The 60,948-nt window shown below is 40.4% G+C and overlaps 3 protein-coding genes across 6 annotated transcripts in view; 2 read left to right on the top strand and 1 right to left on the bottom strand.

The window, feature by feature from the left end:
* Positions 1-5,541: 5,541 nt before the first annotated feature.
* Positions 5,542-36,282, top strand: ACBD5 (acyl-CoA binding domain containing 5). 2 transcript variants are annotated; one of them, XM_071560067.1, is made up of 13 exons: positions 5,542-5,971; positions 7,153-7,273; positions 8,726-8,798; positions 12,791-12,902; positions 13,031-13,063; positions 23,368-23,505; positions 24,265-24,465; positions 25,168-25,274; positions 27,352-27,628; positions 28,808-29,007; positions 30,525-30,575; positions 30,869-30,978; positions 34,346-36,282. In XM_071560067.1, exons 1-13 carry the CDS (start codon positions 5,896-5,898, stop codon positions 34,356-34,358), a joined length of 1,512 nt encoding a protein of 503 aa, XP_071416168.1. In that variant the 5' UTR covers positions 5,542-5,895; the 3' UTR covers positions 34,359-36,282. The 2 variants fall into 2 exon arrangements, with proteins under 2 accessions (XP_071416168.1, XP_071416169.1); XM_071560068.1 differs by lacking the exon at positions 13,031-13,063 and having other exon boundaries at positions 5,543-5,971.
* Positions 36,283-37,170: 888 nt separating this feature from the next.
* MASTL (microtubule associated serine/threonine kinase like) lies at positions 37,171-53,681 on the bottom strand. Of its 3 annotated transcripts, XM_071560597.1 has the most exons (12): positions 53,462-53,681; positions 51,339-51,476; positions 49,784-49,923; positions 48,708-48,796; positions 47,364-47,470; positions 46,893-47,025; positions 46,151-46,323; positions 43,799-45,034; positions 42,840-42,978; positions 40,517-40,630; positions 40,329-40,430; positions 37,171-39,126 (listed from the first exon to the last, which is right to left on the bottom strand). In XM_071560597.1, the coding sequence occupies exons 1-12, from the start codon at positions 53,642-53,644 to the stop codon at positions 38,969-38,971; spliced, it is 2,712 nt and encodes a 903-aa protein (XP_071416698.1). In that variant the 5' UTR covers positions 53,645-53,681; the 3' UTR covers positions 37,171-38,968. The 3 variants fall into 3 exon arrangements, with proteins under 3 accessions (XP_071416698.1, XP_071416700.1, XP_071416699.1); XM_071560599.1 differs by lacking the exon at positions 53,462-53,681 and having other exon boundaries at positions 51,401-51,453; XM_071560598.1 differs by lacking the exons at positions 51,339-51,476; positions 53,462-53,681 and adding an exon at positions 50,632-50,797.
* Positions 53,682-57,716: 4,035 nt separating this feature from the next.
* Positions 57,717-60,948, top strand: part of YME1L1 (YME1 like 1 ATPase) — a 17,699-nt gene continuing 14,467 nt past the window's right edge. The window contains exons 1-3 of the mRNA XM_071560059.1: positions 57,717-57,875; positions 59,640-59,771; positions 60,391-60,556. Coding sequence (XP_071416160.1) covers positions 57,846-57,875; positions 59,640-59,771; positions 60,391-60,556 — 328 coding nt within the window. The 5' untranslated portion in view covers positions 57,717-57,845. The remainder of the gene's footprint in view (positions 57,876-59,639; positions 59,772-60,390; positions 60,557-60,948) is intronic.

The following is a 60,948-nucleotide window of genomic DNA, read 5'->3' as shown; positions in this document are numbered from 1 at the left end:
AGGAGTTGCTTGATTTCTAATTCTAAAGATTTGTAGGATTGTTGGAGAACCCTTCAGGAAGATAATAGTGAGCTCTGTAATCTCAGAGAGATAGCTACAGAAGGATTAAAAACTGGCAAACAAATAGAAGAAATAGGGCTGTTTGCTGTTCTATTTCCTTTGCATGGCAAAATGTAGCACTAACATTTGATTTTGGGGCATGTTCAAGTGATCTGTATAACACTGAGGGCTTGGGCTCTTTAATGGGGACACCTTTGATTAAAGACTTACAGTGCCTCCTGAAACTGCCCTCTGCCCTCTGTTGGATAACTCAGTGTGACAGATTGCAGTGTAACTGTTGTCACAGTGACGTGGCTGCCCAGCTCTCTGCTTACCTCAGGGCTGCATTTCTGTCTTTATCTGCAGCAGACCTTTAAATACCTCTGCTTAGGTGCATTCAAAAACTTCTGTGAATTCAAAGATAATTTTATTTTTTGCAGCTCAATTGTCTCTATTTCTTGGGATTTTAAGAAACCAACAGTATCTACTCAGAAATCTATTCATCAGGTTGTTTGATTATTTTTTTTCTACTTTTTGGGGAACAAGAGCTGACAGATATCTTTCCTCATTAACCTTTCCTTCATTTACAGAAGCTTTGATATTAAACTTCTCATGCTGAACGTGTTATAGTAACCACAATGTTTTAGTGCAAAGAAAAGTAAAACAAGACACCTAAGACACTTGATAACTTTTCATCCGTCCTATTTATTCATGCAATATTTTTCTGCTTAAGAATATTCAGTCTAAGAATTAATTCTCTGTAGTTCACCCATCTTCCTCACTTCAGTGGACAGGCCTTGTCACCCCAAAACGGAAGCAGAGATGGCTTATTCATTTCACTTGAGCAGAAACAATCCAACAGTATAACCTTAAACAGTTCCTCAATGTCAAAATTCTTGCTCAGTAAAGCTTCCCAGATAAACTTTGTTGGATAATGTCCTGTACCTGAATACAAGAGTGAAAACCTGTCATTTATAACTGGAAAAAAAGCTCTAGCTGGGACTGGTCTCTCCGGAAATCTGATTTTTCACTGATTCCTACAGCAACAGAGCTCGGTGCATGTGGGGTTTGCAATGAAGGGGTGGTCCTGTGCTGAGACACCAAATTAAATTCAGTCTTAAACCCTTCTGAGAGCTTGTTGGGGGACTCACTCCAGTAATTCAACCCCAGTCTGTTAGATTAGGTTGTTGAAACCACAACAAAATCACAGTGGTATGTTTTGTGTCTGCAAAAATATCCGAAAAGATAAACACAGGCCTGAAAATGCTTGAGTTCAGGTACATTTGCCAGTTTTATTCCAGGCTTTGCACACTGGTAAACATGTGTCATGAACACATTTTCACAGTCATTTTTCAGATTTGCTAAAAAGAATAATACAATTAATTTGCTAGAATTTTAAAAGAACGTGCATAAACTAACAGTGTTGTGAGTTTTCCCCTTCCAGATACCGAAAAAAAGCATCACAAGAGCTGTCTGGCTATAAATATGCCATTGCATAAGCACATTAATATGATACAGTCATAGTATTTTGTTTGCTATTCCCAAGAGGCAAATTACACAAGGATAGGCTTCTAAAACTTCAGCAGCAGTAGCTGTGAAGACAAGAAGCATAAATGTCAAAACAGAAATAATATACCAGATTTTTCAGAGTCCAATTCTTACTCATTTGCATTATGAAAACATGTAACACCATAAATATTTCCAAATCAATCAAGCAATTCCAAATTTATATTGCTGTAAATGACAGCAGAAATTGACCTTCAGATATTGTAGATTTTACTGAAGGGAAAGGAATAAGTATTTTTATGAGCTGTCTGCTGCTGTTGTTTATAATAAGACACAGTTTGTCATTGCTGCACGATGAAACTACATACTCTCCAAAGCTCAGTTCATGCTCTGTAATGGAACAGGTTTTTTAAAATGTTCTTTCTACAATATATGAAATCTGAACTATTCTCTTATAACCGTCTGCTGGCTCTACAAGAATAATACCTTGAGGCAGTAAGAAAAACTGAACTTTATTAAAAATTTCATCAAAGAAATGAATAGTAGGCTTGGAGAAAAAGAGAAGGGCTTAAGACACAATATGGCACTGCACTGTACTTTAGAGCTACAAAGATATAAACCTGTAAAGGGTTTGGACTTCATAAGTGCTGTATAGTTCAATGCAAAGTCAAATGCTGCTGAATGTCTTTGGAAGAATGATCACATTTTTTCTTCAAAGAGCATGTTATGAAATGGATCTAAACTTATACTTTTGCTACTGCATCTCCTTTTTGTAATATGTGAGAAATAGGGGAAAACAAAAGCGCAGGTTGAAATATTGATCACTGAAAGACCCTGCATCAAATAGCTCAAAAGAGATTTGAAATGGGATCTATTACCTTTAATGCCTTTGACAAGAAGAGGCTAATCCTTAGGCAAAGAAGCTGCCATTAATAATGGTTATAATGGTTAAAAATAATTCCATTACTTAATCCCCAACTGTGAAATGAATGGGTATTTCTAGTCAAGTTACTAAGGAGTGTATCTGAACCTCACAAGTAAACTTCATTTCCCAAAGCATTCTTGTTAGTGACACACTAGTCCTTTGCCCAGAGGGCTTTTACTGAAGAACAGGGATTGGCCTACATAAGTGAACAAATTTCAGCTGCTGTTTTTGCCATATTCATGGTAGGCAAATAGTTCTCTTTCTCTGGAGCTGTTGGTTTTGACACACAAATATCCTTCATGATTTCTTTAAGAAATCCTCCACATAAATGTGTTTTGATACATTAGCCTTTCTACTGTAAACGATGTAGAAGACTGCTCCTTATAAAAAGCTCTTAATTTCTTAGACAACATCTTTCCATTCTTCATCAGCATGTAGATTTGACTTAGAAATTGTAATGCTAATTCAGTTCTTCATAATTATGACTATTAGGTTTTAAATAATTCATTCTTCCTTCCTGCTGGATTACAGACTTCAAAAAGTAAGCTTTGCTAAAATTACATGCTCTTGGATCTGGTAGCTTACAGAACTTGCTCATAATGCATATGAGACTATGGTCCACCTTCTTAAGAACCATAAAAAATATTCTGTAAAACACACTGCTATGATTCAGAACCTTGAGGGAGAAATAGGGGCATAATTGGTTCCAGTTTCTGCTTTTCACTTGCATAATTTAACTGACTCCTTTTCTCCAAGTAAAATGAAGGTGCTCTTCAAGCTGGGCTGGGGTGTAGTTTGGCACTGGAAGCAACTGGTAGAAAACTAAGGCAGACCTGGGATATAAATGAGAAAAATGTGAAGGGACTGTGGCATTTTACACACAGCATAAAATTAGGATCATAAAGTAGCTCCACACATCAGACTTTGACAGGCATCCTGTGCTGTAACACCACTAAACTCAATAACCATCCCTAATCCATATGCAAAGGATGGGTCCAAGGTTACACTCAGGGTCATGCTTGTCTGCCTTTTCTTCAGACATCCCCTAAGTATACTCCTTCAGCATATACAACAGCATACAAGATTTGTGTCTCAACGCTGCTAGGAATGCCTTGTTTCAGAGATTGGCAGGCTTTCCATAAGCAGTTTGTGAAACACCAAGTGAAGAGGAGTGTGAGGACAGCAAATCACTCAGATGTATTAAGTGTCATACGTTGTGCTCACTGCCAAATCTCACTGGTAGCAGAGTTCCATGGCCTCCTGTCTCGCATCTCAGCTCATGGGAATCACTGGTCAGTCTTTCTATCACAGTTCCCAAAGTTTGGCTTCTTATAAGCTGGATCGCACAAAAGTCATACGATTGCTGTGGAGATTGCTCTTGTGGAACAATGGAAACACAGCCCAGTTTAACACATAGATTATAATTAGATTTTACAAGCACATGGTCATTCTCAACAGGTACTCAGCAGACACCAGAGAAACATCATATAATTTTGTTCTCTAAACAGCAGTGTCTAGGTCCTTCTTGAGATAAGACTCTGATCCATTCCTGGCCATCCGCAAGAGATGAGAGTATTTCCTTTATTACCTGTACTCAGGGTTTGCTTGTTGCTAACTCTTCATGGAAGTCACTGCAATAAGAATGCAAAATATACACAAGGGCATCCAATAACAATGCTAATTAGTATTATATAGGAGGATTAAAATCAACCAGTCATTTGAGATATGTTCTCACAATATGTTCACCAGTGTTCAAAATTTGCCTCTCATGAGTATTTCATTCTTGTCTCAGAGCATGATGGTACTGATTATTTTGGGTTACTTCCAGTGCCTCATTCTGGATCTGCAGATCATACACTCTCACATATCTTCAGTTCAAAGAGGGCAGCTTCTGTTTCTGTGCACAACCATTAAAAAGGCTGTCATTTGCATCTCTTTTAAAGCGTACTTCAGTGAAAGTCTGGGAACATTCATTATAAAAATGCAGACTGCATTTCTCTTAAATCAAGTAAAAAGGCAAACATGATTATAGATTATCTCAGGTAAATAGAACTTACACATCAGCTGGCCTTACAAAAGACCCTTAATTTTTGTATTGCTTTTTTAAAATTAACTTCTTGCATGCTCAAAGAATACAAAGACCCATTTATCTTCAAAAAAAAATCCGCTTTCCTTTGATCTGAGCTTCTGTCATTCCTACCTTTATGGATAAAAAAGATGACAGATCTTAGTATGAAGCTCACCAGACCTTTAGAAATCTAGCACTCAAATTGAAAAATGCAGAGAAATGATTCTGTAACATTCATGAGCTGAGCAGTGCTCACACCACAGGTTCATCGTTTGCCCGGTGTGGGGAATCCTATTTGAACACCCCTGGAAGAGTGAGCTTCTCTCCAGCAAAGCTCTCCCAGGCCAGCTGGCTGCTGACCTTGTGGAATGTACGAGCTCAGCAGAGCCAGGGCTCATCTGCGCTAATTCCCTCTCTCCGGAGCTTTTTTCCCACCAGAGGGCATACACTGTGAGCACACAACTACCTTCAGAGGAATGTAAAATATATATTGTGCACCAGATAAATGAACAGGCTTGAATGCCAAGATTTTGTACTAGATTCCATTCAATGGGGCTATTAATTCATCCTGTTGCTCTCTGGGTAAATTATTCCTCTTGGTACAAAAGCAGTTGGTTTAGCACGCTTTTGTTGGCCCTCTCGGAGCGCCGGGTGCGCAGCGCTTCTCAATGAGGCCATTCATGTCCTGGGCGAGCTGCGGGTGCTGTGCGGGGATTCGGATACCATGGAAATAGTTGCTCCCTGCATTCCAGGCTTTTGAAATCTCATGTTTATGATTTTAATTTAAATAGGAGACATTAAAATTGGTTTTTTTTAAAAAATGTGCCTACAGTGGTAATGCAGGTGAATTGTGTTGAATGGGTGTGGGCATGAGGATGGCTGTGAGGAGGGGAGGCGGCAGCACCTCAGACTTGCCAGGGCGGTGCATCTCCCGAGGATAACTCAGGTCCTTAAAAAGGGCGGGGTATGGCTCGCTTTAAGACTTTGATATATTGCAGCGATACAAGCAGGGCAGAGAACGGGGAGGAAGAGGAAGACAAAGAAACTACGTTTCCCGGCGGCCCCGGGGCGGTTTGGGGCGGGCAGGGCAGGGCCGGGAGCGGCCGTGGGAGGCATAACATGGGCGCCTGAGGCCGGGCGGCAGTGGGGAGGGGTGGTCGCGGGCCGAGGCCGGTCGGAGGTGCTGGGCGGGCTGTGCCGGCCCCGTCGCAGGAAGGGCAGGGGCCGGGTGAGGGCTGGCCCGGCGGCTCCCGGCACCGCTCCCCTGCGGGCTGCGACGGGGGAGCAGAGCTGAGCGGAGCCCGCCCCGCTGGACGCGGCCCGGCACCCGAGCGAGAGGCGGCGACGGGCCGGGGCCATGGCGGAGACCGGCTCCGTGCACGCCACCAGGTTCGAGGCGGCCGTGAAGGTGATCCAGAGCCTGCCCAAAAATGGTGAGTGCGGCCGGGGGCGAGGCCCGGTGGCAGCGGCGCCGTCGGGGCCGGGCGGGCACCGGGAGCGGGCAGGCCCCGGGGCGGCGAGCAAGGCCCCGCTGGCCCCGCGGCCTCGGGGGCTCAGGCGGCGGCGCGGCCGGGCCCGGCGGGGCTGCTGGGGTTGCGCGGGCTGCCGGGGCCGGCGGCTGGAGAGCCGCGGGACACCTCGGCGATGGTGCCGGGCCCGCCTCTCCCCGGCAAACGCCAGCTCGGAGGCTGCCGAGCGCCCGGAGCGGGTCTGTCCACTCGCCCCGATGTCAGCCCCTCTGAAACCCTGGAGTTGCTTTGGCAAAGCTGTTACCGTGAGTTCCCTCTGCTGACACAGTTAGCTGAACGGAAAAGGAAAAAAAAACATCAACAGCCCCCCCCCTTCCCCCCCCCCCAACAACCAGAACTACTCTTTTTGATAAGAGTAGTGATAATAGTTTTTTAAAAGTTGGTTATTATGTACATCATTAATTTTGGTGTAAGTAAAACAGGATTTTTTTGAGATAAAGGTCACTCTAAAGTTCTCCTAATGATCAGAATCAAACCTCAAAGTATTTCATTTGATGGATTGGTTGACTTTCCCCTGTCAGCTGTTAGTTTTACATTTACATTTTCTATCTCATTCCACAAAGGAAGAAAAGAAAACAAACTCAGGAGGTATGGTGAAACTGTTACGGAAAGTAAATACCCAGAGTAAATAAAAACACTGCAGAAGGGTATGTGTTCATTGTGTTTTGTTTAGTTATTTTTTTTATTTTAAGTTCTAGGGTCTTTCAATAAGTTTGCAACAGTGAAATGACTTGCAAGGTACTCTGATTACTGGGAACTAAACCTGTCCCTTTAAACTGAGTGAAAGGACACTGGCTTTGTTACTACCTCTTTTTTTATTCTAATTGTGGAGTCTGACCTTTGGAGCAGTAGTTTATAGTCCCTTAAAATCGATCTGAAAATTCCTGTTTGTAAAGTAAATATTTTTGGTGGTGCTGGTTCATGGTATATGAGGTGAAGATGTTCTCTGTTGACTTAAAATTGTACTGCTGTGAATCGTGCTGTAACAAACTGCTGGCTGTTTTCTCACAGAAATACTAAGCTTGTAAAATACTTATTAATATTCTTGATGGTAATTTAATTGTATTTTAAAATGCTTTCACTAGGGTCATTCCAGCCAACGAATGAAATGATGCTCAAGTTCTATAGCTTTTATAAGCAAGCAACCCAAGGACCCTGTAACATTCCACGACCTGGATTTTGGGATCCAATTGGAAGATATAAATGGTAACTTTTCATGAGTTGTTTTGAGATTTTTTTTTTATGCATGAAGTGGAGACATTTAGAAGAGTGGCACCTGGAAAAAGAGTGTAGTGAGTTTTTCTTTAGAAAAGAACATTCCCAACCTTTGATGCTTGAATTAATTTTCTGTTGTATTCCAACTTTTGAGCTCAGATAATTTATAACTCCTCAGGGTTGCAGGTGAAAACATTCCCTTGGGTTCTTCAGGTGGGCATGTTTTTCTTGAACATCCACCGTTGTGGTACCTCTGTAGCATTTATCTCATGTTGTAAAATGAAATTGTAGGTGCTCTGCAGAATGAGTGATGTGGATGAGTGTCTGGAGTTACTCCATCTCAAATTTGGATGTATGATGTGAGCCTGAAGTAAGTGCTCGTTGGTAGTCACCAATACAGCTTCAACTCCTTGGGGAGGGCTTGTGTTTGTGTGTCTTTCTGGTTTGTCTGCTCAATGGCAAGGCTTCCCACTATCTGTGTTTTCCTTGTCCTGGTAAGACTTCTGATTCAGCAAATTGCTAGGTTCTCTTTGAAAAGCCAAAGTGAATGTTTTGCTTATTATATGTTAATGATAATTAGTCCTGAAGAACAAGTATTACTGCTGCCTTTATGGTCATGGGGGTCTTGGGATCTGTGAAATGATTCCTCTGACCTTTTTTTTCCCCTCCTTCCTTCCTTCCTGCTCAGCCTCCCCAGGTTAGGGTGCAGGGCTATCTTTCAGGGGACTAGGGCAGTCAGATTCCACTAGCTGGTTGGTTGTAGCTGGAGTGGGAGCCACCAACCTTGGTGTTTTCTGTAAGTGGGACAAATGCTCTGGGGTGTCAAATCACATGCAAGACTGAGGAAATGTTTTATTGCAGTCTGTGTCCTGACAGATTCCTTGTGCAATACTGATAAATTTGGTTGCAGTTTTCTGTCTTGCAGAGTTGGAGAGGGGAAGATTTTATTTAGGTCATAAGTAGCTGCTGTGGTAACTGAGGGTGATAGTTACACTGTTTGCCTTCTAGGCTGCTGTGTCTTTCCCTAATTGCTAAACTGAGAAAGGACAGATTTCTCCTGTAGCCTGTTCTAACTTGGTACCTGCTGTTTATAAATGCTGGCTGAACTGTCTGTGCCTATTCTTTTTATACATTAGAGAATCTTAGACTCAACTTAGTGAAAAGGGAAACGTGTGTGTCTCATACCTGAGCCTGATAACTTTCTGTGTAGAGATCATAGCTAGTCAGTGAGGAACCCTTCAGTGTCCAGTCTGTTCAGTTTGTTGCTTCTTTATTGATGTACCACTATGTGATTATCCTGGCAAATTAAACTGTGAATTGTTCATGCATTTATTTGCAGCAGAGAAACTTTGGACATTACATAATTGACCTACTTAAGGCCAGGTTGAAAACAATCCAGTGCGCACTGAAGATACTGAAGGTGTTTGTGACTTTCTTTTCTAGGGATGCTTGGAGTGCCTTGGGAAACATGTCCAAAGAAGAAGCCATGATAGCCTATGTTGAAGAAATGAAAAAGGCAAGTTTAATAATAAGTGGAAGGGACCTTCTAGAACAACTGTTCCAGACATAAATTGAAGAACGTGAGGCAGTTCTTGCTGACCGCTATTGTCAAAGCTCCAAATGAGTTATCCTGTATGTGAATTGTTACATTTCAGTACTGTGCTGTTTGGCCCAATGGGAGAAGAAAATTATGGAGTTTGTTTTAAAGTTACAAAATTTCTGTTGTTTTCAGAGAAACTGGAGAGCTCTAGCTGATATGAAGCATAAGTGGCTGAGGTAAAGAAAATGAATTATTGAAATCATGGTCAAGGGGACATTGGGGGAAACAGTGAAACTTAGAAATACAGCAGAAGGAAAGCTGTACTGCAGACTGCCTCACTTCTTAGAGTTGAGAGATCCTTGTCCTGGAAAGGAGAATAAAACTCTCCAGAAGGACTTCAGGAGCAAAAGTCTCAGTCTCATGTCTGGGAACATGATTATAATCAAATATTTTAACTTAATCATGTTTGATTTTTCAGGAAGAACTCATCAACCTGAATTTTCTGTACTTGTCACAAAAATATTCCTTGTATATTATAGTTGCAGTCAAACAGTTGACATTGAGTAATGTGCTCTGTTTTGGAATAGATGTGTAACTCCTAAACAGTCATAGTTACTATATTAAGCAGGACTTACAGCATCAACTAAAATAAACAGTTAAGGTTTCTTTTATTAACTAATTCTCTTCACTACAGTTTATTTGCTGAAGCTTTTCTAGGTAGCTTTTCCAGTTTAAAGATTATTTGCTGTCAATCTGGATAAAAGTATAATTGTAATCTACTATCACAATGAGGTTAGCATCAAGGGGAGAAAATTTAAGTTTTCATCTGAATACACTTGCTTTTTTCCTGTACCATTCTGTCTACATCAAACTCTTAACCTGTTTAATGGTTGATACAACAAAAACCTGTACCAAGCAAGAAGCTGGAGTCTGGTTTACTGGTCTTTTTCCTGTCCGTAGTTTTGGTAATTTAGTTCCTGCTGGTGTTACCGTGTCTGCTTTAAAATGAAAAATAAGCACATCCAGAAAACACAAAAGGTCAAAAACTGCTTGTTTAGTTAAAAATTGCATTAAAATTTAATAATACCTTTTGAATGTGTGCCACAGGGTTCAGTGCTTCACATCGAATTTAGAATCTAAAATGTGTTAATACTTCAGTAGACTGACTACCTTACCTGTTTTAAGTGCAGTAACTGGTTTGGTCAGGACACTAAAACTAAGTGAAGCTGCAATGTTTGTTGTACAAAAAACCTCTGTTGAGCCTCCTATGAGGAGGTCTGCTGCTTACTTGACCCTAATGAAGCACAAATATTCTGCCTCTGTACAGGTTACATGTGGGGATTGAAGAGCAAATGACTTCTTGCCTTGCTCAGCTTTGAAACTGGGGAATCTGTTTGCACTGCTTTGGTGCTGTTTCAGCTCTCACTTTTGAAATACTGGCTTCAGCTTTTCCAACCCAATTGATTCTACTTGAAATGTCAATGGAAGTGCATTTCAAGTGGATCTACTGGTTTGTTCCATCAGCACATACTGCACTAATCCTTGTGGTCTTACTGAGGGCGTTCTGCTGTTGCTGCAGAAGTGTCCGTGTCTAAGAGGGCAAAATGCCACTTGCATACTGGTATTGCAGGACTGTGTTTAAGGCTGTATAAAACTGCCATGTTCTCCCAGCCCCTGGTGCATATCCCTGGCATTGTGTTTGAGCCATACATGCTTCAGATGACCCTGTCACAAGAGGCTTTTTTGTATGTTGTTTTTTTCCCCCACTTAGTGTGGTAGCCTTGAAAATCACAGATACTGATGAGTGTGTCTGGCTGAGGTTTTGAGGTGCTGATAAGAGATGACCAAATGTGTTATTTGTAGCTAAAGTAAACAAAACGCACTTGAGCTCAGCTTCAAGGTTAGTTTATGGTTCAAGTAGCATTGCTGAAATTTTATATTGCAATGCTGTTTAACTTCCTACACTTCAGATATATTGTTTTGTTATATATTAGAAACAAGTGATATCTTGGCATGAAGAGGTATTAGCACTATATGGTGATTGTAATTTAAAACATGAGTCTTTATATATGAATTCTGGGACATCCACAGGAAACAGTAATTGAGGATACATAGTAACTTATTTTGCACTTTCAAATTTTGAGATTGCTTATTATGCCCAGTGACTACAAAAGCATGTACATAAGCATGTAGGCAGTTAAATGCCTCCCTGACATCTGATCCCGTCATATCTTGGAAGCTAAGCAGGGTCAGCCCCGGATTAGTACCTGGATGGGAGACCTCCTGGGAAATGCCGGGTGCTGTAGGTTCTAGTCCTGAGGACTTCACTGTCACTGTCCAAGCTCGCTCGGCCGTGGCAGATGAACCTCAGGACTGAAACGGTGGGGCCAGTTCTGCACACGCTGAGCCTCACCTAAAATCCACTGCGCAGGCTGGAAGGGCACACCCACGTGGGGACAGCCCTTCCCACATCTTCATTCGCGAAGCCGAGCCACACACACATAAGCAAGCATTTGATTTTGTTTGTCAAAGTAGTTGCTCTTTTCATGCTCACCTAAAAGCTGTCAGTTAGAAAAGATTGTAAGAATTGCTCCAAGTAGCACAGAGTATATTGAGATCTGCTCAGAATAGATGAAGAACAGTTATGTCAGACATTGTAGAAGTGCATATGTGAAACAGTTTTTACAGAGCTGACTTACAGAAGTAAATACATAACAAATACAAGTTTTCTAGTCTAGGCTTTTTGTTTTTCTCAATGTATTGAAGTTAGTAAAAAAGGTAATCACAAACTGTTCAGTCTGTGCTTCGTATCCAGCTCTGTATGTGAGTATTTCTGCCTAACAAACATGGAATGAATTATATGCACTGAACACATCGGAGAAGTGGCAATGAAACAGAAGTTTGGTAGGATTGTCTCTTGATATTGTTGATTGATTTGCAAGTGTTGGCTTGTTGTGTGCTAGCCTGCCTGGAGCTCCTGCTTGGTGAAATAATGCTGTAGCTTTTGCTTCTACTGCTTAGTGATGTGCTTGATGCTTTTGAGCAGCATGTTCTGTGGCAACTTACACCTTCATCTATTGCTTTTGTGGTGCTCTTCTGGAGAAGGAGGTGCACTGTAGTTGTTAGTTTGCTTCAACTTGAGTTTTTGCTTATAGCTATTGTTCTTTCAAAGTAACTAAAGGAGTAGAGAATGAAAGAGGAACAAAACTATCAACAAAAAGCTTGGTTGCAAGGACTTAAACTGGAATGGGAAAACATAGTGTGCTTTTAAAATAGTATTCAATTATTGAATCTGTTATGTTTAATCTATTTTAGATTTAAGATTTTATATTCCTATCAGATGATCAAAGGTATTGTTTTTGTAACTTAAAATGAAGAAGTGCTCCAAATTACTTCAGAGCAAAACTTGGTTCTAGGTTGTTCTTGTAGGAGTGTCTTTATGCTGTCCCAGTTTTGCTGTATTGTGTCCATTTTTATGATGGATCCAGTAGTGCACTTTTGATCTGCTCCTTACATTCCATTGAAGATGGCAGGGTTTGACAGTACGAAGAATCTTGTAAGACAAAAAGTCTTTCTGTTTTATTTTCTCTATGGAAAGACTTGCCTATAAAATAATTATACCAGATAACAGCAGCCTGTTGAACTTTGGGATGGTTTAGTTTAAAGTTGCTGAAATAATGGATTCCAAGGTCTACTAATAAACACTGTGCCAAGGCTGTCCTTTAGTGTTGGCAATTGCATTAACTCTGTCATCTTTTCTTCACCTAAAAAAAGTTAATACAACTAGAAGGTTGTTGTTTAGTAACTTAGTTTTATGCTGTTTTCATGTAATTAAAAGAAAAGTTTAAAACAATCAGAATAACATGTTGCTGAGCTTTACAATGACCAGCAGTTTCTAGAATCAGTTGAAATCAATGAATCATTGAAATGCTGTTTCATAAGATGCTTCATATTTTGGATTTGTGCAGATTCTTGAGAGTATGCCAATGACGGACAAAGTTGAAGAATTACTACAAGTAATAGGCCCATTCTATGAAATAGTAGAAGATAAAAAGAACAGAGGATCTGACCTAACCTCAGGTTCGGACAAATAACTTCCTTTGTGCTGCTAATAATCACAACTCGGTATTTTGCGGGGCTTATTTTCTGTCAATGATTTTAAAGCTAAATGTTGCATCTTTCTGTTCATTCTCTTTACCATATGGCAGTTCGAATGGAGAAAGTCTCTAAGTATTTGGAAGGTAGGAATAATAAATTATGTGTAAATCCATCCTTTCCATTGTTTTGGTGCTGTAGTAACTTCCTGCTAAAGCTTGTGACTGCTGGGCTTGCCACCTCTTTAGGCTGGGCTTTATTTTACTTTTGAGGTGATCAGGCCAAGGGAGCTGCACGTTTAGTCCTTGTCTACAGGCTTTCTGAGTTGCTGATGGAAGCCTCTTCCTGAAGAAAGAAGATTATTTAAAACAAAATGACTCTCCCAACCAAATCTAGTTGCTGTGCCTTTCCATTAAGAAAAGGAACAGTTAATGTGTTCTGCTGCATTCTGGTGTGGCTGTGAATTGTCAGAGTAAATGCAGTTCTGGTAATCCAGTTCTGTCATGTGATTTAAAATCTGAAGAAATCCACAATCAAAACCCATGCTTTTTTAATCATGGCTTCTGTAATACATAAAAGTTTTCTGAGGCTAAAGTTCATGAAGGGAATATTTAAACATTTTAAATTTCTGATGAGTGGCAAACCTAGTGGTGTCATAGCTGCATAAAAATCAGTGTGGTGATTTTTATTTAGCAATACCATTGTGGGAATGTTTTGATCATAACAGTTACTATGTTACAGGTAATGTGTTCATAAGGTTGCCATGTAAGGCTTACAGTTGTTACAGTTGTTTAAGTCTGGCTTAAAATTATATTTAAAAACTGAATTGCAACAAGACAAAACTTGAAACAGTTTTTAATAAACAAACCATAGCACAAATAAATTATTTTAATGTATTTAAGAAGTAGGAGTCAACTAGTTAAGTTACGTTTTGTATGTGTCTTATTTCCTTCTGCCTTGAAGGAGCATGGTTTGGTATCAAGTGTCAGAGAAACAGAAATATTTTTTCATTGTTTTCAGGGAAAGGTAATGGTAGAAGTTTTTCAATGGCCATTTTGAAAATGACGTGGCCTTTTCTCCATTGAAGTTGTGTATACTTTGTGTGTGGGATGTAGTAAGTTTACCTAACAGGTGGATTGATGGGCAGGTTGTAAGAGTATCAGTAGATTCAGGTCAGTGATCTGTGTAATAAGGATTTTCTTAGACTTGGTGTCTATGGCACAGTGCCAGAAGCCACTTCTTTAGAAAAGTGACTTGTCTCGGCACACTGGGAATCATGGCAGTTAAACTGTACCCACTTCCATAACAAGTCCAGCATACTTGTTTTTTAAAGAAGCAGCTTAAATGTAACCCAGTGTAAGTTAAACAGAAGAGCAAAGTTCAGCTCTGCCTTGTTACATCATTGCTACATTGCAGTAATTCTGATGATGTGTCATCATTCATAGTGTTCAAAGCTGCAACGTCTGATTATACCACAATAATTTAAGATAGAACTTTCACAAAGTCCTTTGTGTGTTTTAAATGTGCCATTGCATTTAAGATTTTGAAGCCCTTTCTTTCACACTCCTGCCACTTCCCTGATTAAGAGAAAAGATGGAAATAATTATTATTGTTTACAGTACAGATATAAAAATATTTCACAGAAGTATGGAAGCATCAGTACCTTCAGTCTTCCAGAGAGACACTAAAGAGAGAACTCATGTACCAAAGTTTGTTTGAGATGGTGTAGATGGTGGTGACAGTACTGATAAAAACTGACATGGTTATCTTCTGATTGTGTGTATTCCTCTGCTCCTGTTTCTTTCCCAACTCCCAAGCCCTTACTCTCTGTAACTTCTGTTGTGGAAGGTGTTTTTTCAGGGGTAGGCAATTGGTATGTTCTGGAAACCGGGACCCTTCTCTTGACTTACCTTGCTTCATATTGCACCCCCATCTTCTGATCCGTTCTGTTTTGAGTTTGTTTTCCATTCTTCCATCAAACTTTAATCTGTATGCAGATCATTATCTCATTGTTTAAGAATTGCATGCCACTACCTCAAAACCAACAGTTTCCTGAATTAGTGGAAGAGGTTGGCTGGAAGTTCAGTGTGTATAAGCTGTGGATGGTGTATCATCTCTGGCAGATAGGCCTCAACAGAAAAATGTAGCCTTTTAAAATTGAATTTCTGCTCTTTGTGGTTTCATTGAAAATGTTAATACAAACCATCAAAATAATGTCTTCCTGAATCAATAGAACTTCTGCCTTTTTAATAAGGACCACTAAAGCTTGATGTGCCAGCATTAAAATTACTTGTAACATCTAATAGAAAACAAAGACAAATTTACCAGATCAAAGGGTTACAAATATCCAGGCTTGAATATGTTGGTAAAGAAAGGAAAATAGAGAATTCTCTCCAATAGGGTGAGCAAATCTGAGGATTACTGCAAAAGTGTGTAAATTAAGTGATGTTTGGAAAGGTCATCCTGCAGCTGTGTGAGAAGGTTGAGTTCTCTGGAAAGCTGTGTCAGTCTCTTTCTGACAGGTATGAAGTACTTCTTTACAGATGAAGTTACTGGTAAATTATTTTCAGATACATGAAATGCTAGACATCAAAGAAGAATATGGGCTCTTAGCTGTCACAGCACTGCAGAAAAGAAGTAACTCTTGCAGTATTGAACCCTTTTGTTTGCAGCTATTGGAAGATTGGAGACTCCTGTAAGGTGGATGGGTGCTTTAGAAGAGCAACCTTTTAACTTTTTGCACTTGCTAATAAATACACAAGAAATCTGATGTTCAAGCCAATGCTAAAAAGTCAAAGCTTCAAAATACCATTGCTGAATAAATTTGAAATCTTCAGAATGGGCATTTAGACTTTGTTACTGTGTTATACCTGGAGAAGCTAAAGGTGGGCTGGAATTGTCACCGTAGTGACATGATAGTGGGTAAAAATACTGAGTTTCAGAGCCAACTCATCCTTCAGAATGTTTCCCTGAGAATGTTTGTGGATGTTTTCTTTTTTCTGGACATGAGTAAATCTGAAGTGGGGCAAAAAAATCTGCGCCTGACAGGCCCACAGTGAGTTAAGGTGTATGATCTTCAGTAGAATTTTTCTGTGTACTATTTCTGCTTTGTGACAAGGCATTTAATCTGTTTTAAAATCCTGCTTAATAAACCTTTGCTTTACTTAATGACCCTTTGCCTGTAAACTGAGGAGCAGTAGTGCTGGTAAGCCTTTGGAAAGACTAAGTGTTGCCTCCAGTAATGACAAGTAACACACTGCAGAGGCTGTGGAAAGTTTCAGCATTATAATAATCCTAAATTTTGTCATCCTAATGAGTGTTTTTCTCCTGAAAGCTTTGCTCCCAGCTGTGTTGCAGTTGCACCAGATGAAGGCCTATTGGAGCAGGATGACTTGTATTGCTGCATCTGCTGGTTTTGGGCGGTGCTGATTGCAGCATAGACTGTTTGTGGTAGGAGCCCACACAGGGCACTGCTTCAGTAGCAGCTTGTGGGAATGGCAGAAGCTGGCCTGGCTCACAGGCAGTTGTGGCTATTGAACAATTTGCTTGATGTCTTCCTGCATTGCATGTGGGCTCACTGAGGTCTGTGTGTTTTTAGAACAAGCAAATACATGTAAACATCTGTGTTTCAAAGGCAGTAGTTAGGTCAGCTTTGAAAGCTCAACTATTACTTTCCAGGTAGAAATACTTCTTTTACTCCTAAAATGCAATATATTTTCCAATGTGTTTCTTTAGATTGCATATGAATAGTTTTATCTTTTCAAGTAGTTAAGTTTTCTCAAAGACCACCTCAGGTTATTTTCAACATCTTTACTTTCTAATGGAGCATTTGGTGGCATGCTCTTCCATGAACCTTTGCCATGGAACACCCTCTGTTTGCTTCGTAAGTTCACTTTTTCATGGCTGTTTGACTTCAAAGATACTTGCTAAACAGATTTTCTTCCCTCTCCTTCCACCTTCCTTCACAAGGATTATTAAGGAGCTCAATGGCTATGAATCTTCTTAGCCCTTTGTAAGAAGGAGAAAAAGAGCTAAAATTTCTGCTCTGAAACTGCTGTGGTTTATTGAGTTGTGTTAGTGGTGCACCACAGCTGGGACGTGCATTAAGGCAGGGTAAGTGTGGGACAGCTGATGGGTGCGTGGGTGAGTTGAGGTTTTTAAAATTCCATCCTTTAAACTTCTTTGCTCTTCTAGTTTCCAGTGGTAAGCTAACAGGCATAATCAGGGTTACAGATTATATTCAGGAAGACTAGTGTGAAACTTAGCATAGTAAGTATACTTTATTTTTGTTAATATCTCAGTAGTTTAACCTTCAGAAGCATCTAGAACGTTCTCTTCAGCATTTGCTGCAGGATGGATTATTATATAAGATTAAGGGCTAGGCCAGCAAGTGCTAGTCAGTGGAGGGTCTCAGTGGTGTGTGGATCAGTGTCTCAACATGCTGCAGCTTGTCCTGTTGCAAAATACACCTGCTTCAGGCTTGACACATCAAATCTGAGCCCACTTTGTGACTCAGCTTCAAGCTTGGTGGCTTTATGTCAGTGCTGTCTAACAGTGTTGTAAATTAGGGCAGAGCATCGGTATAGCTCTGAGCCTAAGGATATCAACAGCTCCTTATACAGAGTGGTAGAGAATCTATCACCACAGGGTGAGCAGCAGAGTATCCAAATGTGAAAATGTAAGATTAAAAATTGTTTCTTTCCAAGTTTAGAGGGAGCTATAAGAAGATTTCTTCCTCGAAAAGAAAAGCCTGCCTGTATTTTTTCACGCTGGGTTAAGTCAGCAGTAACAGTTTTGGTGCCTAATTGGTTGTTGAACTTGGATTTTTTCCTTCCAGCCAGACAAGATTTCCCTGCAAAAGGAATGTGAAGTGTCAAAAGCTCTTCTGGTTTTGAGACTCTAGAATATGTACCCACTTGCTATAAAATACTGATGTCTTATCTTGTAGTTAACAAACATCTTGTGATGAGAGAACTGAAATGCAGGTTTCTCACAGCTCTGTTCTACAAAGACAAGCTACAAAGAAGCAGTAGATGGAGGTATGGGAGGCTGGGGAAGAACATATGTAGGTAGTCATATCTTGATTGCTATCAGAAAAGTTCCCAGTGGGTACAGGCTGGTGTTCCATGTGTAACTTTGTTTAGAAAAAATAATTAATCAAAGCCTTTAAGATGTATGAAAAAACTGTTTGTGTTATCTGTGAGCTGTGTTTGATATGGGCTTTGTAAAAGGCTTTCCAGCTGGGAGGCTTGGAGCCCATGGCAGGAAAATAAAATCTTAATGTTATTTCTTTTTTGTTTGGTTGGGGTTTTTTTGTACAGGGCAAACTAATTTTTGATTCAGGCTACAGTATGTGACTCAGCAATGTGGTTTAGTATTGTTTTCAAGCATGATTCAGTTTTCTTTATGGGGTTTTGAATTCACTGTGCTTATGTTTTGTATTTTCTGGGACAAATCTCAAGAATGTAGTAATGCTCCTCTCTACTTGCCATGCAAAGTGAAAGTTCCACATGATGACTGTGTCTCTTCCACACAGAAGAGAGCTTAGCAAGTTCTGCTCATTCTCCCAGAGGGAAATAGTACCAGACTTGGGGACATCCTGGAATGATCTTAGTATTCTTGCAAGTTCCATAAATGTCTAAGAAGCAGCTGTTCTTCATGTCCGTTCTCATGTGTTGGTTAAGGTGTTGACACTAATCTGGCAAAGCCTGGATCCACTGGTCTTGCTGCACAGGCACCGTGTAACCGAGCTGCGTGTGCCTGGTGTACTGTGAACATCCAGTGGCCTTCATGGAACTATTGCCAGTGCTGGGAATGCCTGTGGAAGAGCTGCTCTTCTCCTTGGGCTTCTCTGTTGAGAAATCCCAGGCAGGTTGTCTCTACTGGCAGAAAGCTCAGGAGCGTCAAGAAGGAAATATATCCAAGCCAACCCCCAAACTTGTTAACCTTATTTATATGGGACATACTCTGAAAATTCAAGAGAAAAGGTACTGGTGGTACAGATGGAGATGAGAAACTCCTGAGATGCTGAAAAATATAAAAGTCAGGGATAACTAGTCAATAATCCTAAATACTGTACTTGCAGGTTAATACAAATGTTTGAGAAGTTGCCATTGTCTGTGTTTGTTCTTATCCACAAACTGTTGTTTTGATGTTTATTATTGGTTAATAAAGACGTGAGTATTGTTGATTAAATTGCAGTATTAAATATACTGGCATCTCTTCGAGAGTAAGGGCTTGAAAAGCACATAAGCAGAGAGAGGAATGCTGACAAAACAAGGCTGTAGTCTTTTGGAGTATATTAAAAGAAAAATAAAAAGGAGGAGAGACTTTTTTTCTGTTACAGTAAAGTTTAGGAACACTAAATCACACAAAAAGGAAAAGTGTATGGAGGAAGAGCTGGCTGCCATCATCTGTGTCCTTAAAGTACATTTTTAAGCCAACTTGCACTTAATGCACTTAAAATTTAAAAGGGATAAACCCAGGGTGGTTAAAGTAAAGAATTTAATTTTTTTCTGTCTGTATTTCTGACAGACCCTTCTAAAATCTCTTTTAATTTGTGATGGCAACTTGTTTGAGTACTGTAGAACAGATGTTACAGAGCAGGCTGGGCCCCCGAACGTTTTCTTTGTTGTGTCCTATATTAAAAAGAATGGAAGGAAATGAGGGTATAGAAGCTCTTGTTTCTAGCTGAAGAGCTTATTGCTCCCAGATGCTTCCATGTGCCCCTCATCTCTCGCTGTAGTTGCTTCTTGCAGTATTTTGATAGTTTCAAAAAGGACTTGGAAATGACAGAACATGGTTGCAAAAATGTGGAATTGAAGCAAGGAGCCTTCTTGGGTTGGAAACAGCATGAAACATAAGTGGTGATGGCGAGAAAAGAATTATAGATATGTGATTATCATAAGAGTTTTGTACAGCACACAGGTCTTTTTGATTCTTAACATAAAAATTTTGACAAAGCTTGAGTCTACTTAAACATGGTGTACAGGGAGATCCCTATATAGGGTGACATAAGTGTAGGTCACTGAAATAATCTTTTAGTGGCTAAGATTTTGCTGCTATTGAGCAGACAGTAGTGATATTTTACAAAAGCATATAACATTTATTAAACACTGAGGGCATACACAGCTAGTTCAATGTTTTGTCATGTCTTTCATCCACTGTTGTAGACTGACTGATGTTTTCACAGCATGAGAGGCTGCAAACTTGTGTGAAGATGATACTGTGGTGTACTGGGCTGACTATCAGTACAGATCCAGCAGTGCATGTTAATTTTGTATAAGAATTATGTGCCTGTTCAGAAAACAAAAATTCAAAGCATTTGAGAGAAACCTGCTAGGCTAAGTTTTCTCTGTAAATTGACCTTTAAGCTGGGGCAGATCCACAGAGACAGTTAAGCTCCAAACTCCCATCTGGGTAATAAAAATTGCCTTGAAGTATGGGGAGAGTTAGGAAGTACATACTTATTTTTGAGAAACTTGGCCCCATTATACAGGTAATTGAGAAGAACCGTAGTGCTGCCTTTAAAAAAGTATATTTAGAATGGCTCATAGGAAGTCTCTTAATAGAGCTGACACAAGAAAATAAACATAGTAAAGGCTTGTAGAAAAGCTGTATGTCTGTTCTTCACATCCTTTCCATCTTCCCATTTTCTTTTGTTAAATGCTTCTTGCTTTTGTTTTCATGTTGTTACTATTATACAGCTCTTAGTATATACCATTATAAAACCCCAAAACCAATGCTCCAGGCTTTTACAGAATAGAACTCTTCTATGGCTACAGAGCAGTACAGCTTTGATTTAGAAAACTCTCACAGATCTCACAGTTTGATGTTACAGGCAGTGAGATGAAAATAATAAACCAAGAGGACTGCTGTAGTGTCTAAACTAGGGCAACAGAAAAAGCTACTCACGTTTTGCCTGCAGTTGAAGTGAGTAAATGGAATAAAGGGGTGTGGGGCAGCTGTGTGGGATTAGCACAAACCACATAAGGTTTTAAAAGCTTGGTTAACTTGTGTCATTCACATAAAGAAAATACATTCCTCAGGGAACAGCCATTAACCTACCAACAGGGACAGTAGAAGTCACTACTAGTTGGCTCTGTTTAGCCTTCAACCCGCTCACCCCCAGGATTAATCAGCATATCTGGTGTCTCAGCAGATGCTCAGAGCAACAAGGAGGATGGCAGCAAACCATGGTTTTACCATGCAGTAACAGCAATTGGGGATGGGTCTGATGAGGATATAGCAGTGCAAGGGTTCTGAGGAAAAGCATACCATTAAGTATGGCATTTCCAGTGGCCAGAACTCTGTACAATGATGTATTCTTCAGAGTCTGCATCAACGTGTTGCCTTATTATGGTCTTTAAGAGCAGTGTTGCTAAGGAAGACTTTGTGGAAGAAATAGGATCCTGATGGATTTCAGTTATTCAGGTGTCTCAGGGCGTGGCAACGTAAATCTGTTGCTACATTCTCTCAGTTCCTCCTCTTTATTTAAATGTATGTGATGTATCACTTAGAAGTTTTTCCAAATGAATAATCTCCTTACTGAAAGTAAGTGAAGAAAGACCATACTTTTATGTTCAAAGACATTCCCTTTGAAAGGAAAAGAAGTACATCTTGGAAAAAAGGGGTTTTTTTACAGTATCTTTGGTAGGGTGAGGAGGTTGATGGGTTTAATTCACCTTACTTTGCAGCCCAGTGTTCCTCCTAGTCTTGTCTTTCCTGTTTATTCCCACAGCTGGGTAGGACACATGGATTATTTTGTCGCCACCCCCTCGTTCAAAGGAAAGAGCGATGTGTGCCTTACTATGCCAGGGAAGCTGTGTCTGTGCCTAATGCTCAAGCTGTGAGGATAGAATTGCTGCCTTATCCTCCTCATGCTGCTGCTTCTCCAAGAAACATCTTGAGAACTGGGATTCCCAGTTAATGGAACATTTGTGAGAGATATGTTGGGATTTCTCTTGTGAAACAAATTTCCTTGCAAATAAGAAAGTGTTCAGTGAGGAGAAAATGAGCACGTGATTGCTTATATTCTTGTAGTCAGCAAGACAGACAATTGCTTTTCCAAATCTCTTTTTATAATAAAGAGGTGGGGTTTTTTAATCTTCAGATGGAGCTGGTGGATTACATCAATCCACAAGAGAGATGTGGGGTGCCCACAGAAACTTTAGAAACTTTTACCTTGCAACAAAATTAAGCTGAACATAGTATTTAACATACTAGTTGCTGCTGGCTAGTAAGTTTTGTATTTTTTCGCTTTTAAAATGGTGTGGATAAATGTGGAAACTAGAGGAATGTGGCAATGCTCTTCACTGGAAGGTAAAAGCAGAAAAACTCCTTAGCTCTAAATTACTGTGCAGCAAAGAGAGTAGCAAAGCTGGTTTGGCAACTCCAATATAATTGGATATCATTTTGCTGTTTAATGTTAAGACTAAATGTAAGAATTAATCTTTCAAGACTCTGACAAGGGAATGTAGAAACTATGCAAATGGAATACTGTGGTGATAATTAAAACAGATTTCAGTCTTGGAGTCAACATGTAAGTTATGTGTTTCACAGAAACTGCCCCCTCTTTGTACCTTGGTCGCCCTGTCCTAACACAGAAGGCTTAAATAAATGATCATCAGGATGTATTTGACGCTATCTTTTTTACCAGAAGTGGTATAATTGTCCTTTATATCCTACATATTTTTAAAGAATTGTTACTTTGCACTTCTTTGTCCACTCAGACTAAAGTGTTCGTGATCCTGGGAGTGATCAAAAACGTGGAAAACAAGGATTTAGCTTTGTCTATTTCAAGATTTATTTCTTTAAATATTCATTTAAAAATTACTCAGTGTATATATTTATTTAATCAACTTTTTCACTGAAATGGGAGAATTTGTTTCCATATGTCCTTTGCTAGATAAAGATCTGTATAAATTTGAGTCTTCTTACTCCTTTTTGTGACTGCCTAGATTACAGCAGGAGATGCATGAAATACCATCTTTACCTTATTCAGAATTGTGTTCATATAATTGAATAGAATGTTTCACAATTTGCCGTTGAATTGAGAGCAGTTTTGATGCATTTCAGCCCGAAAGGGAATGTCTATTAAAACACTGACTTCTGGATTTAAAAGAACACGGCCACATCAGTTCCATCTGAAACATTACTGCACTGTACCATGAATACAGAAATAGTCTTGGTCTGAGGCTCAGTAGTGAAAGTGGCCTCCTGTCTCTTCCCAGGGGTCTTTCTCAGAGTTATTCAGAATCTCTGCACCGTGATGGGCCACAAAAGAGAAACATTAAATCAATTAAGAAAAAGCTTACGTAAATAAGCTGTCATTAGTTGGTACATCTTCTAATAGTTTTGTAGAGCTATGACTGATAGTTTGAGGGGGGAGCAGTTACATGTTTGTTTCTTTTAAAATATATATTTTTTTCATCTTTGATTTTTTTCTTAGACCTTAGTAATGTCATGAATTCCACTCCAAATATAAAGGCTGTAAACGGAAAAGCTGAAAGTAGCGATAGTGGAGCAGAATCAGAAGAAGAGGGGCTTCGTGAAGAGGAAGAAAAAGAACTGCAGATAAATGGAAAGGGTATGTTTGTCTCTGCCAAACTTATCCTTAACCCTCTGAGTGGCAGAAGATTCCAAAGTGTCATGAATGCTGTACTTTTTCAAGAGAATTAGATGCAAATACATGTGGGCGTGTGTGTGAACAGTGTCTGTCTCAACCTAGGTTATAGCAATTAAAACTATACAGATTTATGAGCTGTGCCATACAAGTTTTTGACTTGTGTAGCAAGTTCTGGGGGTAGGTTAGATAAACATCTATACCCTGCATTGTTTTGGGGTTTGTTGCTAGTGTGTCTTGTAAGAGCTGTGAATGGCTATGTGGCCTGTAAGAGTGGAATTGAAAATAACTTTTTTTCTTCAAAGAAAATAAAACAGACCTTTCAGTAAGACTCATTTGTAGGGTTGTAAAGAGTTGGATGCTGAAAATACCAGCATATAGTGAAAACCAAATGAAATGACTTATTTAGGCTCTATACAGATTATTTCCTTCAAGGTTATTAAGATTATTATTTATTTTATTATTTATCAGAGAGACCTATTTTGGATTTGCTTACTTATGTTTTAACTATTATCTGCTCTTTATGCAAATCAAATTTTATACTTAGGCTTTTTATAGGAACAGAACAATCTACACAAATGTGAATCTGGGAGCATTTACATGTTTTGACCTACAGATACATTATACATCCAGTCCATTAGAAAAGTTAGCGACTTGAAGAAATGTTTTTTGAGCTATTAGCCCATAGATTTCTCTTTGCAATGTTCTCTTGTTCTTTTACAGGCTATAAGATTGTGAAACCCGAATCAGCAGCTGCTAAGGATTTGGAAGGTATTGTCAGTAATGGCTGTTACAAGGACAGCTTTATTCCAGATATGCAGAATGGCATCCAGACCAAATCTGCCTTGAATGGTTTGAACCCAGAGGAAGACACAAATAAAATGGAGCCAAGCCTAGAAATAGCCAATAACAGTGCTCACCAAGGTATTGTCCTTGCAAGACCATGTTTTCATTTGCACATGTTTTTAATGGAAAATATTCTTGAGAGTTTAATCTGGGGATTCAGAGACTAGCAATGGTGTCTTTTGGTTACCAAAACCAGAAAACTCAAAAAAAAATGTAATTTCAGTTTAAAATAAGGCTTTCTCATAGAATCTCCTACAGAAAGAGAGATGAATTCAGAAATACAGATGCCCAAACCCACAGAAACAGAATTATTTTCATGTAATATCATTATGCTACCTAAGCAAATACTATTTGCCTTTGAAAGCAAATTTGTAGTAAAATAAAAGTCACAAATATTTTATTTATCATTCTCAAAGGCTGAACATATTCTATATGCCAGTTTGTTGAAGCTGAGGTTTAAATATATCATTTTAAAACTAACAACTTCAGGCAAAACTGCTTTATACTAAACTTCGGAAGGAGACTGGAATGAACAAGGTAAAATTAAAATTTATAATGCAGAAATGACAATATGAGGTATAGTTTTCCCACTAGTAAAGGGAAAAATAATTCCTATATTAATACGACCTCTGTATTCAGAATCTAAGTTTAGGATGACAGTGGTAGATAAAAGGGCCATGAATTGAGGCTCACATTTTAATTCAAAGCTTTACTCCTTGTCAGGGTCAGCCCAATTGGCTCACATTTACAAAGCATGTGTGCTGTCCCATTCTCCTGCAGGTGCAAGTGACGAGAATACTGAAGAGGTCTCAGCAACTCAGCACTTAACCAGTGATTCAGACAGTGAGGTTTATTGTGATTCTATGGAGCAACTTGGACTGGAAGAGGTATGGGGGGGTTTAGCTATGCTGGGTGTATTTTGGAACTGGTATGCTTTTTATTGTCATTTGCAACTTGGTTACTGCTGATCTGGCAGTTCAATGCCACCCTGACACCTGATCCTGTCAGATCTCAGAAGCCAAGCAGGGTGAAAGGGCACGCCCACATGGGGAGAGCCCTTCCCCAAATCTTCATCCATGAAGCCTTGCCATGATGATGACTGCTGATCTAAAAGCCTTGAAATTTTTGCCCTCAGAGAATTTATTTGAGGGGAAGGCATGAAAAAAACAGTAGAAAGAAACAATTGTCAAAAAAAACCCAAAACAAACCAGTACAGATAAAATAAGGTCTGTGTCCACAAATTAATTTAGGATCTCATAACATATGTAGGGACCAGAATTCAGCTATTTCTAGGAAACAGGAAGTGTCTTTGTAACAATGAACTTTTTGCTTGCTCTTTTTCTGACCTGATAAATCCTACATTTGTTTCTTAGTATAAAAAAAGAGTAAGCCTTAGCAGGTAGCCTGTAGGCCAGTGCCTATAAGTGACCTAGTGGACCCGATCCTTGTGGGTCCCTTCCAACTCAGAATAATCTGTGATTCTGAATAGGAGATAACAAGAATTTCTGTATTCTCTTGTATTCTCTTCAGTCGTATTGCACATCTCAGACTTTCATATAAGATGTGGGCACCAACTGTACTGCCATAGATTTGACTGAATTTGTGGTCCTGCTCATTGTATATAAACTGTAGTCTTAGTTGACTTACCAGCTTGGACCTCCTTCAGAGGTCCAGTTTAAGTGTGTACTTTGTAGATTGTACTCAAACACCTTGTTTCCTAATTCTGGAGAGGAATATGTGGATGGTGCATGGGATCAGAAAGACCAATAAGCACTCTAATATTGCATCATTCTCTTGCCTAGCTCTTTCCTGAGTAGGTAGATAATTCTTTTCAACAAATCAAAATTTTATCTGGCAATAAAGCATGTTGGGAAAGGTGATTTCATAGAAGTGCTGCAAGCTGTTTTATCTAGGTGATTTCCCAATCATCTTGTTTATTGTTCAAGCTTGTTTAAGGTTCTTTAATTGAAGTGGGTGGATAATTTGTCAGAGTTTCCCAACATACATGAGAAAAGTTCTAGTTTTGCACACAAAAAAAGTTCGGGTGTATGTAAAAAATATACAAGTAGAACTGCAAGATCAATCAGTTCAAAGTTGAAGGGATTCACTTGAAGAATCAGCTTTTTCTTGGAGAAGATGTAGCAAATACTCTGCCCAGGTTTTTGAGCTGCTATTTGACAAATTTGGGCATCAGCTTCCATTTCTTTGCCCCTTCTTTTGGTTATTTTGGCTTTTCCATGAAGTTATTTCTCAGTGGAGGTCCCCAGTCTGCTTCAGTGTTTATTTGTGCTTGTCCTGGCCCTGAGCAAAGGGTTGCTTGAACGGCTGTAAGGCCTTGCTGTTGCAGAATGTGTCACTGTGGCCTGAACAGCTCTTATGTCATCCATTTTTAATGTCTTCTTGTGGTACCACTGATTTTGAGTGAGAAGCCATCAGAACACTCTGCCTTTCTTTGTTTGGTGAGAGGCAGAGGGTGCAGCCAAGCTGCTCTGAACAGGCTGATAGTAAGCAAGGTGAGCTCTATGCCATGAGTGTAAACACTGCCTGCTCAGGGTTGTTGATGGCATTTGACTTTTGACCATGTGGTTCCCAAATTCAAATTAAGAGAATGTTTCACTGTCTAGGAAGCAAAGCAAATTTTCCAAGGGAAAACTGAACGTTTTCAGATCTTGATGCTGTATTTTAGTGATTATCAAGTATTATTGTATGTTGGAAATGTCTGAATAAATCCCAGTGGTATCACTGTTGAGAATATTTGCCTCAAAGCCCTTTTACATCTGAAAATGACGTTTAGACAATAGTAAGTACATTCTACAGGAAAAACAACTTCTCCCCTTAAAAGAAAAATCTTAATTCTGGGCAAAATATTTTCTTACTATGAAAGTAGAGGTGATGTTTCTTCATTTTTAATGGTACACTGTTACATTTCACAGCATTTAATTACTTGCTAATGTTAATTTGTAGCCCTTGGAGAGCATCACGTCAGCTAAAGGATCTTTAAAGCATTCATCCCATATCTTGGATGTAGATCACAGTCTTCTCTTAGAAAATACGGCTTTTCCAAAGCGCACTTGCATGACTTATGGAAATCTCCAATCTGGAAATGCTGGAGAGGGAGTAGCTGAAGAACAAGGTGAAGTCAAATGTGGAGGAGAAGATGGCAAAGCCAGTAATGGGGGTCCTCACAAGGAGAAAAAAGGTGGAGAAAAAGCAGATTTCTACAGTGTCAGAAGAGGGAGAGGTACTGTGTGCGCTGCTTTTGTGTTCCCCCCTCTCCTACCTGCCATAAGTTACTGGTGCCTGAGAAGCACTTGCCAACACTGTCCAGTAAGAGTCACTTTTAGTGTTTCTGCCCTTCACAATAACAATAGATAACGAAATGCTAATTACAGTGGTTAACTCCAGCTGTGTTTTGTGGCACCTGGGTTTTTAGAGATGTAATCATCAAAACCAGTCTGCCTGAAAAGAGTTTTTGTAGAAGTTACATTTTTATTGATAATAGAGATCCATTTTTATCTCTGTAGTGGTTTATTTGAAACCATGGAATGTTTTGGAAAGGTGTCAGTGTCACATTGTTTTCTGTATATTGGAATTTAACCACGCCTTTGCGTGATCCTGATACTATCCATTATGATTCTTAAAACTTAATGACTCTTAATCACCTGTTAGCCCAGATGTTCAGTTTATGTTGGACCTCTGTTCTTTTTAATTCCATAATACTTCTAATACTGTCACTTAGGAGCAGCACCATATTCCAGTGGTCTGATTTGTTAAGTCAAGGATAAAATTAATTTTTCTTGTACAAAACAAAAAAGGCAGAAACTATTTTATTTATCTATAGCATGGCTTTTTTGTATGGCACCTATATGTAATCCAATGCAAAAATTGAAAAGAAAATCCAAATAAATATGTATAAAACTATTAAGAAGAGTATACTGTAATTTAACTTGCAGGCAGAAACAGGATATGGTAGTTGTAGTTGTATCTAGTTTAAGGGAGTATTGTAGGTTTAAAATAATTACTTTTTCTCATCACTGTATTCCAGCGATCTTTGTTTTCCAGCTGGAGACTGCCAAACTTCAACCACAGCTATGCCTCATAATAAGACAGATCTTACTTTCTTTTTGTAAGGGCAGAATTTACTGCTGAGCTTGACTGGATGGGAATTAATAGTTTTTTCCTAAATGTTTTTGCAGTTCTAGGAACTTGAATGATACTGTCACACTGAGGCTGTAAGGAAACATATCATGATATTTCAGTGACCTCTCAGTACTTCAGAACTGTCTGAATACAACCTGTGATGAGGAGTACCCCACTCCTGGGTGGGACCTGAGGGAGGAAACTGAACTGTTAAACATTTTTAATTGAGTTGGTAACCCCTTCTGTGTATTATGTTTCTGTTTCTTCTCCCTCAAAACAGGGCACAGACTTCAGCCTTTAGGAGACGGTTCCCAGAGTGGCCAGATGGGCAGTGGAGGGGACGGGGAGCGCTGGGGGTCTGACAGAGGGCCCCGGGGAAGCCTCAATGAGCAGATTGCAGTGGTGCTGATGCGGCTGCAGGAAGACATGCAGAACGTCCTTCAGAGGCTGCACATGCTGGAGGCAGCTACAGCATCACAGGTACTACTCTTTGTAGTTACTCATTTACCTTTAATTCAATGTCCTTGGATATTCGTGTGCTTTTTCATATGAGAATTTCAGACAGTGTTTTTTTAAACTGAAGACATTTCTGTTATAATCTGTAGTTTAGTCCAACTTAAAATTTCCTAGTGGTACCTGCTCTCAAGAACACAATTCAGGACTTGTTCATGTGAGCAAAAACATGTATTTTGACCTAGAAATAAATCATGTATTATTTTACTGATCTCTGATCAGACTAATCTTATCCATAGTTATTGATACACATCACACAGTCACTATATGCAGATTGCATAGTTAATGTTACTAATACATGATCCCGGAGAATTTCTTCATCTCTAGATCTCAAAGCATGTTCAAAGGAAGTGAGAAATTATCTTAGTCTTTCAGACTGGTAAATGTTTACAGGCAGAACTTCTTATTTCATTTTTCAGATAGCAAGACTGATTCTTCATAGCTTTCTGTCCTTGAGAAGTAAACCAACTTTCCTGGAATTTCACATCATGTACACAAGGCAGGCAAAGAAAGACTTAAGCAATTGTAGATTGATGTAGTGTTTCTTTTTCCTTCTGTTTCAATGGAAATACTGTATCTTTGGCAGGATAGAACATGTGAATACAACTGAACCAGCAACCTGACATTTTGATCTACCTGACAATGAGAGATCTGTACAAGCAGTGTCCTATGGGATGCACATACACCAAATCTGAGGCAGCCAGGGAAAAAGATTTACTAAAACCATGATTTTGGTGTATCACAGCTATTTAAGAATCTAATGTTTGAATACAGATTCGTTTTCTTTTTTTTTTGCCTAAGCAATATACGAAGAAATAGTAAAAGATTCTTCCCCAGAAATTCATGCTTTGCTCACCACCCTTACCTAAGGAGAAACAGAAGCTTCTGTTTCACATTTACATAAATTAAAAATGACCTAGAAAACCAGCTGCTTTGTTTTTGTGGAAGCACCACAATAGTGTGTGGGAATAGTCTTGAAAAGTTTCTGGTACTTCCATTTTCAAGATTGCCTGGAAGATACAGAACAGAGTATTCTATTTCATTTATGATGTTAGACATGGCTGTGGCTCAGGGCAGACTTGAACAGTGCTTTTGACCTTAGTATATAGTAGTGTTGAAACATGTAATGATGCAAATTAAGCTGCTGGGATTTCTGCTCTGAGTCAGAACTGGAACTGGATGAGATTTGAGGAAGTTGCAGTGAGCAAGGGGGCCTTCAAAAACTAGAGAGCTCCAGTAAGTCACACTGATTGACTTCCTAAGACACAGAGATGTGACAAAAATGCTATAAAGGGTAGTGGAAACACGAGAGGTATGTGGTGAAAGGGAGGTTGCACTGAGGTGGGTTCTGTGCACTAGACTGTGGTCTATACAGATTGCAAAGCCTTCACGAGATGAAAAACCTCATGTTTTTGTTTTGTGAAACAGAAATTTTGATGGCACTTTCATTTTTTATACTCACCAGCCTTTGTTTATATTTAAAGGCAAAATCTGCAACACTACAGTCAAATTACCAGCCTGCCTCCTCTGTCAAGGTAAAATACTGTTTTCACCATTTGTAAAAAGAGTGTGTACTGTGAAAAAAGATGAGTTGAATATTTTATCTCTAGCTCTTAGCTCTTGGTATGTCCTTTTTGTATTGTGTCTTCATTGATTAGATCAAAAATAATCTGTCTGAGGAAATTACTTGATAGATTGATCTTTTTTTCTGATGTTACTATTATTTACTGTTTTGGTACTGTAGTGTTTGAAGTGATTGAGAAGTGTGCAGATGGAATTCAACACGTGCACACAGATTGCTGACTGGCATTTTTCCTGTTTTCCTTAGAAGCCGTCATGGTGGCCCTTTGAAATTTCTCCTGGTGTTTTAGCCTTTGCTATTGTATGGCCATTTGTTGCCCAGTGGTTGGTCCATGTGTATCTTCAAAGAAAGCGAAGGTAAATATGTGCATTCAGTAGGACACATATACTTTGTTCAAACCAATGCATAGTATTTTGTGTTATTTAACAGGACATAAAATTCTTTGCCTTGAAAGTTTCTCAATGTAAGAAGGTATTGGTTAATTTGACTTCATATGTGGCATGCTTTGCATGTGGCAATTCATGTTAAATCTATGAAATGTGATGCAGGAAAAATAATTTCAATGAGCATACACAAGTGGGTGAGGCTGGATAGCCTGGCAGCATTTCCATGACATTTTTTGATCCTCTTACTCCTGGTATCTTCTTGATCCATTTTCACTGCTTCTGGGCTCCCCAGTCCCCTTGTGCCATGAGAGGTGTTTTCCTATCACATCCTTTGTAGAGTGCTGTCTGTCACCAGTTTCTTACTTAACATCTACCAGCACCTTACTACGATACTTCTTTAACATCTCCTTTGATTTCTTTCAGCTGAAGGACAGTTGTACTCTCGTCTTGCCTTTCGTCAAATCTTAAGAATCAGAAAATCAAGTGGGTGTTCTCCAGTTGCTGTCTACTTACTTCAGCCTCACACCTGACTTTGTCAGCTCAATATGCTCTTACCTTTTACAGTTTTTTCCTCTATCAGTCTGCAGAGAGTTTGCATGTGTGTACATCTTGGGAGAATTAGCTAAACTTGTTTGAGCTTTTTGATGTTTCATAATTTTCATGGTCTAGTTTTCTCTCATGCAGTGTTCCCCAGAAACACAGAGTAGTTGAGGTTGAAAGGGGGCTCTGCAGTTCATCTGATCCAACCTCAGGGACACCTGGAGCTCATTGCCCAGAGCTGTGTACAGAGAGCTTTTGAGTATCTCCAAGGTGGGAGACACCACCACCTCCCTGGGCAACCTGTGCCCTTGTTTCTCTCTCCTCAGCGATCTCCAGTCCTTTAATCATCCTCATGGCCCTTTGTTGGACTCTCTCCAGTTTGTCTATGACTCTGTTGTACCCAGTGCAGACACAGCACTCCAAGTGTGGTCTCTCCAGTGCTGAGTGGAGAGGCAGGATCACCTCCCTCAGCCTGTTGGGAGGATAGTGCAGCCTGCAATACCACTGGCCTTCTTTGCTGCACAGGCACTTTGCTGGCTCATGTTTGACTTGGTGTCCCCTGAACGCCCAAGTCCTTTTCTGCCAAGCTGCTTCCCAGCTGGGTGGGCCCCAGTACTGGTGGCTGGGGTTGTTTCTCCTCAAGTGCTGGACTAGGCATTTCCCCTTGTCCTTCATGAGTTTCCTGTCAGTCCATTTTTCCAGCCAACTGTGGTCCCTCTGGATGGCAGCACCGCCCTCTGACTTATCAGCCACTCCCAGTTCTGTGTGATCTAAAGACTTGCTGAGGATGCACCTTGCCCCATCACCATTGCCAAGGGTGTTACACAGGACTGGCCCCAGTACAGACCCCTGGCATACACCACTAATTACTGGCCTGGGATTAGGCTACTGTCACTGATCACCACTCTTGGGCCCAGCCCATGCAGTTGTAAACAATACACCGCCCACAAAGACTGCAGGTCTGCCAGGGAGTTCCCCGGGCTCAGAGCTGTCATTTGGGAGCATTGGTGTTAACTGCACTGTCTGATGAAACCAGAGATTGCACTACTGAGACTTTCAGGCAGTTAAACACCTTTTGCTCATTTTCTCTAGTGGTAAATGGAGATTTTCATTTGATCAGCAATGACAAAGGTTTTAAATCAACACAATTTTTTTAGTATCTTACGTGAAGCTCCTGTGAACTTCAGTGTTTTGCTAATTACTCTTGTATGGCCATGTTCTCTCGCTCTGTCTTTGAACAGTTGCTGTTCTTGCAAACCTTTTTTGGTATCTGTTCTTGCCTCTGTAGCACCCTCAATCCATTCACAGGATCAGTCAGAAATCAGTTTCAAGAAAAGCACCCTTTCCAGCAATTTTTCTAATACATTGTCTTAGATGAATAAATACAGAGCTTAGATGAATTAAAAAAATGGTACGTTATTTTTAGTTTGGATTTGTCTAGCTTAAGTTTTCGTTCATTGGATTTTCCTAGATCTTTATCTTCCATGGACAAAGAGCCCATGGTGTGTTTTCCATGGGTCTCTTATTGCTATCACCAAGGCATCTTGTAATCTCTTCCTTAAACAAAACAAATGGAGCAACTGGAATCTCATTTTAAAGTTTGTTTTGCAGTGTTGAGATGGTTCTGGTGGCTCTTCCACAAATGCTCCAGTTTTTCAACATTCTTTGAGTTCTGGACACCAGGATTTGTAGCACAGTTTAATAATGGTAATACCAGTGTGTGATACACAGAGATAGCAGAGCCCCATACTGTGTTCACTCATTCTTGGATTGTATTAAGATGGACTTCGAGGACAGAAACAACTAAAGATTTTTCTGTGTTCTTCAGCTTTCCTCTCTGTTTCTGATGAAGTCTGCCCATACTCAGAATTTAAGGACTGTTTGCTTCTTCATGACCTCTCCATCCGGAGTTCCAGCTCCTTTAGCAATGCGTAGGAAGCTGATCAAGTACACCCAGTGAGAAATTTGGAATTGCCAAACGAGTCCTTCTCTGTTGTCCCATTGCCAGTTTCAGCTTGTACTCTGTTAAGGTGTGCAATCTCTTAGGCAACAGGTGTACATGGTGCCTGTATTGGCCATGGCTGTGTGCTTCTGGTTTTAAAGTAGGTGAACTGACCTGGAGCAGAAACAAGGAGTCTGTGCTCCCACGCGACGTTTTCTCATCCTGCAGCTGTGGAGCCACAACTCCTGAACTCTCTGGCACAGTGGAGTAAATGCCATGGAACTGGTGGAGGGATGGCTTTCTGTAACCACCAGCTTTGTGTTTATCTCATGTCGCTGGGCAGGGGTAGCTCAGCTCACTCCCAGCACCCGACTGTCCAGCACCTCTTAACCAGGCTCCTGTTCCTTTTTGGGGAACTTAGTGCTAGAAACCTGTGTACTTGCACTGGAGCCTTCACTGAAAAAGGCTTGAAAGTAAGAATCCTAAGGGCCTAAAACCAGATGACAGGTATGAGAGTTGTCTAGACTCAGCTCATGATTTTAGAGCCCTCTAATTGTACATTTTTTGGAATCACTGGAATACAGCTCCCAGGTGTTGCTGTGCTATAAGCCAGCATGACACTGACCAATGTGCTCAGGGACTGTTCTGAGGAATTCCACCTGCAGTTCAGAATTCTTAGTGAATTTTGTACTCCTTGGTGCACAAGAGTAAATTTTCAGGTATCTTGAAGCCATGTTATGTTTTATTGGATTGGAAATAATTCACATGTAACCTTAATTGATTGGTTTTAGACAAATGAAAAATTGCCTTGTATGTGAAGGTACAGTAAACTGATGTATTTGGTTCCTCTTCTAGGAAACTGAACTGAGAATTCATGACTTTACTTAAGGACTTCTAGGAGAAGATGGCCCTGGAAAGCAAAGGAATTCTGAATTCTCATAGAATCTCAGAATCTGGGATGATCTTCCTTATATTACAGTAATATTTTGTACTACCTTTGAGCTAAACATTTAAGGACTAATATTATTGAAACTTGAATGATTCACAGCTCCTAGGTAACAAATAAATTTAGTAATTCCATCCTCAAAACCATATGAACATTAATTATTTTGGAATGTGCTTATGGATGGGCCTTCAGTAATTACGGGGCTTGCTGATGTCAGTTGAGGAAGAGAACAACATCTCTGTCAAATAAGAAGTGAAAAATATGTAAAACTGTCACTTTAACATAGAAATAATTTTAAAATCTCAACTTCCCTGCCTGTTTTTTCCACAGGGTTACATAATACCAGGTGAAAGCTCTAATAAAGTATGAATTCTATACATTGTAAGCTGTTGGAAAATTACAATATAGCTGAGGAATTCAACTGGTTATTTTTGCTGCTAAACCCATGTGGGGTAAATTTCCATGTAAATTGGTCAGAAGTGAAGTTAAATCCTTCACCGGTTCTGTAAAATTAAAGGAGTTTTGGGAATTTGTGTGTGTCCTGAAAGTTACAGGCATTAATAACAGGGGGACTGTCAAATGCATGTTTGGAAACTGTGGTACAAGGGATCCGCTTAAAGAGGCTGCACCTTTTTAACTTTGGTAATTGTACTCTTGTTGAGAACAGCTTATTTTAACTGAAATACATAGTTTAGGCACCAGGTGCTTTAAAATGAGATGAAAATTAGCTCTGTAAGTCTATCTCTAAGCTTTTAAAAAGCTCAGTGCACTCTGTTACCAGTTTATGTTAAATTAAAGTTAAGATTTAATCCATTGTGGACTTTTCCCAAATCTCATCATGAAAAATACCAATACTGGTATTTCTCTCTTATGCTTCTACCTACTTTCAAAACAATATTTTCAGCTAATTTTGGTGCTGATATTTCCCCCCTGCTAAGTGTATTTATTAACCAATATACAGATAAAGTTACAACCCTGTCAAGTTTGCTTGACTAAAGCATGCTTTACACTTAATTTTAAAATAAATTAATATATAACTTGTCTAAATCGCTGGAAAAGGCAAATGCACTAAAATGAGATTTGACAGAAAATGTAAGACTTTGCTATAAAGAATTATACCACAACGTAATCCTTGACTAAGCTCTGAATCTTAAAAAAATTCACAATTATTGATGTGCTTTCATTCTCCACCTGACTATATATTAAAAATATTTTTTAAGGAAAGTTTTTTTGTCCTTCCTGAAAATCTTTTATAGTTTGGAAAACATTTTTCATATAAGCTATACTGTATAAAAATGTAATCACAGAATTTAATGTTTCTTTTACCAGAGAAATTTTAATCTTGTTTTTTAGTTACATGCAGGGTTTTTTTAGTTACTTTTCCCCTCTTCTGATTTTCTTATTGTAAAGCTGAATTAAAAATTAAATAAAGTGGTTGTAACCTCTTTGAAGACTGCTGTAACAATCAGATGGTTCATGTGCCAGAGTTGAGGTTTTGTTATAAGATACACTGGAGCAAAGCTGATCCTGGAAGGGAAGTTCTGCTGTGACCTGAAGCCACTGTGCCTGAGCTTAAACTTCCTAGAGTGATTGACTTCTTACCAGAAAAGATACAAACCATACAGGAAGGATACTCTAGTTTGAAGGTCACATGCAAAATAAGGCTCCTGAAGCAGCATGTCTTGTGCCAGGACAGAGCACCCTGCAGTGCCTCCCCCAGCTCCGAACCCTGTCACACGTAGGTGTTGAGCTCTTACAGATGGGACAGACATTCCCACTGAAATAAACCTGAGCTTGTACTATCCTTGTTATTTATTCATTTCAATAAATCAATCCCTTAATATTTTGTATTTTTTATCTTGAACTTTGTTCATGTTTACTAAATGGTGTACATTGGATGCTGTGACTGTACAGAACAGCTGCTGGATGGGTGATGAAGAGTCAGTCTCAACCTTAAAAGTTGTAACACAAAACAGCAACACTTCTGTAGCAATTTACTTGTAACTCAGAACTAGGCCTCAGCCTCTAGGGCCATCTTGAACTCACAGTAACTCAAATGCATTGCAAGGTAGCTGGTATTCAGCTTAAAGGTAAGGAAAACTGAATTTTTTAATCACTTGCTTAGGTACAAAAAGCTTGAATGTGGAGGAAGCGGCACAAAGCAGATCACTGGAGCTCAGAACTGGTAGTGGCTGTTTGTGCCTCAGGAGGGCTGGCCATCAAAACAGTTCTGCAGTGCCCTGAAACAGCCAGACCCAGCTCAAAATTGCACTCCTGAAGCAAACATCAGGCTGGTTTCCTGCAGTGAACCAAGCTCCATCTAAAAAGCAGAGGTTTGCTCTGTAACCAGATTGAAGACATTCCACCCAGTTAAGAGAAGCTAAACAGAGCCAGGTGTAAGTGTGTGCACAATGCAGCTGTTCCACGCCCTGAGCCATGTTTGTGCTCTGGTTCTGGTCCTGTAGCAGCACAGCAAGTGCATCTTTATTTGACTCATTCTAGTCCCAGCAGGAGTTACAGGCCAGCTCAGAACTTTGCTCTCCTGCCATTAAGTACATAAATGCAGCTTGTACTAAAGATTGAAGGCACAGGTTAGCAAGTCCTGAACTGTACTAAAAAAGTAGCAGATAATACTCTTTGCTGAGGTAGAAGCAAAGGGGGTTTTCTTTGTGTAAAATCCACCTCCCACATTCCCAGCAGTGACAAAACAGTCAGAAGAACAACAATATGCAGAAGCACCACAGTATTTTATTTTTTTATATTTACACAAAAGCGTGCAAAGTAAGTTTTTTTGAGGGAAAAAATGCATTTTACTGCAAGAGTAACCATAGGAAAGCCAGATCATGCTGAATCTCCTAACCCAACACCAGGGGGCAGCATTTCAGCATCTTGGCCCCCACACATTGCAGTGTACAGGTGAGCCCAGCAGCGAGAGAGGGGTAACTGTCCAAGACTGCTGTTTCCCTGTAACACAGCGTGACACTTACTCATCTCTGCAGTAGCTCGCAGATGGCAGATAAACTCTCCCAAGACAATTGGAAGCTACAGAAAGTTATGCACATAAAGTTTAAGCCTTCAGGATGTACCATGTCACAGCTGGAGTACTTGCCAAGTGATATTCCACAGTTTCTAAGGATCAGAAACTTTTGCCAGCTTACTCAATTATAATTACTAATGAGAAAAAACTTTAAATCTCTTCCAGCTGCTACATCGTAGCTTTTTATACTTTCACCTGTAGTATTTCAAGTCAAGCACCAAGATTCTGTTTCAGATGTTTGAGTTACCACACCTGGAGCTGGGTTTGGTCATTCTGATTGTTAAGAATCAGCTCTCTTTAGGTTTTCTAGGAAACTTCCTTTTTCTTCACAATTCCCAATCCTTCTGCAGCAACTTGAGGGGACAGCAGGGAGCCCAGCAGACACTGTTTGCTCAGAATTCCATCAATAAATCTTGTCTTTCAGGAAAAAGGGTAATGACAACTCGCTACTGTTACGAAAAGGGTCAACTCATGAAACCAAAAGCAAACTGGCAAAAGTTGGTAGCAAAATGCTTGGCTGCTGGCACGTGGCCCTTGGCTGGCACCACCGCTTAGTGCAAGTTATATTGATCTAACAAGTACAAGCCTAAAACATTAAAATCTTCATTAAGTTAGCAAAGAAAGATACCTATACAACAAAAACACCGAAGATTATTTAAACAGGATTAGCTAAAAATAAACCTCTATCTATCTAGCAGATATAAGTTTCATGTTGCATTTAAAGAAGGTTAAAGTACACTTCCACCTAATTCAGATTTATAATACTGAATATACACTTCTATCTTACATTCTAATAAAAATCTAAGTTCTGGTTGTGAGTTTACAGAACAGTCTGTTAGTTTGCAACACATTATAGTCTTTAGCATATAGCAGCTTCAGTAAATACTGCTTCACTTGTTATAAAACCAAAAAATCACCTGTTAGCTGACATCTGACATGAGCAAGCACAGGCACTCAACATTTTTGGTGTAAAACTCGGAACTGCTCAAAGCACATTCAGGCCAGCTTCCTACAGCCCAAGTGGTTACAACGCAACAATTTGAGCAGAGTTATTTGTTTAACAGAGTTAAAGGACTACTCTGAACTCAGTCTGAGGACTACTCTCAACTCACACCAAACCACCAATAGGAAAGCTTTAATTAGATATAGTTTATATATATTGTTGTCCTTTTCCTATTATGTTTAGCTGAGAAATAACATCACACCTCTTAACTGGAATTACTCATTGCTGTGAAAAAGCCCCATCGTTGCCAAGAGTTATTAGATCCAAGAAATGTAATGCTCTGGCCTCTTAGTAAGGTGCAGTGAGTGCGTGAAGGCACTTAATACCAGTTTCATACAGTAGTTTCACTTTAAAATAAAGGAGACTATAATAAAAAGACTGGTCACGTAAAACAGACTAAATTTGGCAAGGAAACTTAGTTAAGACCTAACTAGTGTTACCAGACAACCTCTAAGTGTGCAAATCCATGGAGAATGTTCACTTATCTTGATGCTATAAGCTAAATCCAGACACAGTCAGGTGCTGAGCATTATTCCTTGCTTCAAAGTAAGTGGTATCAGTTTCGTCATCTGGCTGAGGTATAAACGGCATAGTTTGGTTCTGTAGATTATCCCAGTCCACACCATCAAAGAGGGGGTGATGCTTCAGCTCTGAAACAGAGTTCACATAAGCATTATAAGCTTCCTCATGCCTAAGCCCAATTGGCACTTTGTTCCCTCACGCATAAAACTGTTACTGGATTTGCTCTATGCTGCTTTTCAGAAATTTACAGAAGTGCAAATTGCAGTTGGACTTTGATTACCCCCAGCCTCAGTGGGGTTACACTGTTGTCCTGCCAACCAGCTGCCCTCCCCTGTCTGGGGAACCTGTTCCACACAGAAAAAGAACTTCCAAGACTTTAGATTAGAAGAAACCTTTATGTCATCTAGTTTTAGTTTCTATCCTTGACAATTAGTTTTCACTCTTAAATCCAAGAATAGAAAGAAAATAACTCGCATTTTAACTGGACACCTTCAAATGACTTTTTGGGAGACATTAAAGTCACAGAATTTTCTTCTGACATCATGATCTTCATTTATACTCCTGTGACTTCTTTAATTTGATTTGGCCTGGTTTTAGCTTCTAGCTTTTAATCTATTTGATTACCCCTCTGCTTTGCACAGTATGAGTAAGCAATTCCATAGTCATTTTCTTCCCTAGTGATTTCTGGGGCAGTTTTCTTATAAGATTTCTTCATCTATTTCCAAAACATCTCACTTTAAGCTTCCTTCAAGTTATCAATTTTTTCTAATAAAACACAGTCACTGTTAACAACAACAAATGTTTAAGTTCTTCTAAATAGGAGAAAAAATATATGTAGACTTTGTATTGTATGTATTGTCCAATTCTGTATTCCCTGTATGCATTAAGCAAAGGCTGATTCCTATCTAGCAGCTGCTTTGAATTAACTGTTGTAGGAGGATTCTCTCATAAACTAGATCCAAAATAGGCCTTTAATCAAGGTTCCCAAAATCATTTAGATTAAAAACTCCCAATGCCCATCGGATAAGAGAGCACTTTGGTACGTCAGGTGTCAAACACTAAACATGCAAAGCAAAACAAGTTCAATTAAAAAAAAAAAACAAAATACTAAAACCAAAAAACACAAAAACAGCAGCCCACCCCTGAAACTTCCTTGCTCAAAAGGCCAAAATCCCGTAAGAAATACAGAAAATACCACAACTTGTTAAACGTTGTGATACTATACAGGGAACCGAATTAGGCATTGAAGTTTGTTGGTCTAAAGTTTCAGGAGGACATCACCACTTTGAAATTTGCTATTAGTTGCAAAGAACACAATTTTAATACTAACCCTTCAGTCCAGCTCTCTTAGTAGTGTCGATGGTTAGAAGAATATCTATTGCATTTTGGGCATTATCAGACAGCTTTTCTTCACCCTCAGGCCAGGGAATATCTACAAAGATGCAGATGAGTTGGTAATTCAAAACATAAAACAAATGTTGGAAAATCATACTTTTCCTGATTACTAAAACAGATTACCTCTCTGCAAAATATTTTGGAAAACTTGTGCTGGTGTTTCATCGTTAAAAGGTGGAATTCCAGTTAGAAACTCAAACAGGCAAACTCCAAGGGCCCACCAGTCCACAGCAGAACCTGATAAGAGAAACCCAGGTCATTACATTTACGCAAATGGTATTTGCAAAGAGTCGAAGATTAGCCATGACAGAAACTGAAGTGTTTAAATTCTACAAATTTCTTGAAAACAAAGGAAAAAGTGAGTTGTATTTAATATTCATGCGAATTAAAAACATATTAAATGCTTTTTAGAGCCACTCTGCTCCTTATTAATTACAGGTAACACTGGGGTTTACTGATAAAAGCAAGGGGGCTCTTAACAATCTAATTATCAACTCTCATAAGACTCCAGGAGCTGACTCCTCCCAGAGACTGTTTTGTGACAAGAAACAGTTGCCTAATGACCGCTCTAGACTTGGAAGAGTGCTTCGTGTTGTAGCCTGTATCTTGCTCTCAGTTCTTTGAGAAGACTCCAAGAACGCAAACTATTGAACTTAATTTTTATTTGCCTAAATTTATGTGAACATCTTGAAGACAACTTGCAGAGATGAGCCAGCACACAAAAAAGCTGGAACTGCTTTTCATTACACTGAATTGATTAGGGCAATGGCAACGTATAGTTCGTAGCTATCTCTCCTTTGCTGTTAAATAGCTTTGGTTTTCCACTTTGCAGGGAGCATTTTTTGCCAATTAATCTACATAAAAACAAGCCAGCAGAGCAATCCCAGACACCACTGCATGCATTCAAAGCTTTCTGCATCTTCAAGCCATTCCCACTCCACTGTATAAAGAACAGATGCTGTAAAAATTCATCTTTGAAAGATGAGTCTAACTTACCTCAGCTTTCTTGGTATATTAAAAAAAAGACACTTTTAAGTTCAGAAAACAAGTATTTTGAGCCACTTCACAATGACTACTGTTAAGTTTAGAAATGCTGAAAACCAAAATGCTTAACTAGTAACCTAATGCACTTCTAGCAACTTTTAGCAGCAGTAAGTGTGCCCCACCAAGCTAAGCACATCAAAGTAGTGAGATCACACCCACACTGTTAGAGGACTTGGATGTTCAGATAAAACACTCCCAGTTCCAGTCAAAGTCTAATAAGATCACAACTCTGATGTAGTAACACAGGTTTCAGCATCAATTTTTCCTACATGAAGTTGAACTAAAAAGATTAACTACCACCATATCCCTGCTAAACAGGACCCAAGGAATGGCATGAAGTTGTGTTAAGGGAGGTTTTATGTAGGAAAAAGGTTCTTCACCCAGTGAGTGGTTGGGCACTGGAAGAAGCTTCCCAGGGAAGTGGTCACACCAAGGCTAACAGAGTTCAAGAAGTGTTTGGACAATGCTCAGGCATACGGTGTGATTATTGGGGTGTTCTGTGCAGGGCCAGGAGTTCGACTTGATGATCCTTGTGAGTCCCTTCCAACTCAGGCTATTCTTTGACTCTGATTTGAAGCAAGAAGCAGAAATACGAGGTCTTGAGTATCTGAGCCTTCTTGACCCATAGACAAAGTGAAACAGACTGACTGCAAAAAGTAACAGAATGAGAAAAAGTGTCTCTGGCTTACCTCCTGTTACACAATTTCTTTAAGAATGCTGACTTCCCTTCTGAAGTATATGCTTACATGTGTGATTTCTGATAGCTTAGTCACACTGATACTGATGTTTCCTAAATGTGTGTGGGAGCATCACACATTTTTATGTGGGGTGCATATTGGACATGGCTTTCCGTATAAAACATTGTTCACTCAAACAATGTTCTTGGAAATTGTGATCTAATTACACTTTGACTGTTCAGTTATGCTGAACACGTTATTCCTGCACAGAATATAGAAAACTCACCAGAGATCAGAGTCCCTGCATATGAAAAGACAACGAGGTAAGAATATCACAATTATTGTATTTGTTAGATTTTTTTTTTTGCAAACATCAAATAACAAGTATGATTCTCCGAAGGCAAAGGAATGAAGATTTTTTTCTTAAGGTGTAACTCCACAATAAAGATAGATGGCAATGTTAAATCTAAACTAGAAACAGTAATAAGTAGTTTTGTAACATGATTAATTTAAGATTAAAACTACATTTACAAGCAACTAAAAACACTGGAAATATTTAGTGAGGGAAAATTTGGAGTTCCAAAGCCTGGAGCTTCACTCCAGGGTAATGACAAAAGCTCAGCACTAACTTTTTTTGAAGAATTCACTAGCTTATTACATGAAGAGTTTATAGTTCTAGAGACACTTAGAAATGTAAGTACTGACAAATGGCTGGCCTGTCTTACCATGAGGCTTTGCCAAAAGCAGTTCAGGTGCCAGGTAGTCTGGGGTCCCGAGGATTCGTTCACCTTCCACTGGGGCAGCTCCTCTTCTTACACTCTTCGGAGTCCGATACGGTGTGCCAGCATCCCCCTGATGAGGTGTCTTAAAAGAGGTAGCAAAGATTTCAGATGCCAAACAAAAACCAGCAGAGAAACTTCCATCTCCAGGTTTAGTAATGGATGTAACAGTTGATACTCATGTTTATGTCAAGAACATGCCACAAAACTTTCCTTGAAAAATATGTGTGAAATGTGCTTCCATTGCTTGATCTGAACAATCTCAAAGCATAAAGTTAAGATGCCTACTCTTTAGGAAACTTTTCCCTAAGTTCTTCATCCAGTGTCAAATCCACAGCAGCAATTACTGTTCATGTCAGGCTTTGTAATAGGCTTGTAAGTGGCACTTGAAACTATAAATCACATCATCACTTTTACCAGGATTAAAAAAATAAAGGAAAATAGTGGGCACAATGGCAGCCACCAGCAACTGAATAGCATTTACAGACTGTCTTGGGAGGGGTGCAGGATTAAGAAAGAAAAAAATAACCAAAGACTTCCCATTACATCAGGAAACCGGTAATTGCTCAAAGGAAATATCATGCTGTACTACAAGTAAAATGAGATAAAATAGCACGGGCCTTTTTTTTTATCAATTCACTGTAACAGCAATGGATTTCTCAAAGAGGTCAGCAGTCAATGCAGTTTGAAGCACAGGTAAGCCAATGAATATACAGTTATTGTTAATCTCTTACAGAAATTATAATTTTGGCCACACAAGAGCAGTAAGAGAATGCCTGTCAGCAGAGGTCACTTTGACAGACTACCTCAAACTGCTTGAGTTTTCCTGAAATTTACAACTGAAATAATTCCAGGTTGCTAATGTTCAATGCATGCACAAAGTTTCCACATGTCTCCTTACCTACCTGATAGGGCCGATATGGTCTTCCTTTCTGTGATGGAGTGATAGCTGTTGGGTAAGAGCTAATACAAGCAGGAGAAAGATCCATCATATCTAAAGAAGCCATGCTGCACGGCTCAGAGATGTTGGACATATTGATTGGACTACTGTAACTTCGAAAAACAACTGCATTTTTTTTTAAGAGACTCAGTGCTTCCATCATCTTTTCTGAAGGAGGAGATACTGTGTTAAGGTAAGCTCCTTCCCCCTGTTTCTGGTCATTATCCTTTCCATGACATAACAGTTTGCAGTCCCGGACTGTATGTGCTTCCTCTCCCCTGTGTGAGGCATCTTGAGACTCTGGGGATGCTGTCAGCACACCTTCAGGTTTTGGCTCCTCAAAGGAGAGGTCTTTAACACTTTTGTCCAAATCTAAAAGCTGTTTTTCTAAATGGCTTTCTGCAACAGACACTTCAGTAAATACATCAGAATCTGCACTGAGGATTCCCAAAGGCTTGTCATCATCACTGTCTACAAAACTCGAGTTCATGTACTCCTTTTCATCATCCTTTCTGTATTCTGCATCCAGATCACACATAAGATTTTTGGCTACAGTTGGAGTAAGTGATTTTTCTACTGTTTGTTGGTTACTAACAGAAATTTTAACTTCTTCCTTGCTGTTGCAGGTGTCACGTAGGCTTCCATCCTTACAGAGCCTGAAGGATTGAATTTCTGTTGTCAAACCCGTCCTATTATTTGCTGGGAATTCTGAGATCTGACAGCCACGTTTATATTCTGCGTTGCTTTTCTTAACATAGTTAAGTTCCTGACAAGGACTCCTGTCAACTAATTCAAAGCTTCTTTTTACACCTGGTTTTTCAAACATTTCTTCCTTTTTGAAAGGCTGATTCTGCCTTGAAGATGACAGTTCTGGACTGGAAGTTTCTACTGTTTCAATAGTTATATCTCTTTTATTTACAAAGACCTTTTCTTCCCAAGTCTTATTTTCAGAACTACATTTTCTTCCTATGCCTTGCACATCCCCTGTGGTCACGGGAGTATCTCTTGTATCCGAACATTCAGTTCCAAGCTTCTGCCCACAGCCAGAATCACTGCTGACAATGGGAGAAAGAGCAGACTCAAGTTCCTTTTTCTTTAAAGCTTCAATACCTTTGCTATTCGGTAACTCAACACCCGAAGGCAGAGCTGACCCTCTGTTACTTGTTTTGCATGTTGCAGAACCAGGTTCATCTTCCCTTTGCTGCAAATGATCATATGAAGCTTTGAGGATCAAGAAAAACAGGATTACAGAACTATAGAAATGTGTCCTTTGAAATACTTGACTTTCACTTGCACAATGAAATGCAGATTTGCATTTGTCACTACTAGTGACAAACATGACATAATATTTCAATATAAAAAAGTCCAAACCAAATTAAAGTTAACTTGATAATTTGACTTTTTTTAAGAACATAAACTTTCTAGAATATAATAGAAAATGCAGTATTTTTAAATGCCTAAGGATGAAAAAATACAGCAACTGAAGTTGTATTTGTGACTTTATGTTAAGAAGTTAAGCTACAGAAGCTTTCAGTTTACAAGAAAGCCCAAAGCAAAGAACTCCTCCATCCTGCCTTGTGGCACACTACAATTCACAGATGACAAAAGGAAAATCTTGTATTACTAATATTTTGGTAGTAATAAAATCAAAGCCTTGAGAAACAGACAGATAAAGACTTATAAATTGTTTTAAGTCTAAGGTTTTTTGTATGATCTAAACAGAAATCACGGCAAAACACTACATAGCAAAGCAGCATTTTCTCTTAGGTCTGTATTTTTAAAGAATTTTGTTAACAGTTTAAAATAGAAGAAAGTACTTTGTATCAGCTATAATTATTGGTGTTAGATTAGTTGATACAAAACCCTTCAGTAATAAAAACCTCAACTCTTTTGTTTTAACTGGTAGTAGAAGTTTGAAGTCTGTTTCATTTATTACTTTCCAAAGTTCTGTCTTTTAAAGAAATTCTTTTGCCTGCATGCTGAGCAAATAAAGTCATAGGGAAAAGGTGAACTCCCAAACAGCCAGTGCTCCCAGCACAGTCCACCTTGTTTGGGGCACAAACCAGCAATGGCCAAAGCCCTCTGTTTCACACCCTTGCTGCAGGCTCCAGCATCTGCTTTTCCTGTTGTGTCACACAGGACTAGTATTTGTTAGAAGAAAAAATTATATCAGTTTGATCCATAATCCTACTGAGCAAGAATTACAACCCCTGCTCCTTCTCTATGCTTGAAATAAGTGTAAGTAAGTAGAGGAGATTTGCAATACTGTATACAAAAGTAATTTTAACTTATAGTGGAAAGATGAAACAGTCCTGACCTGCACATCCTTCTCCCACCTGGGGCTGCTGCAGCATTCTGATTCCACACTGGACAGGTATGTGTGACACTCACTACTAACACTGTAAGTACCGAGCCTTTTTCTTGACTGAAGCAGAGTAGGAGTTAAACTTCTTGCTGGCATCACAGGTGTTGACTGAGAATTATCAAGATCTTGACAGAAAAAAAAATTCAGATGTTGATACAAACAGGCAATGTACACTGACCAGCTTCACACTATGCCAAGCTCTCGTATCAAAGGAAGGTAAGGAAAGCTTTCCATGACAACATAATTTCTCTTGTCATCTTTTCTGCATAGTCAATTTACACCTTTTTCCAATTAGGGACTTGCCAAGAATGTAAAATATTTGTAGCATAGTCACCTTCTTTCTCATTTCAGGTAAGAAATGAGAAAGTAACAAAACAAGACAATGTGAAGGAAAACACACATTGCTATACTAAATTTTCAATGAAACTGGCACTTTCTGCACAACCTTAAAGGACAGTATTGAATTCAGAGGTTGTGATTTGAAAAAAAAAACCCAAACAACACCAAAAAAACATCAGAAGATAATGTAAGTAGTGTAGGTGAAAACATGCCAGACAAAGCACTGAAGGAATGGCAGACAGCAAGACACTGACAGTAGCACACACTTTATGAAGTGGGTCCAAACTACTTACATAAAATTAAAAGATCACAGCCTTACAGAGCATTCCCTCAGCATAAGGCTTGGTATACTCACGTGCTTTGAATAATTTAGTTGAAAGAGGAGTATTTTCCTTTTGGACCACAGGTAAAGGAGAAACCACTCCACGCAAACTGTCAGATGATTGACTTGAATAGTGCCCTGGCATTTTCATTCCAACAGGAGAATACTAACAAGCAGGAAGAAGCACAGCTACAAATAATTAGAGTCTGAACACACACTCTCGATCCAAGACAGAGAGTAACTTCACACAATCATTACTGTGTTTTCATTGTCACTTGGCCATGCCCATTTACCAGACTTATTGAAGCACAACTGATAGTCAGCAATTCAACATACAGTCCAAGGTAATCACTTCAGAACTTTAAAGCACTGTAAGCGTATAATAACTCGTTCTACCAGCTGGTAGAAGAGATGCAAGAATAGCCTTATCATGCCAATAAATAAATTTAAGATAGAAGTAGAATAAAAGAATTAAGTACTTCAAAGGCAGTGAAAATTACTTACAAAGCCTAAAGAACTGATAAGAGACAATAATTGCCCTGGAGTACGTGAGTAATCTTGTTTTGGCTTTGCCATTGATGGTGTAGTGAGGATATCTATCATATTTATCTCTGCAAACAGAGAAAAAAAATCCAGGTCAGATTTTCATTTTGCTATTAAAAATTGCAAAGTTGCGGACATTTACTAAAGCTTTATCAAGAGGGAATAATCAACAAATATACAAAAAAAGCCACCAAACCAAATTGAAGATGTACCCATACATTCTTACTCAACACAAGTTGTTTCTTCCTGTACATCCATCATAAAATTACAGTTTATACATACAGAAATTCTAAACATGCACATTCTTTTCTGACATACTATGCTGGAAGTGCTACATTTTCTAACTTGATACCAGCTTTGAGTTTTAGGCAGCAGTTCCAGCCTATAGCCCACAGACTAAGATGGCAAATTTGATTCAAACCCCTCCATTTCATCCAAAGACATCTCAAAAAAGATACAGTAGAATCTTTCATAGATGAAAATTCAACCTTAGATGCCTCTTCTTTTGCTCACTAGCAGCAAGTAGGCTTATACCTTACATATCCTGTTCAATTAGACACAATAACCTCTTCCATTAGAACATCAGTTAAATCATATATTACAGAAAATACAGAACACTGGGGATTTTCCTTCATATTCTTAAAACCATGAATCAGAAACACCATAGGCAAGTCCAAATTTCTGCATTCCTTTAACTATATAAAAAGGATGTACCCACCAGCAGGTGTCTCAAAAAAGCCCAGCTGGTGCCATGCAGCGTTAAGTTTGGACAATCTGGCTAAGGGGCTGAAGGTAAAAACTAGTTCAGAAACTGGCTATTCACCTGAAGACCTGCAGCCTATTCCCTGTGCCAGACAGTCCTCTGCTGTTAGGGACATTGCACCTCTCCCTGTCCCTCACAGTAATGTCTGGAACATCTCAGTTAATTTCTTGGAAATCTGTATATACAAGGACTGAGAAACATGAATTGAAGGATGGAAGTAGTCAGAGAAACACCAAGAAAAAGCCATTTATCCATCTATCCATTGAATTCTCTCTGTGGACTTGAGAAAACTTTGAAATCCATACCCCTCAAGAGAAACAGCTCTAGATCATATTTCATACAACTTTGGGACAAAGAATAAACATTTTACCTTCTTAAGTGCAATGCAGAGAGCAGACCCTTTACTAGCATGGAGCTCATCAGTACTTGCCTACTAGAAATTGGGTATTTGTCCTCTGCAGGGATGCAAAACATTCAAGAATACTGAAGTGTGATTCAAAAATACATTCTAATACAACAAAAAGGACACAGGCAACTCTTACCTCTGTTCAGAGTAACTCTGGAAAGCCCAAAGTCTGTCAACTTTATATGGCCCTGATTAGAAATGAGCATGTTGTCTGGCTTCAGATCCCTGAAAACATGAATGCAGTTGAAGTCAGCAAAAAGAGCACTGAACAACATTAAGTCAACTGACCAGAAACAATACAAAACATTGGTTATAGGTGTTTGTCTTGGGTTGAGCTGGCAAAACACCAAGTGTCCAAGACAGAGAGAAAGGTTTCCTCCTCCCCCCAACCAGCTGAAGGAAAAAGAAGAGGGAGAGGAAAAAGAACCTTTAAACCAGGTTTATGCTGAAACTAACTACATGTATTTATACAGAAAAGAGAAAATTAAGAGAAAACTACAGTATAACACACACTTACACAAGTTATGTATAGTATAACAAGAAATAACCATGGATCAAACCCATCACAGTGTTTCTCAGTAACATTTCCCAGCCAGCAGAAGACTCCAATTAGAGGAATACACCAAAACAATTAAACATATCTAGTACTAAACATGGTTTAAACAGCTCAGGCCTTGTATAAACCTCCATGCATGTCACCAAGAGTTGCATATTTTATTTTTCAGCAGTTTTAGCAAGTGTTCTTCCTATTTACCATTTTTATAACATTTACTAATGTGCAGCTCCTACAAGTGACAGGCAAACCTCCAGTGAAAGTCTCCATGTGTGTTTTCTGTAGCACCACTAAACACAGAAAGAACTCTGGCCACAGGGGCAGCATTTGGGTAGTCGGTGTCCCTTTGTCCTACAGTGATGTTTGCAGTACCCAAAGGGTTCCTGAACTAACAAAGCTGCTCAAACACCCTGGACAGGGAAAGAGCAAGCAGGCAGGGAAGAGCAGTGTGGATTTGTCTGCTCAGCACTCATGGACAGACTTTATTTTAGGCATTGTTTCATGACATTGCTTCAGAGTACACATGCATAAAGAGCTTCCAGAAGCTCTAGCAAATGAGGCAGCTGCTGCAAAAAAACAGTGCTTGTTTATGTGATAAAGTGAAGAAATTAAAAACCCAAACTACCAAATACTTATTTGTAAGGGAGAAAAAGTTTTACCTGTGGATTATCCCATGCCTGTGAAGATAGTCAAGGGCCAATGCTGCTTCAGAAATATACTTAACAGCCATTTCTTCATCAAAATACCCATAAATATGGAGAAGAGATTTGACATCTCCACCAATCAGGTACTCCATCACCTGCCATGCAACCATTTTAAATTTAAAATTTAAGACACATTTCAAATTTGCAAGTATCAAAATACAAAATAGCTTTTGTCCATAGAAAAGTATTATTTCAAGGAGCAGAAGCTGATGGAAGCTGCCGTGTGCAACTTCATTTCCCACACAATACTTTTCACTTCAAGTGACAGAGAACATGAAATACTTTCTTTTAATAGACCATTTGTTTATTTTATTTGCCTAGGCTACTCTCCAAAGTTAATTTAAAAGCTGACTACAGTAGTTATTTGAGAACTGACTACAGAAAGATTTCTATATAAGAAAATGAATGCAAAGCACTCCTGTGAAACTCAAGGTTAGAAGCCAAAGACCACTGATAATTTGTTCTATACAAATCAAAGTATCTCAATGACTTGATTTGGCAAGTAGTTATTCACAATACTAAACTCAGACCTGAGCCCTGTGAAATAAGGACAAAAGCCCAGAAATGTATAGTGAGAGCTGCTGTGCAGTTCAGACAGAGCATCTAAAAAGAATACGCACATCCAAAAAACATTATGCAAACAGACACGTCATTATGGCTCATGTCACAGTCAAGATAAAAGACAGCAGAGCTTCAGAAACTCACTCTGACAGGAATGCATTTATGGGGTCTTGGTAGGGAAATCTCACCAGTACTTCAATTCCAATACATAATACCATATATATACATACACACACACTCACAGACACGACCAGCATCTCCTTCACAAATCCTTCCCCCTGAAGTCCTCTACTCCACGCAGCAGTTCAGAAAGTCCAGAGGAAGACGCCTTTGTTTACACTCACAATGCACTGTAGGAGGAGTGCACAGCAGCCTCACCTCAGAATTTCATCAAGCTGTTCCCTTTGTGTGCTTGCAGGAACCCAGAAATAGTATGGCAGACCTTTTGTAGACAGCCTGAATCCACAGGACACATGTGGAGGCAGTACATAAACACCCACACAAGTCCCACTGTGCTCCACAGTGCTCCATGTAGACCAACACTTGGCTTGGCCACTCAGGTATCCTCTTGTCATCCAGGCCAACTACCCTAACTAATTCTGAGCATGTGCAACAAGTAAAACAGATTTCCTTTAAGTGGAGCCACAGAGTGTTTTTCAATCATTTGGATTCTGCTTGAAGAGAATGATTTCTTGTTACCCCTAAGATTTCTATGTATTTCCAAGACATATTAGCTATTAGAAAAGCTTATCCTAGAAAAAAAAGAGGAATGTGGGTGAAAAGGTACCAGGACAAGAGACATAATTCACTTGTTGAACCATTCTGAGAAAGAGGAAAGTAAAAGTGACTAAAGAATTCCCACTCACTACCACAAAATATGTTTTATCACTACAGTTCACACTTCATTTTCAAGACTATGATAAAGCACCACAGACTTTTTTTTACTCACTAAATAGATGTTATTAGCTGACTGGAGTGAGTAGTATAAGTGAACAATGAAAGGACTTTTACTGAGAGCCAATGCATCCCTCTCTGCCTGGACCTGGTGAACCATGTTTTTGTTGATCATGTCTGCTTTTTTCATCACCTGAAAAACAAAACAAATTTAAGTAGATAAGCATTCTTTTATTTGGTCAACCTGCAGTTCTTCAGTCAATAAATTGACCTATATACTTAGAACTTGCATATATATAAAACAGATCTGTAACTTCATATACAGAGAGAATTTTAAACAACAGGTTATCAGACAACTGTTTCCACTGTTGTCCTAATTCAGTTCTGAATGGAAATCACACTACCAAGATTTACTGCAATTGCACACACTGGAAAATAAGTGTTTAGGCTGTATATGAAACTAAGCTGCACTGAACTAATATCAGCAGTGCACAACTCAGAGCCATGAAAAAGCATTCAACTCTTAGACAGGCACTTGATGACCAAGTCTTTTCACCTCTTCAGAAGCTGAGATGGATGTATGACCCAAGACTGAAAACAGTGCAGCCATCCCATCCTGGTACCCTCAAGTGTAAGACTATGATTATTCCAGTCTCTAATTCTTAACTTTGCAAAGAAAGCAAACAAATTTTTTCTTAATTTAAAATTTACAATAAAGTCATACAAAAAATATGTTTCTCCGGGAAGAAGCCAGAAAGGCAGGCAACTCACCACAAAGAAATAACAAGCTTAACTGATTTATGTTCTAATTCCTGTATTGAATTACACCACTATATGATAAGTTTCGTCAATATTAACCCTGAATAGAAGAAGCACAACAGCACAGCTGACAGGTATTTAGGCAAGTATGGCACATGCATTAGAATTCTGTCCACCTACACCATCTTTTTTTATGGATAGATATGGTGATAATAAAGCAAGTTTAGTTTATTCACTCTCTACACAACAAAGCTGTAAAAAGTTGAGTCTGCTCAAATTTGATACTTTCTACATAAATGGTGACCTTAACTGTAAAAATTATTTAGCATATGTTAAATTCAGTAGTTTGGATAACCCAGAGATCTCTCTGAAGTAGGGGTAAAGGATTTACACAAAGGTTTGAGGTCACAATACTTTCAACAAACTGGTGTAAGATGCTAAAGTAACAAAATTGAACAACTGTATATGCAGCACTTAAGCTGCAGAAAATTAGTTTCCACAGTATCATCAAAGATAATATTAAAAAATTCCTAAGACATCCACAGAATGCATAGAATAACACTTCCAATAACTATTTGTCTTAATAACTTTTAGCACATGTTAAATGTTGGAGCGTGAACCAGCCATTGATTCCACTGCAACAATGACAAAGAATTTACACAAAGGCTTTGATCTCAAAATGCTTATAAGAAAATAGTATAAACAGAGACATACATATCTTTGAAGAGCAACGTCTATTTTGCATGACCACTTTTACATTTCCCCTTCTCTGTGTACCATGCAGCTTGTCATAATCCTTTTAATCACAAAGGCAAGCCCACACGAAACACGGGTAAAGTTTTTACTACTGACAAGCTCAGCCTTTAGCCCTTTGTGTATCAACACAGAAAGCACAACAAGGCTTTTGTGTTGTTTTATTTGTTTGTTTCAATGTGCATTCAGCAAGGATGTTTTTTTATGCCTTGCGCTCTTTGAGTATCCCAGGGGCGGTGCTCTCGCACCGGGGCAGGCGCGGCAGCCGAGGGCGCTCCGGTACGGCAGCTGCTTGTTCACCGGGGAGAAAACAGCACTTGGCGGGGGCTTTGGGTGCAGTTCCCTCGACACTCCAGGTGCCTCTAAACGCAGCCATGGTTACCAGAGACCCCCTGACCGAGGCCTCGGGGCCGCGACCAGGGCTGAGCAGAGCCGTGCGGCCCCAGGAGCGGAGCCGTGCCCGAGCGCCCCGAGCTGCCCCAGAGCTGGGGGGGGGGGGGGGGGATGTCGGGACTCCCGCAACCCCGAGCTGGCCCCCCCGAGAGCCGGGGCTGGGGGGGGCTCCCGCAACCCCGAGCTGCCCCCCGACAGCCGGAACGACCCTTCCCACACGGAGTTACTCGGGAGCGGAGGCGAAAACGCCGCCACCCCGGGGCGACTCCTCACCTTCACGGCATAGAGCCGGCCCGCCTTGCGGCCCAGGTACACCTTCCCAAAGGCGCCGCGGCTGATGGGCTTCACAATGGTGAACTCCTTGATGGAGGGGGGCCGAGGGACCTCAACGCGCCGGGGTCCGGCGGCCGTGGCGGGGCTAGAGGCGCCGCCGCCCGCGGGGCTCTCGGTGCCCATGGCGCGCCCCGGCCCGGGCCCGCCGCCATTCAAAGAGCGCGCGCCCCGCCCCGCCCCGCGCGTCACCAACGGCCGCTATCGCGAGAGAAGAGCCCGCGGCTGCGCTGCGGGAACACGGCGGGAACGCCCTGAGGGGAGTCAGAGCAGGGACAGCGAAGGGCGCTGTGAGCGCGTAATGAGCGCTGTTCAATGGCCACTGACCCACCGCTGTCAGCGTAATGAGCGCTGTTCAATGGCCACTGACCCACCGCTGTCAGCGTAATGAGCGCTGTTCAGTGGCCACTGACCCACCGCTGTCAGTGATTAATGAGCGCTGTTCAATGGCCACTGCACCCAGCGCTGTCAGCCCAATGAGGCCGGTTCCTCACCTCGCCTGCCGCTTTGGCAGCAAGTCGTTAACTTGCTATGAGCAGTGGGACTGTCTGCTCTCCATGGGAAGCTTGAAGGTGTAGGAGTTAAGCAGAACTTGGTTTGAGACATTAAAGAACTGGAAGATAATATTTATTTAAAAGGAAACAACGGACTTTGGTCCCACATACTCATTTTCTCATATGCTGCACTCACATCTGAGCCGAGGAAGTTTTGGATAATGCTCTCGGGCACACGGGGGGATTCCTGTGGTGTCCTGCGCAGGGACAGGGGTTGGACTCAGTGGGGTCCTGTAGGGTCCCTTCCCGCTCAGCATATTCTGGGATTCTTTGATTTTCTCACACTTGCATACTTCATAGCTCCAAGAGCTGTGTCCGAATGGCCCAGGCAGAAGGGCTTGTGTGCAAGACAACACCACCTGTCCATCCGTGCTGTCTCCTGGTGTTCTCTGGGTGGGCGATGGCAAACTGCGCTCTGGGAAGGTCTTTTGTGATCAGGAGTTAGGTTAAATGTTCTGCTGCTTCCCTCTAATTCTTGATTATTTGAGCTGCTATTTATCTTACTCAGGGTGGCTGCACGTTTTATTTGTGTCCTTATTTTGCATATCTCCATGGCTACATTCTGCCTCCCCGTTGTGACAGCAGGGGCAGGGATGGTATTTGCTGTGTGCTCTGACCTTGCTGCCATCGTCCTGTTCCCAGAGCACAGGGCTGCTGATAAACCATCTGTGATAGCGATTTATCCAGAGCACGGGCTTTCTGCTCTGTTTGCACAGCACAGCCCTCAGTGTTTATCAGTTTTACTGCACTCACTTGTGTTCTTTTAACCCTTGCCTTGCTGCCTTTGTATTGCTTTTATATATACATTGCTGCTCATGTTTCATTGTTGCAATTACATCAGCAAAGAGCTATGGCTGCAGAGGTCAGTGCAGAACTGTGGATCTTTATTAACATAGTGGATTAGTCATCAGACCCTTGTTTTCCTCTAAGATACGTCACTCAAAAGCTGATACTGCACAGGAAGGCCATGCTTACACTTGTGAAGGAGAGCTGCTATCCCACAGATTCCAGCAGTACATGCAATTTAATGAGGAATGTAGGAAACGTTTTGAATTAGCTTTCCCTAATGGTATTAAATACAGTCTATCGCTGTCTGTGTTGTCATTTAACTCTGTTAGGGTGGTCCCGTGGTGTAAAGGAGAGCACTCTGGACTCTGAATCCCGAGGTCCTGAGTTCGAGTCTCAGTAGGGACTGTCCCCTGGCAGTTCAAGCCTCCCTGCCATCCCATCCCGTCAGATCTCGGATGCTCAGCAGGGTCAGCCCCGGTTAGTACCGGGTGCTGTGACAGTCCCAAGGACTTCACTGTCACTGTCCAAGCTTGCTTGGCCATGGCATATGGACCTTAGGACTTAAAGGGTGGGGCCAGTTCTGCGCATGCTGTGCCTCACCTAAAAAATCCACTGCACAGGCTGGAAGGGCACACCCAGGTGGGGAGAGCCCCTTCCCAAACCTTTGTTCGCAAAGTCTGGCCTTACATCCATACTGGGTTATGGCAGCTGTGAAACTGCACCAGGCAGTGCATGTTCTGCTACAGCCTGAGCTCATCCCAGAAGGGCCTACGCCTTCTCTCCCTTCCCTCGAGGCAGCAGGAGTCATTCCACGGCTATGTGGAAACTGCTTCCTGGCGGGGATCCAGGTAAATGTGCATCAACTTTTAGGGGTTTTTGCCGTTGCTGAGTGAGGTTTCTGCCTAATCAGTGAGCTGAGCCACGTGATGGTGATCATGAGTGAAAAACACAGGATATGTACACGAAGCCAAGGAGGGGAAGCAGCACTGTGGCTGTGCTCATCCACTGTAAGTCGGTGTGGGAGAGCCCCTTCATTGAGGAACAGTGGTCAGGTGAAAGAAAGCAACTGGTAATAAACCCCCAAAATAATTGGACAGCTATGGAAAAAAAGTTCACTGATACAGGGACCTGTCCAAGAAAATGGATTTTATCCCTTCTCCATAAAATCATAGTGGTCTTTACTAATTTTTAATCAGACCTGTACTAACTTTGTATTTTATAGTAATTTTGATTTTAGCTTGTAGCTTAGTTTGTCAGTTATCTTAACCATGCATAGCTTTAGATAAAGAGGAATTTAACCCAGTAGCTGTAAACTGAACTTTAAGAAATAAGCCAAAACCTTGTTTAGATTAGAAGTTAAGCTGTAAGAAATAAATCAGAAAACCTGCCTAGGCTGAGTCTTGAAGCTGTAACATTGTTCAGTTAAAAGGAAATATAGGGCTGCAGAGATAACAGCAGCCCATTAGATCTGTTAAAAGTCACCTGAAATATACTGCTTAACTTTGTGGAGGGATTATCAGGTATATAAACCTGGAAATACAAAAGTCTCGTTCATGTCTTTGGTGGAATTATGCCCCATGTTCCCAGCGCTGAATAAAAGGAAGAATTCTGTTCTATTCTATGGGATTTGATTGTTTCTTAATTCAGCACAAAGCACAGAAAAAGGATAACCATCATAGAACAAATTCTGCCCTATGTAGATCCATGTTAACTGAATGTAAACAGCAATTTTGGGGCTACTGATACTGTCACTGAAAAAAAGGGAGATAAACTCTAACCAGGTGCTAATTAGTCTGTGTGCTCAGTTTCTTCTTGTGGGTAAGCGCAAGTTTCTTGGGTCAGTGGTCTGTGGGTCAGCAGTCACAGATCCCCCCTACTGGAATGCCCTTTTGCCCACTTGGAGCTGATTTTGGCACAATTACTGACTTAGTTTTATTAGTTTCTTGTTTATCTTGGGAGTCCTGCCAGTGTTGGTTGCCCATAAATTCTGCGTTCTTTCGTGTGTGTTGTCAGTGGTAATCCCTCTTCCTAAGCCATGCTAATTTCCTCTCCCAGGTCTGAGAACATCAAAGCACATCAAGCCCTGCCTTTCATTTGTTTTTCTAACACATGGACATCACTTAGAGCTTAATTGTTAGCTATCTATTTCACAGACTAAATGTCCCTTACTGTTGATTAAATCATGGAATCATAGAATCAATTGGGTTGGAAAAGACCTCCAAGATCATTAAGTCCAACCCTTGGTCCAACTCTAGGCCCTTTACCAGATCATGGCACTCAGTGCCACGTCCAATCTGTTTAAAAACCTCCAGGGATGGTGAATCCACCACCTCTCTGGGCAGGCCATTCCAATGCCTGATTACTCTCTCTGGAAAGAATTTTTTTGATATCCAGCTTAAATTTCCCCTGGCAGAGCTTGAGCCCGTGCCTTGTCCTATTGTTGACTGCCTGGGAGAAGAGATCAACCCACCCTGCCTACAACTTTCCTTCAGGTAGTTATAGAGAGTGATGAAGTCACCTCAGCCTTCTCTTCTCCAGACTAAACTGCCCCAGCTCCCTCAGCCTCTTCCCACAGGACTTGAGCTGCAGTCCCTTCACCAGCCCCTTCACCAGCCTTGTTGCTCTTCTCCGAAGTCCTAATATTTTGCCCCACTGCTGCACAGGCTCCTTTTCTAAAGCAATACAACTCGCTGGCTATCAATACGTGTTTTATTTGTGGGCCTTTCCCATCCCGCGTGCCGCTCCCATGCCCCGGTGCCCGTGCGGGCCGCTCTGCCCGGGGCGGGGCGCGGCGCTGTGCCCGGAAGCTCCTCCTGCCGCGCCGCTTCCGGGGCGGGGGCTCTGCCCGGAAGCCGCTCCTGCCGCGCCGCTTCCGGGGCGGTGGGCGCGGACATTTCCCGAGCGGAGCCGCGGCCCTCCCGCTCCTGGCGGCGGCTCCTGCGCTCGGCGGGGAGGAGGGAGCGGCGCCGGTGCCCGCCAGGACAATGTTTTCCTTCTCCACCGTGCAGCCGCAGGTGAGGCTGGCGGGGCCCGCGTTGCGGCGAGCGGGGCGCTCGGAAGGCCAGGCCGGGGCTGCGGGGCTCGGCTGGAGCAGCCGACATCCCGCCCGAGTGCCACGTTCCCGGGGATTTGGGGAAGGGCGGGGCGGGCAGCGGCGGCCTGGGATCCGCAACTGGGAAAAAAGTAAATGGAGGAGAGAGGGGAAGATACAGTAAAAGCTTGTAAAGAGTACCAGCGTTCTGAAGTGAAGAAACAACCGCAGATCGCGGTTTTCAGTGTCCGTTTTTGTACTGGAAGCGAGGGGTGGTAGTGTGTGTTACCACAGCAGAAGTTAAACTGCTGGTAATTGTCGCGGCTTGTCATGCAAACCAGAAGGAAATCGCTTAGGAGGGTTAGTGGAGGACAGGCCCGTTAATAATTTGTTGCATAAAACAGTCTGAATGCACGCGCGAAGTCATCGTTTATTAGACCGTGAGTCTGATGGGACTGTTGGATTTTGTGGACGTTGATCTGAACCAGTGGTTTTACGTTTATGTTTTGTCTTAGGGGGATTAGTATGTGGTAGTCTTATTCCGGAATGGGATTTGATTGTGCTCTCCAGTTGTGGAGAATGTGTTAATAGCTTTTGTTAGTGTAGTGAGGTGGAAGAATTTGTCTGTTTCTAGAAGTGTCATTTCACCATATGAGAAATGCATGAGGAAAGTTTGGTTAGTGGTTGGGATGTTGGCTTTGACCTCTGGGCACTTTATGGTTTTCCCATAAACTCCCAGAGTTTAATTATAACTTTGGACAGTTAATTATGAGGCAGTTTTTATGTCTTGCAGCATTGCTTCTCTTCATCTTCTGTCTAGTAAACAGAGATGGAAGTTCTTGCGGAAAGCCATTCACAGATACACCCAGTTGAGCTTCAGTCAGCTATCATTCCAGCAGCCATAGTCGCACCCCAGCTTGTTCTAGTGACGTGTCCTGAGGAGTGTTGGAATTATTTGTACCAGATATTCACAAGAGATGTAGTCATGTGCTAGAGGAGGAGCCCTGGCACGTGTTGCACCTGGGCAACTGGACTGATCCATAAGGTGGAGTCACCTGAGTGCTGCTGGTTGCAGATTTGAGTGTTTCTTTGTGTGTTACATGTGTCGCTAAAGTGGGATCCCAAGCAAGAAATCATAAAGGCAACTTTTGGGAATAATGTAAAATGCAGGAAAAGTACAGATATTTCAAGTTATGAAAATATTACTTTATAGATGAAAATAGGTGTTTGGAAAACAACACAGGAATCAGCAGTGCTTAAGAACAGCAATTTTTACCTTAGTAAAATATTGATAAAGCCTCATGAGTCAAGGGTATTCAAAAGCTGCCCCTGAGCTTTCTGTTCAAGTTGTTTCAAGGGGAACCTGCTGGATGAGGCCTCTTGGTTTTTTGTAGCTACACATTGAGGGCAGTCTTTGTATCTCCTGAGTGTTGATGAACTGTATCTGCTTCTGCATTTGCAAACCTAGTGATTTTCTTTAAACAAAGCTTATGTTTTTAAACCAGGAAATACAGCCCACTTTAGGGGCTTTTTTTCCTTTTCCAAGTTTTGTGAGCCTCTAATCTCTCATGTGCACTTAAACTTTTTTTTCCTTTAAATAAATGTGTCAGCTAACACTGTGGTGTTGAAGCTGAATCCTCAGTTAAAAGCCTGAATACAAGATATGCCATTATAAGTCAGGGTTTGGAATAGGAATATGTTGAAGTAGTTTTAACAAGCTGAAATCATTATCTGATTTTTTCCCCAGGCTACTGTTCCTCTGAGTCACCTCATCAATGCCTTTCATTCACCAAAAAGCTCCACCACTGCTGCCAGCAAAGCATCCCTACAGCCTGTCCAGAGGGACACCTCCCCAGAGCACGATCCTCAGACGACGGAGGTACTAAAGAGCTTTAGAAAAAGTGATGTTTTGCTTTTAACTCAGTAGTAATTTGCAAATGAGGACAGGATTTGGTTTCACTTTCAACTTGATGTTTCTTGCTGTAAAGTGACAGTAACTTTTCTGTTAATAAACCCCATGTCGTCTTTTCACTCTGAGTTCTAGCAACGTTTTCATTATTGCTTGTGAGAAAATGGACTGTAACTAAAGATTTGTTGAAGGTTTTTCAGAGATTAAATAGCAGATTTGTATGTTTTTAAGTTTTCCTATTAAAATATCTATTGTTAGGTATTTCTTGCCCTTGACATTGAAAATTAAAACATGGGAAGTGCAAACTAGTATCAGCTTTTGCCACTTCTCTTTCAACTCATTTCTTATAACAAGGTTTACAACTACTAAAATTTTTGTGAAGAGAAACATGGAGTCTCTCAGTAACTGCAGAACTTCGGGAGTCAGCATGGACTGTACTGTTCATTGCTGTGCTTTGATTCCATCATTTTTTCTTTGTTTTTTTTATTTTATCTCTGTGAGGATCTGTATTTGCTTTTGGTGCTACCGGGGGGTTCTTTTCCCTAAGGCAATGTTACATAAACTTTGAACGTTTATTTCTATTTTTCAGTCTTTACTTAAAAATTTGAGAGACCTGGGATTGTCTGATTTGAAGCCCACCCAGTTCAGAGAGCTGGTGAACAGGTTACTCCCCGGCTACTGTGCTGACAGCAAAGCCCCTTCGCAGTGGCACACGTCGTACGTCTCTGCCCAGTCCTTCTTTGAAAATAAGCATGGTATGTTTGAATGGAATGCTCATGAGAGTTGGTGAGAGTTAAATTGTAAAGGGGAATACAGTTATTCTTTAGTTTAGTCTCTTGTGCTGTAGATAATCCATAGTTAAAAAAATACTTAATAAAAAGGCTATTAATGTATTTTTAATTGTATACAGATGGTCTCTAGAGTGGTGTTTTTGAAACTTGGAAATTCTAGAAAAATTCAACACAGATTTTGGAATTTTTTCTTCAAATTTGAAGTTGCCTGCTGTTAAAACTTGTCTGAACTCAGCTGGTAGTAAAAGTGCATTTCTCTTAATGATGAATCTGAGCTGAGAATTTTTCCCCCGGTTTTTTTCACCAAGGCCTTAGATTTTACTAATGTAAGAGTCACAAACATCTCCAGTTTACAT

The sequence above is a fragment of the Pithys albifrons genome, chromosome 7 (genome assembly GCF_047495875.1).
Source record: "Pithys albifrons albifrons isolate INPA30051 chromosome 7, PitAlb_v1, whole genome shotgun sequence".
NCBI classification, from domain to species: domain Eukaryota; kingdom Metazoa; phylum Chordata; class Aves; order Passeriformes; family Thamnophilidae; genus Pithys; species Pithys albifrons.
The sequence above is the reverse complement of the archived record's forward strand: the minus strand, read 5'-3'. Positions and strand labels throughout refer to the sequence as shown.

What these genes read in the sequence shown, in the direction of transcription:
- MASTL (XM_071560597.1), bottom strand. Translation starts at nt 53,644, where the DNA reads ATGGGCACCGAGAGCCCCGCGGGCGGCGGCGCCTCTAGCCCCGCCACG. An exon ending in AACTAAATTATTCAAAGCAC is followed by an intron (nt 46,324 to 46,892) that starts GTGAGTATACCA and finishes TTTTCTGTCAAG; the next exon opens with ATCTTGATAATTCTCAGTCA. An exon ending in GCTTTTGGCAAAGCCTCATG is followed by an intron (nt 40,631 to 42,839) that starts GTAAGACAGGCC and finishes TTCTCTTATCAG; the next exon opens with GTTCTGCTGTGGACTGGTGG.
- ACBD5 (XM_071560067.1), top strand. Translation starts at nt 5,896, where the DNA reads ATGGCGGAGACCGGCTCCGTGCACGCCACCAGGTTCGAGGCGGCCGTG. An exon ending in CCAGAGCCTGCCCAAAAATG is followed by an intron (nt 5,972 to 7,152) that starts GTGAGTGCGGCC and finishes TGCTTTCACTAG; the next exon opens with GGTCATTCCAGCCAACGAAT. An exon ending in AGCCTGCCTCCTCTGTCAAG is followed by an intron (nt 30,576 to 30,868) that starts GTAAAATACTGT and finishes TGTTTTCCTTAG; the next exon opens with AAGCCGTCATGGTGGCCCTT.